Source organism: Pseudochaenichthys georgianus, unplaced genomic scaffold, assembly GCF_902827115.2.
Source record: "Pseudochaenichthys georgianus unplaced genomic scaffold, fPseGeo1.2 scaffold_467_arrow_ctg1, whole genome shotgun sequence".
Classification (NCBI taxonomy): Eukaryota; Metazoa; Chordata; class Actinopteri; order Perciformes; family Channichthyidae; genus Pseudochaenichthys; species Pseudochaenichthys georgianus.
The window spans coordinates 149,366-209,178 of NW_027263031.1; the positions used below are offsets into that span (position 1 = coordinate 149,366).

Here is a 59,813-nt window from a genome sequence, read left to right on the forward strand (position 1 = left end):
TGTGTTTCAAATGTTCCCTAAAACTAACGAACACGTCGACTAAAAGATGTTCTAGATGTCAAAAATGTATTCAAGAAATGTCCTTAAATCACACATTTATATATAGAATTATGTCCTCAAAACCTTATGTCTTATACTGTTTTTTAATGTTGCATATGTAAGGGATAATGTGTTCTTTTACCCATAATGACCAAGTCGCTGCACATAACGACATGACTCCCAATATTAATTGAAATGCTTTTATGGATTTCGAAAATGTTTTTATTGATTTAAAAAATAGTTGTATTGATTTAAATTGACATGCATCCGCTAAGAAAAATAGTCCGTTTTTACCGTTTGAAATACGTCAGGAAGGCGGAGCTTTTTCATTACAGATTTGAAAACATCGCTGCTTGCTTTAAAAGTAGCACAGTTCATGATGTCAAAGCTTGGGAAGTATCTAGATATCCCTGCCCTGATGCCAAAGGAACCGCACACTGAATGTGTCGCCGTTTGATGTCTATGTCTGGACCGCTGCGTAAAGAGGCGGGTTTCTGCCCCGTTACTTCTCCGCTGTTTTCTTCTCGCTCTTGTCTCGTCGGTTTGAACTGTATACAGTTAAATCGACCGAACTTCTTTCTGCAGATGTGAGCGTCCTGTTTAGCCCCGAGCCTGTTTTTCAGGTCTCAGGCTCGAAAATGACATTCCCAGAACAAATGACCATATCTTCCCTTCTAAAAGGGGTACATTCATAATCTTTTTTCTCAAAGCAAGGTTACACCGGTGAGTTGGATGTAGAAGTGTCAGAATCAATTATAGATGTTTTTATTTTTAAAGTAAATTCAGATTGAACACAGCAAAAAAAATTAAATTATTGTGTCGGTCCAAAAAAAAAAGATTACTTATAGTGAAAACCACCCTTGAATGATGGGATGGTAGACTAAAAGCTTTAGGAATCCAAACTACAACATATAATAAGTACCCTGTATCAAGATCGATGCAGAACAAGTGAAATCTGACCTTTTTAGAGAGATTTAGCACAAAAAAAACACTTTTGGGGCCATTTGGGTGGATTTGACCTATCTCTGGCCCCCTTGCTCGATTTTGCTGATTGACATCTCTCTCTAACCGTCAGAGCCAATGGAATCGAGGGGAACTCCCACACACTCCTTATTTGGTCATGTGTGTGTGTGAGACTGCCGCATAGCCAAAACCGGAAACTGCGATACCTCTGGTGGCTACCATTAGCAGCTAACTTTTACTCTCCGATTTTTACATACAAATGGAATTATGGATTATAAATTAAAAAAAAATATTCCACAGAGACATTATCAACCTATGGATCAACCGATTCAGCCGCGTTTTTTCTCGTTTTAATGCTGAACACGTCTTTTGATCAGATTGACAGCTACGGTGAGACGATCTCCCGTAAAAGCTCCGTAAAGGTACGTGTTGTGATGTCTGTGTTTGCTTCCCCTGTCGCGAGTCCGGATCACTCAGTGATGATATATATACCTACATAATCTGTGGAACCTCAGTTTTAATCGGATATCTTGTATGTGCAGCTACGATGAGTAATAAGGGTACTTTTATCTTGAGTTCTGTGCCAAAGTGCGTTAGCATTTTTCGCTCAAGGGTCATTTAGATGCTTCTTATGAGACTTGTGTTTTGTTTTGGTAAAAATGGTTTGTATCGTCAGTTAGCTGAGATTATTCCCGTTAATCTGGTATAACACATTAATAGGTTCTTAAATATTAAGATGCCCTGAGACACAGCATCGTGGGGAAAAAAAAGCCCCCGCTGAGGGGCGCTTTGGGGCTTAACAGGTTTTAACAACGGTCAATAAATGCTTGACAGCGGTCTGTCTGTTCTGGATTAACAACGTGTCATGTGTTCTGAATCGACCAATCAGAATAGAGTATTCAACTATGCAATAATACCTTGATAATGAGCTCACACAACTTCATATATATGTATGGTTGTTTAATATGGAAACATTACGATATCTTTAAAATGAATTACATGTGTTGTGTGTGAAATCTTAATGTGATAAGTATCTTAAATAAACGTGTGGAGGAAATTCAAACTCCCTTCAGAGAAACTGATAAAGGATTAATGAACTACTATTTAACCGAGTAAAAGGCAATCAGAGTATAAGACATAATCTATATATATGATTTAAATAATTATATGATCATCTGACAGTGAAAATACCCAGTAAAGTGAAAGCACTTTAGTGTTGCTGAGCTGGAGGCTTTTTATTGGAAGCACTCGTTGATTTTAATGAAAAGTAAAGTCTGTTTTCCCCTGGGGTTTTCTCTGCTGCCTCGTCAGAGTTTAACACACACACACACACACACACACACACACACACACACACACACACACACACACACACACACACACACACACACACACACACACACACACACATATATATACACACACACACACACACACACACACACACTCTAACTTTAGCTCTCTGCGTTCATTATTAATCGTTCCTCCGGCTCGTTTTTTATTCATCCCGACTAAAGTGCAGCGGCTATAAACGGAAAGACCTCCATCACACACACACACACACACACACACATACACACACACACACACACACACACACACACACACACACACACACACACACACACACACACACACACACACACACACACACATACTGTGCTAAGGAGGAGACGCCATGACAACGGCGACAGCTCTGTGGCCATGGCGACGGGCTCAGCTGATTCTCAGCGGGCGCCATGGGAATGAGAGATGGGAATCATAGTCGTTTTATCATAATGTAATATTAATACTGAAAGCTGTTTAAAGCAGGAGACGAAGCTCTGAGATTAAACTGATTCTTTGTGGAGGAATTACTTTATCAGTATGTAGTGTTTCTACTTTAAAGAGTGCTCTCCTGCTGATGTTCAGGTGTATATCAGTATGTAGTGTCTCTACTTTAAAGAGTCCTCTCCTGCTGATGTTCAGGTGTATATCAGTATGCAGTGTCTCTACTTTAAAGAGTCCTCTCCTGCTGATGTTCAGGTGTATATCAGTATGCAGTGTCTCTACTTTAAAGAGTCCTCTCCTGCTGATGTTCAGGTGTATATCAGTATGCAGTGTCTCTACTTTAAAGAGTCCTCTCCTGCTGATGTTCAGGTGTATATCAGTATGTAGTGTCTCTACTTTAAAGAGTGCTCTCCTGCTGATGTTCAGGTGTATATCAGTATGCAGTGTCTCTACTTTAAAGAGTCCTCTCCTGCTGATGTTCAGGTGTATATCAGTATGTAGTGTCTCTACTTTAAAGAGTGCTCTCCTGCTGATGTTCAGGTGTATATCAGTATGTAGTGTCTCTACTTTAAAGAGTCCTCTCCTGCTGATGTTCAGGTGTATATCAGTATGCAGTGTCTCTACTTTAAAGAGTCCTCTCCTGCTGATGTTCAGGTGTATATCAGTCTGTAGTGTCTCTACTTTAAAGAGTGCTCTCCTGCTGATGTTCAGGTGTATATCAGTATGTAGTGTCTCTACTTTAAAGAGTCCTCTCCTGCTGATGTTCAGGTGTATATCAGTATGCAGTGTCTCTACTTTAAAGAGTCCTCTCCTGCTGATGTTCAGGTGTATATCAGTATGTAGTGTCTCTACTTTAAAGAGTCCTCTCCTGCTGATGTTCAGGTGTATATCAGTATGTAGTGTCTCTACTTTAAAGAGTCCTCTCCTGCTGATGTTCAGGTGTATATCAGTATGTAGCGTCTCTACTTTAAAGAGTCCTCTCCTGCTGATGTTCAGGTGTATATCAGTATGTAGCGTCTCTACTTTAAAGAGTCCTCTCCTGCTGATGTTCAGGTGTATATCAGTATGTAGTGTCTCTACTTTAAAGAGTCCTCTCCTGCTGATGTTCAGGTGTATATCAGTATGTAGTGTCTCTACTTTAAAGAGTCCTCTCCTGCTGATGTTCAGGTGTATATCAGTATGTAGTGTCTCTACTTTAAAGAGTCCTCTCCTGCTGATGTTCAGGTGTATATCAGTATGTAGTGTCTCTACTTTAAAGACTCCTCTCCTGCTGATGTTCAGGTGTATATCAGTATGTAGTGTCTCTACTTTAAAGAGTCCTCTCCTGCTGATGTTCAGGTGTATATCAGTGTGTAGTGTCTCTACTTTAAAGAGTCCTCTCTCTTTAATGACGTGTGTTCCCCTCTTCTTGCAGAGTAAGGAGATCATCTTCCAGCTGCAGGAAGACCTCATGAAGCTTCTCAACGAGCTTTACACCGTGAGTAGATCCAACACACGGAGGACATTCCTAACGTCCTCATATCAGAGGCCTGTACCACCAAGACGGTTCAACCTAACCTGGATATGTTTGAGTTGCCCGGCTTACCTAATCCATAACAAACGCGCTCTCGCTGTAGTTGAATGAACTTTAATATCAGACATATGAAGAAGTGAACCTTTAAACATGACTCAAACACTTGATCAGGATCAAAGCCTCAGAGCTGCAGCTGCAAGGTGAACACAGCTGGGAGCAGAACACGTGTTTGAATGCGTACATTAACAGGTTCATGATATCACTGCCCGTCTCACACACCATCTGACTTTCATTACATTTGACTCGAGTGTTTCCTCAACTTAAAGGTGGGGTAGGTAAGTTTCAGAAACCGGCTCGAGATACACTTTTTGTTATATTCCATGGAATGCTCTTAACGTCCCGATAGCAATGAGTATCTGAAGTGCTTTGACAAAAAATCCATAAAAAAATATCATCAGTGGAAGCCGTGATACTGTAAAAAGTACAACCAATCATCTGAGCCGGCTAAAGTAACTGGATGGCCTACCTGCCTGTCAGCCTTCCATCGGGGCACACACTTATCTCGTGCCCTCATTGGTCATGTGCGCGTTCGTGTGTGTTGGGGGAGGGGCTCTGTGAGGAAGTGGCAGATTTTCTCCGGTTGTGTATTTTCAAATTCTAGCGATCTCGAGCCGGTTTCTCAAACTTACCTACCCCACATTTAATGTGTTGCTTAAAATAATGCCTCTCAGAAGGGAACTGGCGTCGTAGGACCGGAAACCCAGAGTTCCCCTGAAGTTAGTCGCTAAGCAAACATCCGGCTTCGCAGTGCAGGCCTCTGGTCTTTCACACAAGTCTAAACACATTAGTTGTTGTTTTGTCGACAAACCTAAGATGTTAAGGTCTGGAAGCTCCTCCTCAGACACTCACAGTGTGAAACACGAGCAACATAACGCGTTGGGGTAACGTAACCCGTGACAACAGAGATCAGTGGTCTGCGTGTAGGGAGGGGCAGCAGCCATATAATTGGCTAGAACTAGCTAGGACATAAACACGAGTGAAGTATAACCGGACGAGAGAGAGAGAGAGAGAGAGAGAGAGAGAGAGAGAGAGAGAGAGAGAGAGAGAGAGAGAGAGAGAGAGAGAGAGAGAGAGAGAGAGAGAGAGAGAGAGAGAGAGATGGGGGGGCCGGTGAGCAAAACACACCTTTAGACCTGACACACTGAGCTACGGCACTGTCGTATACATTGAAGTATTCCATTGGATAATATGTAATCGGCGTCGGCCACCCCACCCAAAAAAATAAAAATAATTACAATACAAATATTCATAACTCATTTTCTCATACCTGAATAATTTCTAATATATATATAAACATAGTTATTTCATTTTTTAAACAAGCATGTTACATATTACCATTACATAAATGTCTTAGATACTGTATCAATCATGTCACGATGTCGCTTAGTTTGATGAACGAACGACGTGATGTTACTGATGTAGTTATAATGTCCTTATGCTCCCAGGTGATGAAGACGTACCACATGTACCACGTGGAGACGATCAGCGCGGAGTCCAAGCTGCGGGAGGCGGAGCGCCAGGAGGGCCGCGTGAAGGGGGCGGGGGGGGTCCGGGGGGGCGGAGCCTGTGTTCGGACTCAGGATCGAGGAGCGCCATCAGAGACGCAACGCCGCCCGCAAGATGGAGAAGATGAGGGAGAAGGTAGGGCCGGTTGATTATCTGAACGGCAGACGTGTTTCACTGCAACGGGGGAGACAATCATTAAACACTGATTAATTCTGTTTTACTTTTCTATACCGTATGTATTATTTAAATATATATAAACTATATTCCTGATTCCAGTGAGACGGGACTGACAGCTCATCTTTCTTTAAGCTGGTTAATGTTTCTTTTTGATAATGTGTGTTTGTTTCTCCCCCAGAGGAAGGCGAAGTACTCTGAGAACAAACTGAAGACTCTGAAGGCGAGGAACGAGTATCTTCTGACTCTCGAGGCCACCAACGCCTCCGTCTTCAAATACTACATCCACGACCTGCCAGACATCATCGACGTGAGGCGCTCTCTGTTTTATTCATTCATGGAGCAGAGGAAACGGGAACACCGTCAAGTTCAAATGCTGTCCTAAAGGACTCTAAAAGGATCTATTAAAGTTTCATTAAATGTCCCGTTGGAAGTCGCTGGAGCAGAAAGCAGAAACTGTTCCTTCTCCTTCGACAAACCTTCTTTCACGCTGCGATGCTTCTCTGCCGGTATAAAAGGCATCATTCAACAACAAGGCATTCAAAGTGCTTTAAAACTAAAAACCCAAACGACTAAGAAACCCGTTTTATAATTGCATTGAAATACATTTTAAAGCAGTCATTAAAAGCTCTGGATCTTAGACATATTTTATTTACACATTTTTACTTATATATATTTTAATGCTAATTATAAATTCTATTCGTGTTTTCCTACATATTTGTATTTTAGATTTACATATTCTTACATTTTGAAATAGAGAAATATTTGTATTTTATCTTTTTATTGTTTACATATTCTTTCTTTAACTTCTTGTGTTTATATACATTTATGTATTTCTTCTGCACATTCTTACTTTTTCTTTGGGTGTTTATAAATATTTTTATTTTGTCTATGCGCTTTTTGTCTTTAACTGCTTACGTTTATATAAATAATATTATTCAATTTCTTTCAAAAATATGTATCTTCAATTGTATGCGTTAAAATGGATTCATCAACTTTAATGGAGCCCACTTTCCCGTAGGAGGCTAACATTCCACCACTGACCCAACACATAAACATATACAGTCGTAACACTTGGGATAAATAAAATGTAATATATAGTATGTATAGCCATCCCAAAAAATATTAGAAAAATGAGAATCTTGTCCCGATTGCTGTGACCTTACTTTAACTCAACTTAACTTAATGTCTATTTTATTTATTTCAATCTAAAGTAGAGCAGCAGTCACTAAAACCCACTTTCCCTTTGGATGAATAAAGCGAAATGTATGTGTATATTTGAAGGGTTCTGGTTCTTCTCCCCAGTGCTGTGACCTAGGGTACCACTCCAGTCTGAGCCGGGCCCTGAGGACCTACCTGTCTGCAGAGCTGAGCCTGGAGGCCTCGAGGCGGGCGGGCCTGGAGGTTCTGGAGGGGGCGGTGGAGGGTCTGGATCCAGCCCGGGACCGGCAGCGTCTGCTGGGCCTCTACCCCACCGCCTTCTGCCCCCCCGCACGATTCAGCTTCCAGTCACACATGGGAGACGCAGTCAGTATCACACTTTACTTTATTAGAGTTATTATTTACTAGTTCTGCCTTTTTATAAATTGGTATCCAGATACATAAACGTCACTTAAAGGTCTCCTATCGTGCAAAATGCACTTTGTGATGTCTTTTCTACATCAACATGTGTCCCCGGTGTGTCATGGCTAACACTCAGAGCTAACATGTGCTGGAGAGCATGTGTGTGAAGAAGCAGGAAGTAGAAAGGAACTCAGCTTGTGGTGTAACCGGCAAGAGAGAAAGCCTTTGAGCTCCAGACTGTTTCAGAGAGAATCCTTGATGTGGTTTGGAACATGATGGCGTTTCATCACGGCAGAATTTAGCTGAGTTTCGGCTTCTCTCTCTCTGCAGTCAGTAGCTCAAAGGGGGCGTGGCCACAGAGCTAGTACCCAGAATCAGCACTTTAGTAACAGCTGAAATAGAGGGGTTTGAGGCAAAACACTTCAGAGACATGTTTTTTATAGATATGGTCCTATAATATTAATATTGTTCTAATATAGCATAATAGGTGAGCTTTAAGTTATTGTACTATATGATTCACCTTACAACACATATCAACACATATCAATATATTTTATTTTCTCTGGACAGTGATTAATGTCCTGCTTGTTTCACCTCCTTCCAGGTGACCCAGATCGCCTCCCAGCCTCAGCTGCAGGCCGAGCTCACGCTGCGTCTCACTCAGCTGCAGACACGCCTCGCCTCCCTGAAGATCGAGAACGAAGAGGTAACACACACACACACACACACACACACACACACACACACACACACAAACTAACGCACCAAATGATACAGATGGAGAGTGGTGCAGGGATGGAGTCCTTTGTTCAGCGGGATAAGGTGGCTAATGTTGGGCGATACAGGAACTACAGCACGGTCACATGACTTCACGTCCCCACCGCTAAGCTAAAGGAGGCTAATGTTGGCCGTTCATTTACACTTGTTAGCAACCGCTGTATATGACAAATAATAATAAAAAATGTGGGCTGTATGTCGCCTTAAGTGTTAAACAAAGACATTGTAGAAGCTAAAAACCCTCTGATTACAAAATAAAATGTTAATCTGACATTTAAAAACTGCACAGTCGTGGTAATTTATACTGTTATAATGGGTAATAATGTAGCAGCAAGCTGTGTGTGTGTGTGTGTGTGTGTGTGTGTGTGTGTGTGTGTGTGTGTGTGTGTGTGTGTGTGTGTGTGTGTGTGTGTGTGTGTGTGTGTGTGTGTGTGTGTGTGTGTGTGTGTGCAGCTGCTAACTCAGCCTGAAGGTTATAAAAATGCTGAAGGAGTCTGGATTAATGAGCAGCATCTGCACGCCTCAGCAACACACACACACACACACACACACACACACACACACACACACACACACACACACACCCTGCTAATCATGTACAAATAGGAGCTCTTTTGCACCCATTATCCTCGCTGTAAATACAAACACGCTTTGCATATGTAGCAGGCATAAACACACACACCATCAAAGGTTATGCAAAATGAAACTCCACCGTGAATTTAATTGATAATTCAAACCTCCTGAAGCACGAAGCTCAGCGCGAGTTCAGTCGTGCTTTAATACGGCATTAGGGCTAAAAGCCATTCAATGTTTTAACCCTTATCTTTTAACCAGGTGAAGAAGACGTGGGGGGCGACCCTGTCCACTCTGCAGGACATGACGGTTCTCGAGGACTTCGATGTTTCTCAGAGCTTCACTCACAGCCCGTCCTCCGAGTCCGTGAAGTCCAGCGTGTCGGACGGATATCTGAACAAACCGAGCCTCGCCAAGAAGAGAGCCAACCAGCAGGAGACGGAGCTCTTCTACTTCACCGTGAGAAACACTTAAACTGTACCTTAGCTAAGAGAGAAACTAACCAGCAGGAGACGGAGCTCTTCTACTTCACCGTGAGAAACACTTATAACTGTACCTTAGCTAAGAGAGAAACTAACCAGCAGGAGACGGAGCTCTTCTACTTCACCGTGAGAAACACTTAAACTGTACCTTAACTAAGAGAGAAACTAACCAGCAGGAGACGGAGCTCTTCTACTTCACCGTGAGAAACACTTAAACTGTACCTTAGCTAAGAGAGAAACTAACAAGCAGGAGACGGACCTCTTCTACTTCACCGTGAGAAACACTTAAACTGTACCTTAGCTAAGAGAGAAACTAACCAGCAGGAGACGGAGCTCTTCTACTTCACCGTGAGAAACACTTATAATGTACCTTAACTAAGAGAGAAACTAACCAGCAGGAGACGGAGCTCTTCTACTTCACCGTGAGAAACACTTAAACTGTACCTTAGCTAAGAGAGAAACTAACCAGCAGGAGACGGAGCTCTTCTACTTCACCCTGAGAAACACTTAAACTGTACCTTAACTAAGAGAGAAACTAACCAGCAGGAGACGGAGCTCTTCTACTTCACCGTGAGAAACACTTAAACTGTACCTTAACTAAGAGAGAAACTAACCAGCAGGAGACGGAGCTCTTCTACTTCACTGTGAGAAAGACTTAGGATAACACTTAAACTGTACCTTAACTAAAAGAGAAACTAACCAGCAGGAGACGGAGCTCTTCTACTTCACCGTGAGAAACACTTAAACTGTACCTTAACTAAGAGAGAAACTAACCAGCAGGAGACAGAGCTCTTCTACTTCACCGTGAGAAACACTTAAACTGTACCTTAACTAAGAGAAAAACTAACCAGCAGGAGACGGAGCTCTTCTACTTCACCGTGAGAAAAACTTAAACTGTACCTTAGCTAAGAGAGAAACTAACCAGCAGGAGACGGAGCTCTTCTACTTCACCGTGAGAAACACTTAAACTGTACCTTAGCTAAGAGAGAAACTAACCAGCAGGAGACGGAGCTCTTCTACTTCACCGTGAGAAACACTTAAACTGTACCTTAGCTAAGAGAGAAACTAACCAGCAGGAGACGGAGCTCTTCTACTTCACCGTGAGAAACACTTAAACTGTACCTTAGCTAAGAGAGAAACTAACAAGCAGGAGACGGACCTCTTCTACTTCACCGTGAGAAACACTTAAACTGTACCTTAGCTAAGAGAGAAACTAACCAGCAGGAGACAGAGCTCTTCTACTTCACCGTGAGAAACACTTAAACTGTACCTTAGCTAAGAGAGAAACTAACCAGCAGGAGACGGAGCTCTTCTACTTCACCCTGAGAAACACTTAAACTGTACCTTAACTAAGAGAGAAACTAACCAGCAGGAGACGGAGCTCTTCTACTTCACCGTGAGAAACACTTAAACTGTACCTTAACTAAGAGAGAAACTAACCAGCAGGAGACGGAGCTCTTCTACTTCACTGTGAGAAAGACTTAGGATAACACTTAAACTGTACCTTAACTAAGAGAGAAACTAACCAGCAGGAGACGGAGCTTTTCTACTTCACCGTGAGAAACACTTAAACTGTACCTTAACTAAGAGAGAAACTAACCAGCAGGAGACAGAGCTCTTCTACTTCACTGTGAGAAACACTTAAACTGTACCTTGATTAAGAGAGAAACTAACCAGCAGGAGACGGAGCTCTTCTACTTCACCGTGAGAAACACTTAAACTGTACCTTAACTAAGAGAGAAACTAACCAGCAGGAGACGGAGCTCTTCTACTTCACCGTGAGAAACACTTAAACTGTACCTTAACTAAGAGACAAACTAACCAGCAGGAGACGGAGCTCTTCTACTTCACCGTGAGAAACACTTAAACTGTACCTTAACTAAGAGAGAAACTAACCAGCAGGAGACGGAGCTCTTCTACTTCACCGTGAGAAACACTTAGGATAACACTTAAACTGTACCTTAACTAAGAGAGAAACTAACCAGCAGGAGACGGAGCTCTTCTACTTCATCGTGAGAAACACTTAAACTGTACCTTAGCTAAGAGAGAAACTAACCAGCAGGAGACGGAGCTCTTCTACTTCACCGTGAGAAACGCTTAAACTGTACCTTAACTAAGAGAGAAACTAACCAGCAGGAGACAGAGCTCTTCTACTTCACCGTGAGAAACACTTAGGATAACACTTAAACTGTACCTTAACTAAGAGAGAAACTAACCAGCAGGAGACAGAGCTCTTCTACTTCACCGTGAGAAACACTTAAACTGTACCTTAGCTAAGAGAGAAACTAACCAGCAGGAGACGGAGCTCTTCTACTTCACCATGAGAAACACTTAGTATAAGACTTAAACTGTACCTTAACTAAGAGAGAAACTAACCAGCAGGAGACGGAGCTCTTCTACTTCACTGTGAGAAACACTTAAACTGTACCTTAACTAAGAGAGATACTAACCAGCAGGAGACGGAGCTCTTCTACTTCACCGTGAGAAACACTTAGTATAAGACTTAAACTGTACCTTAACTAAGAGAGAAACTAACCAGCAGGAGACAGAGCTCTTCTACTTCACCGTGAGAAACACTTAAACTGTACCTTAACTAAGAGAGAAACCAACCAGCAGGAGACGGAGCTCTTCTACTTCACCGTGAGAAACACTTAGGATAACACTTAAACTGTACCTTAACTAAGAGAGATACTAACCAGCAGGAGACGGAGCTCTTCTACTTCACCCTGAGAAACACTTAGGATAAGACTTAAACTGTACCTTAACTAAGAGAGAAACCAACAAGCAGGAGACGGAGCTCTCACCGTGAGAAACACTTAAACTGTACCTTAACTAAGAGAGAAACCAACCAGCAGGAGACGGAGCTCTTCTACTTCACTGTGAGAAACACTTAAACTGTACCTTGATTAAGAGAGAAACTAACCAGCAGGAGACGGAGCTCTTCTACTTCACCGTGAGAAACACTTAGGATAACACTTAAACTGTACCTTAACTAAGAGAGAAACCAACCAGCAGGAGACGGAGCTCTTCTACTTCACCGTGAGAAACACTTAGTATAACACTTAAACTGTACCTTAACTAAGAGAGAAACTACTTTTTAAATCCTTAGAAATTCCGCGAGTATCTGGAGGGAAGCAACCTGATCTCGAAGCTGCAGGCCAAACACGACATCCTGAAGAAAGCTTTAGCCGAAGGTGAGACCCTCCTCCTCCTCGTCAGACGTAATAATAATACAGACGTGAATCCCCTTAACTCTTTACCCGTGTTTCTCCTTAAGGATATAAAGCCGAGCTGCTCACCACCAGGTATTCCGTCTGCTGCATTTTCATATATTCCATATTAACACAAATGGTCCATTTCTCACTCTGTCTCTCTCCGATTGTTTCAGTCGTGGGCGGAAGAACTCCCACAGCAAGCATCAGGTAGACTCTCCTTTGTGTGTGTGTGTGTGTGTGTGTGTGTGTGTGTGTGTGTGTGTGTGTGTGTGTGTGTGTGTGTGTGTGTGTGTGTGTGTGTGTGTGTGTGTGTGTGTGTGTGTGTGTGTGTGTGTGTGTGTGTGTGTGTGTGTGTGTGTGTGTGTGTGTGTGTGTGTGTGTGTGTGTGTGTGTGTGTGTGTGTGTGTGTGTGTGTGTGTGTGTGTGTGTGTGTGTCTGTGTCCTCGCGCTGTCCTCACAGACAGACTCGGAGGAGCGCAGGGATGTCAGTATTGTTTATGAAGCAGCGTATAGATGTTAGGGAATCATTTGCTTAGGTCAGGGGTGTCAAACTCAAGGCCCGGGGGCCAAATCCGGCCCGCCGCTTAATTTGATGTGGCCCACAAGAGCTTGCAAAGAGTATACTACGTTTATTATAAGGTTACGTGTGGCTTTACAGGAGCAAGTTGCCCATAAACTACACGCCCCACAATGCATCTCATTTTTTGAGATACGCACTGAAGAAACTTGCAATTATTTGCCCTAGACTTCTGCTTTCAGACGTAGTTAATTAAGTTATTACCCTATCTGATAATAATCCAATGCAGAGGAAATATTGTAAAATAATACATTATTTTATATATGTATATTTATATAGTCTTAAAGTTACCACCGGCCCTTTGAGAGCAACCATCATTCAAATGTGGCCCACGATGAAATTGCGTTTGACACCCCTGGCTTAGGTATTCAACCTTCGACACGGTTCATCGTGTTCTCCTCTCACTGTCTCTTTCCCACGGAAGGTCTACGGCCTGGGTATCGCTGCTATCTCTCTTAAGGCGGCGCAGCTTGGGCGCATTGTTGTTGCCAGTCTATGACGGAGCACAAGCCGCCATGAGGTAGTTTACTGTTCAGGGACGAAGGTTCCCTGACGCACGTTCTTCTCTACGGACGAGAGCTCTGTAGATTCAGGGTCCATAACGTTTAGTCTCACTGATAAAGAATGTTGATTATTACACTCCGAACTAATTAAAACCTCGATCTGCAGAAAGAGTTCTTCAGAATTGGTTTGGCAGCCTCCGTGTCAACTCGTGGCCCGTGACATGTCTTGTGAATTCTCCGGCCGAAAATAAACCGTCAGTGTTTGCCGTCAAAGCTCCAGCTCTCCTCGTGCCTCTCTGAGTCCTGACTCTCCATCGCTGCAGAAGTTTCCCCCACAGTAGAAAGTACATTATTTAAATGAAAATACAATTGATGTACTTTTACAAACAGTGAGCAGCAGGGCAGCTGCAGCAGGTGTGTGGTTGGACTCTGTCCCACAGGCAGGCTGCAGTGCAACGTCAGAGGACACTGGGCCAACTGTGCATTCTCAAACTGCACCACTTAGAACTGACTAAACAATGCAGAGATTATTTTTATATAATTGTATTCAATAACCGTAACGAAATTAAACCGTGTGAAGGGATTTGTAAATAGGAATACAGATAAAGTCTTAATGTTTTCATAAATATATTTCTCTCCCAGTGAAATTGGCATGCGACTTCTTTTTACCCTCTCAAAGAACCGGAATCGAGAACCGAAAAGAACCGGAATCGAAAAGCAGAACCGGAATCAGAACCGGAACCGAAAAGAACCGGAATCGAAAAGCAGAACCGGAATCAGAACCGGAATCGAAAAGCAGAACCGGAATCGAAAAGAACCGGAATCGAAAAGCAGAACCGGAAACGAAAAGAACCGGAAACGAAAAGCAGAACCGGAATCGAAAAGCAGAACCGGAATCAGAACCGGAACCGAAAAGAACCGGAATTCGAAAAGCAGAACCGGAATCAGAACCGGAATTGAAAAGCAGAACCGGAATCAGAACCGGAATCGAAAAGAACCGGAATCGAAAAGCAGAACCGGAATCAGAACCGGAACCGAAAAGAACCGGAATCGAAAAGCAGAACCGGAATAAGAACCGGAACCGAAAAGAACCAGAATCGAAAAGCAGAACCGGAATCAGAACCGGAATCGAAAAGAACCGCAATCGAAAAGCAGAACCGGAATCGTTAAAATCCAAACGATACCCAACCCTAATTATATGACATTTAGACGTGTTATACATCGATACTGTGAAAAACACCCAGAAGATGGCATGAGACGAGACGTGCGTACTTATCGAGGGATTCATATATAATTCTATATATTTGAGATGTTTTTTAAAAGGATAAAGAAGGATTTCATTGATCCTTATTTGGGAAATGTTTGCGTTGCAGCGTAAAAACACGAGGCATTGAAGACGAGAAAGAAACAAAATGTAAATCTTTCTCGGAAGTCAAAGCATTTCAAACTTTAAGGAGAAGGAAAATAAATGTCGTCGATTATGTAAGGTGTGCAGGGACGGAGGGGCGTGTCTCAGGCATTTAGGATAGAACATGTCGGAGTCGATAAGACCTTCAGAACTAAAATAAACAAATGAAGTGTAAACAATAACTAACTGTTGTTGTTGTTGTTGTTGGTGTGTTTTCAGGATTCAACTAAAGCCATACCCTTGCTTGTGGAGAGCTGCATCCGTTACATCAACCTGCACGGTGCGTTCACTGTCCCTTTAATACCATGGGATTATTGAGACTCTTGATGTGTTATTTTACCTCGTGGTTAGTTTCACACCGTGGACGTTATTCATTATTATTAAGAACACACTTTTTAAAATTCACTTTTACAATTATTTTAAAATGTAATTGAGTTATTATATTGGATTCTGCTTTTATTCTTCTTCGTGGAAACTCTTTGTAATGTACGTTTTTAAAAGGTGCTATTTGATAAACGTTATATAATTGTTGTGATGGTTGTAAAACAGCTATTAAATTATTATTAAAACGTTCTTAAAAGTAATGTGTTGAAGATTCAAAGCTTTATTGTCATGTGCACATACGGTGCAGACATGGCAATGGAAGACTGAAGTCAACATGAATGGGATAAAATAGAACAGATAAAATAGTGCAAGAGAATGTTTTGAGATGTGCAAGTAAATACAAATAGTGCCAGAAGAGTCTATATACAAGTCAACGGAATGATATCTTAGAGAAATAATTAGCGAAAGGCAAACAGATGAACCCTGAAAGCCCTGTGATCAGTACAGGGCGGTGGTGGAAAAGTCGATGCTGGCAACTGGAAGGTCACCAGTTCAAGTCCCGGCAAGACCAAGTGCTACCGAGGTGTCCCTGAGCAAGGCACCGTTCCCCACACTGCTCCCCGGGCGCCGTTCAAAATGGCTGCCCACTGCTCCTAACACTAGGATGGGTCGAAGGCAGAGAAACCGTTTCCCCACGGGGATTAATAAACGTCCATAAAAATAAATAAGAAAATAGAATAATTAACATTATATGCTTCTCTTTGTTCCCTCAGGTCTGCAGCATCAGGGAATATTCCGGGTGTCGGGGTCCCAGGTCGAGGTGAACGACATCAAGAACTCCTTCGAGAGAGGTTTAATCATTTAAAACATATAGTCTTATACTCTTGCCTTTTACTAAACGGTTTGTTTTTGTATTCGGGATCGTGGGAAACGGTATTTCGATCACACTCTGAAAGTTGACTTTGATTCTTTGAATGTCCTCCACAGCTGCAGGAAGTGTTTAACCCCGCCTCTCTGTCTGTGTGTGCTTGCTATTGAAGGAAACGACCCTCTGATCGACGAGGAGAGTAACCACGACATCAACTCTGTGGCCGGGGTGTTGAAGCTTTACTTCAGAGGTCTCGAGAACCCGCTGTTCCCCAAAGAGAGGTTCAATGACCTGCTGTCCTGCGTCCGTGAGTCCCTCGTCTCTCTAACACTCACATCCTTTAAAGGTCACCTATCATGCTACTTTAGGCAACAGCACAGGTCTCAGATATATATGTTTCTAAAGTGCTGATTCGGGGATAAAGCTTTAATGCGGGACCCGGCAGCTACCGTCTAAACTAAATGCTGCCGTGATGAAACGCCGTATCATGGATTATCAAGGATTATTTCTAGTGATGTAACGATATATCGAATATCGCGGTAAATAAATGTCTTAATACCGTCGTGAGACAAAATCTACCGCGATTTTTTTTTTGTATCTTTATTCAACCAGATGGTCCCGTTGAGAACATCGATCTCTTTTTCAGGGGAGACGTGTCCAACATGGCAGCAAGTAGGTTACAACATGAACATAAAACAACAGATAACACAAAAGGACATGGTATTCACACAGGGCTACATGTACACACCTGGAGACATGGACAAGTACCAACAGTATATCTATATCTCTGTCAATAAGCCTCACCTTCTTGGCAAACACTGTGTTGTTGTTGAAGTGGTGGAGAGACACAGTTTGACCCACTGCTGTCCCCCAGGACCAAAGCATGTCTCTCTGTCCCAGCGACATCAGTACCAAGCGAGGGAGTTGTTTCCACAGCAGGGGACGCCCAAACATCCCAGCTCCTACCTGGACATGTGGACGTGCTCATATTCGAGAGAGAGAGAGAGAGAGAGAGAGAGAGAGAGAGAGAGAGAGAGAGAGAGAGAGAGAGAGAGAGAGAGAGAGAGAGAGAGAGAGAGAGAAGAGAGAGAGAGAGAGAGATGAGAGAGAGAGAGAGAGAGAGAGAGAGAGAGAGAGAGAGAGAGAGAGAGAGAGAGAAAAGAGTTACTTGAAAAACTAAAGTGAAACTTGATGTATTCTATTGCAGGGTCTGATTATTATATTGTTGACACTTTAAAATACTACTATCTACTAAAATGCTACGAATCAGATTTATTATTTAATAATTATCGCGATAAATATCGTACCGTGAGTTTTTGGTATCGTTACGTCCCTAATCCTCTCTGAAACAGTCTGGAGCTCAAAGGCTTTCTCTCTTGCCGGTTACACCACAAGGTGAGTTCCTTTCTACTTCCTGCTTCTTCACACACATGCTCTCCAGCACAGGTTAGCTCGGAGTGTTAGCATGCTAATGTAAACACCGACCAGATTACGTCCAGAACAGTCGGGCATTGTTTCTGATAGCAACGTTTCTGATTGGCCCGTGGGTCCACATTTCAGATGTTACGTCATATCGGACGCAAATCTGGATCAGCTCCGTTGTTCCCCGTCTTTAGAGATTTGGGTACGGAGGAAAAGAGAGAGGGTTTTATTTCCTGACGCTGCGTGAGTTCCCCGACACACCGAGGACACATGGGGGACGCACCGGGACACACCAGGGACACATGGTGACGGAGAGAAGACATCACAAAGGGCATTTTGCACGATAGGTCCCCTTTAAGGTTTATTGGAGGTTTATTTGGAGTCATCACTAATGAACAATTCCTCTGCCTTCGAGTCACCACAGTATTAAGTTCATAAGCCACATATTCTGACTCTGAAATGGCTTTTTTCAGAAAGAGAAATCAGCCTATTTTGCAGCGTTAACATTAGTATCAACATTTAAGCTAACCTCCACTAAGGTATTGTAATCCTAAACATGATCGTTAGCTGTGTGAATGTCTAAGTTTAGCTAATTATAATATAATTACAGAAGTCCACGCTCACACCACAGATATCATTATATATCTCTGACAGTGGTGAATAAATGTTCCTTCAAAATCATTAAAAACTGACATTGTTACGTTGTTCTTTGTGTTATCTGTTGCTAACCTCTCCTCCAGGCCATTTCACTCACATCTAAAAGTGAGCCCATTATTAAAGATGAATGCAAGCTGATTAAGATATAAAAAAACAACGACATGACCCTCTATATCAGGGGTGTCAAACTCAAGGCCCGGGGGCCAAATCCGGCCCGCGACTTCATTTCATGTGGCCCGCAAGAGCTCTGAAAGAATGTAATATGTTTATTATACGGTTACATGCCGATTTACAGATGCACGATGTCCATAAACTACATGTCCCACAATGCATCTAAAATTAGATTTTTTTTTTATTGTCACTTTTTTTTCAAAATTTGGATTTTCTTTTAAAATAATTTTTGACATTCCCACTGAAGAGACTTGCACTTATTTGCCCTAGACTTCTTCTTTCAGACGTAGTTATCTTTGAAGCTTTTACCCTATCCGATAATAATCCAATGCAGAGGCAATAATGTTATATAATACATTATTTTATATATGTTAAATATTTATATATGTATTTTTATATCGTCTTAAAGTTACAACCGGCCCTTTGAGTGCAACCACAATGCTGATGTGGCCCGAGATGAAATTGAGTTTGACACCCCTGCTCTATATAATTGCATCTCTTGTATCTTCAGCGCGCTCTTTGCTTCTCTGCAGCGTCTCTTCCCCAGCAGAGATGTTTCACATGTTGTTGTTTATTTCTGCGGATGTGTTGTTGTGTTGTTGACGTCTCTCTGCTCTTTGGTGTGTGTTTCAGGAATAGAGAACATGTATGAGAGGGCTCAGTGCGTCCGTAAGATCCTGCTGGGCGTCCCGAGGGCCACTCTGATCGTCATGAGATACCTGTTCGCCTTCCTCAACCAGTCAGTACGCCCTCCGATGAAACTCACACTCCGATGAAACACACACTCCGATGAAACACACTCTGATGAAACACACACTCCGATGAAACACACATAAGCCGCTTTCACACCAAGTACTTTGCCGCACTTGATCCCCCATGGAACTAAAAACAGATCGCGTTCACACCGGAAAAAGTCCCTGAGGGAGGATTAGGCAAATGAAGCCGCTGACGTCACTTCTTCTTCTTCTGCTTTGGGTTTACTGGCAGGCCGCAAACCACTTCACGGCGTATACTGCCACCCGGAGTCCCCGGCCGGAAGTCCCCGGAGTTGGGGAAGGCTTCAGTAGAAGCTGCTGGGACTCCCAGCAGCTTCTACTGAAGCCTTCCGAGTAAATCGCCAGAACGCCGACACCTCCTCATCTCCACCGCTCCCATGTTTTATTTGGTGTTGCTATAAGTTAGTCTCTCTGCGTTGGTGCGCGGGGCTAATGCTAATGCTAATAATGCTAATGCCAGCAAATAAAATGGCGGCTTCACAAAGCTTTTCAGAGTTTCACGGGGCGTGGTTTGCAATTCGCCCAGCCAATAGAAATTGGTACTTTTTTCTCCCCAGGAAAGTTCCAGGAAACTGACTACTTTTAAATCCAGGCTGAAGACTTTTGTTTTTGTCGCTGCTTTTAATTAAACTTAGACTGCACTGTAACTTTTATCCATGTATTTTTTCTTTTAATGTTTATTTTATTAGCTTTTCTTTTTAATGACTGATTTTAAATGCCATTTTCTTAATGTTTTTCATTTTTTGTAAAGCACTTTGAATTGCCTTGTGTTGAAAAGTGCTATAGAAATTTGCCTTGCCTTGGTCTGAAGGGGAGGGGCTTAGCTTGACCCTGGTGGTGGTGAATGGATGGTTGGGTTCGGTCTGAAGGGGAGGGGCTTAGCTTGACCCTGGTGGTGGTGAATGGATGGTTGGGTTCGGTCTGAAGGGGAGGGGCTTAGCCTGACACTGGTGGTGGTGAATGGATGGTTGGGGTCGGTCTGAAGGGGAGGGGCTTAGCTTGACCCTGGTGGTGGTGAATGGATAGTTGGGTTCGGTCTGAAGGGAAGGGGCTTAGCTTGACCCTGGTGGTGGTGAAAGGATAGTTGGGTCAGTCTGAAGGGGAGGGGCTTAGCTTGACCCTGGATTCAGAGGGACAGGAGGGGAAAAGGGTGGAGGGGGGTTGCGTCGAGTCACCTGAAATGACAGCTGTCAGAGGGGAGAGCAGATTTAAAAGGGTTAGCGGAGCGCAATGATAGGCTTGTGAGAATAGAGCGTGATTGGTTAAGCTGGGGAGGGACGCCCCCGATCAGAGAGAGTAGTAACATAGCATAGTAAATGAATGAGTAAAAGAAGGTATTCCTGGTTGAACTTGCGCTGAGCTTCATGTCATAGATTTGGAGGATTTTAGCCTCACATTTTTGATAATAACAAGTGATCAGAAACAAGTGTAAAAAAAGCTTTTCGAAGTGAACTTATTCCCCCGATGTTTCTCCCAGTCTGTCCCAGTACAGCGATGAGAACATGATGGATTCTGGGAACTTGGCCATCGTGTTCGGGCCGACGCTGCTGCCCACCCCCGACGCCCTGGACCAGGTGGCCTGCCAGGCGCACGTTAATGAGGTCATCAAGACGGTCATCCTCAACCACGACAACATCTTCCCCGACACCAAGGAGCTGCCGGGGCCCGTCTACGAGAAGTGCATGACAGGGGACCAGTACTGGTGAGGGGACCAATCAGAACACTTTAATTAAAGAGGACCAATCAGAACACTAATTAAAGAGGCCCTATTCTGGTTTTTTTTCGGGTGTGAGGGGACCAATCAGAACACTTTCCTTAAAGGGGACCTATTCTGCTTTTTGGGGTGTGAGGGGACCAATCAGAACACTTTCCTTAAAGGGGCCCTATTCTGTTTTTTGGGGTGTGAGCGGGAACCAATTAGAACACTTTCCTTAAAGAGGCCCTGTTAAAAAAAATTGGGGTGTGAGGGGACCAATCAGAACACTTTACTTAAAGAGGCCCTATTCTGTTTTTGGGGTGTGAGGGGACCAATCGGAACACTTTCCTTAAAGAGGCCCTATTAAAAAAAATTGGGGTGTGAGGGGACCAATCAGAACACTTTACTTAAAGAGGCCCTATTCTGTTTTTGGGGTGTGAGGGGACCAATTAGAACACTTTCCTTAAAGAGGCCCTATTACATTTGATTGGGGTGTGAGGGGACCAATCAGAACACTTTACTTAAAGAGGCCCTATTCTGTTTTTGGGGTGTGAGGGGACCAATCGGAACACTTTCCTTAAAGGGGCCCTATTCTGCTTTTTGGGGTGTGAGGGGACCAATCAGAACGCTTTCCTTAAAGGGGCCCTATTCTGTTTTTGGGGTGTGAGGGGACCAATCAGAACACTTTCCTTAAAGGGGCCCTATTCTGTTTTTTGGGGTGTGAGGGGACCAATCAGAACACAAAGTTCCGGAACACAGTGTCATCACTTTGGAACACTTTCGCTTCTATTGGCTAGCGCTCCAACACATTGTACGTGATAGGCTAAGGGGCGGGACACCTCTAAGCTGGTTGACCAATCACAACAGAGCCGGCCGGCTAACCAATCAGAGCAGACTGGGCTCTGGTTTCAGACAGAGGGTGAAAAGAGGTGCTGCAGCGTGAGAAAAATAAAGAGCTTTTTGAACATTATTCAGAATAGGGCCCCTTTAATTTAAGAAACAACCCTCCCAAGATTATAGAAATGTTTTGCTTGACATTTTGAAAGATTGGGAAATGTTGCTAGTCTTTCTTCAGCGGTTTTAGTTTGAAATGTATCTAGAATCTATAATCGTGTTCTGCTGTCTAAACGCTTCATTGGCAGCCTTTTCTTCCATCTGTGCATCCTCCATTTCGGATCCTGTGTTAATCTGATTCTTCCTCTTCTTCCTCTTCTTCTTCTTCTTCCTCCTCCTCCTCCTCCTCCTCCTCCTCCTCCTCCTCCTCCTCCTCCTCCTCCTCCTCCTCCTCCTCAGTGAGAGTCCCTTCAGTGAACCAGGAGCTCTGGAGGAAGCAGAGCCTGATGGAGGCACCGAGACTCAGACCAGCGACGAGGGTACGCCGACCTCTGACCTTCACAACATCCTCCCACACACTCCCCCCTGTGTGTGTGTGTGTGTGTGTGTGTGTGTGTGTGTGTGTGTGTGTGTGTGTGTGTGTGTGTGTGTGTGTGTGTGTGTGTGTGTGTGTGTGTGTGTGTGTGTGTGTGTGTGTGTGTGTGTGTGTGTGTGTGTGTGTGTGTGTGTGTGTGTGTGTGTGTGTGTGTGTGTGTGTGTGTGTGTGTGTGTGTGTGTGTGTGTGTGTGTGTGTGTGTGTGTGTGTGTGTGTGTGTGTGTGTGTGGTGGGTGTGTGTGGGTGGGTGTGTGTGTCTCTGCTGGAGAGAGGTTGCTACGGCAACAGCAGCCATGGAGACTTCTCCTCCCCCCCCTCTTTCATCCTGCCTCCCTTCTCATCTATCTTATCGGTTTCCGATTTAATAGAAAAATACTGTTTCAATACTGTTATCTGATTGGTGTAGCAATGGGGAGGAACAAAAGCCTTAGAGACGTTTGATTGACAGGTGGCTCTTCTCTTCATCTCCCCCCTCCCTCCTCTCTTCCCCCCCCCCCTATAGAGGGTGAAGGCGTGGAGGCGGTGGCGAGGTTCGACTACGTGGGTCGGTCGGTTCGTGAACTCTCCTTTAAAAAGGGGGCGTCGCTGCAGCTGTTCCAGCGCGCGTCACATGACTGGTGGGAGGGGCGGAGCAACGGCAGCCGAGGCCTCGTGCCGCACCAGTACATCGTGCTGAAGGACAGGCGAGTGCTCAGCAGGCTCTTATTTTGAAAGCCATTAAAAAATATATATACATTTGGGTTTTTTTCTTTTTATTCAATCTACATTTTTAAACTTCTTTTATTTTGAAATACCTTTTTTTAAATATATATATATTTGTAATTAAATCTAAATGTGCTTTTATTTTTTAAATCCCTATTTTTTTGAAATATTATATATATATTTTTTTATTGAATCTAAATGTGCTCTTATTTTGAAATACATTAAAAAAATAAATGATATACTGTATATGTTTTTTATTACATGTGCTTTTATTTTGAAATCTCTTTTTTAAATATATATGTGTTTTAAATTAAATCTAACTGTGCTTTTATTTTTGAAATATTTTACATACAGTGTACATACATTTAGTAAATCCAGTTGCATTAAGTTGCTCGTAAAAAAAACGACTAAGACACATCCTTTATACTCAAGTAGAAGTACAGATACTTGTGTTTAAAAATACTCTGGTGAAAGTAGAAGTACTGACTAAACTTCTATACTCAAGTAAAAGTAAAGAGGGCTTTGAAATGTACTTCAGTAAAAAGTACCCATAACTAGCAGCTGTTTTAAAGAGTGTCACATGACTGGTGGGAGGGGCGGAGCAACAGCAGCCGAGGCCTCATGTCGCACCAGTACATCGTGCTGAAGGACAGGCGAGTGCTCAGCAGGCTCTTATTTTGAAATCCATTAAAAAATCTATACATTTGGGGTTTTTTCTTTTTATTCAATCTACATTTCTAAACTTCTTTTATTTTGAAATACCTTTTTTTATAAATATAATATATATATATTTTTTAATTAAATCTAAATGTGCTTTTATTTTGAAATCCCTATTTTTTTTTAAATATTATATATATATTTGTTTTGATTGAATCTAAATGTGCTCTTATTTTGAAATACATTAAAAAAAATATATGATATACTGTATAGGCCTATGTGCTTTTATTTTGAAATCTCTTTTTTAAATATATATATGTGTTTTAAATTAAATCTAACTGTGCTTTTATTTTTGAAATATTTTACATACAGTGTACATACATTTAGTAAATCCAGTTGCATTAAGTTGCTCGTAAAAAAACGACTAAGACCGTTTTGTTTCTAGAATGACCTTTTTATGACATTATTTAACATCATAGAGCGCTGTAATCTCTCAGCAGTGATCAGCCTTCAGTCAGAGTCACTGATGGATGAGGATTCGCTGCTTATTGATCACCGTTACACCGGACAGGAAGTCTCTCTGCGCTCCGTATCGATCCGTTATCCGACAGTTTTCCCGATGTTAGTCCTGATGGAGCCCCTCTCCTCTCCCTCTCTGCAGGAACGAGGTGATGTCCGAGTCTCTGAGCCAGAAGGCGGACAGCGACAGCAGCGACGACAAGAGGTCCCGCAGCGAGCTGAGCTCCCCCACCGACCCGCGCCCCCCCGACACCTACAACAGGTCAGCATGTACCACACACTCCAACATGAAATACACAAGTACACACATCCTTTACTCAAGTAGAAGTACAGATACTTGTGTTTAAAAATACTCTGGTAAAAGTAGAAGTACTGACTTTGAAATGTACTTCAGTAAAAAGTACCCATAACTAGCAGCTGCTTTAAAGAGTACCTGACCTCCCTTTATATTAATAGAACAATAATGTCATTGTTAGCTAATGAATGTTTCCATGGTGACCAACGGCAACATGACAACGTTTCCATTGGTCCCTCTTCTTTAGAGAAGACCAGGAAGTGATGGATACACGGATCGTGTTCAAATCAATAGGCACGCAGTGACTCTAAAGAATAATGACCACGCACCAACACACATTCAGACTAAAGGAACCAGCTGTTTGGGAAATGAGAGAAGTAGAAAGTACAGGTATTTGAGTTCAACATGTAAGAAGTAGAAAGTACAGGTATTTGAGTTCAACATGAGAGAAGTAGAAAGTACAGGTATTTGAGTTCAACATGTAAGAAGTAGAAAGTACAGGTATTAGAGTTCAACATGTAAGAAGTAGAAAGTACAGGTATTTGAGTTCAACATGTAAGAAGTAGAAAGTTCAGGTATTTGAGTTCAACATGTAAGAAGTAGAAAGTACAGGTATTTGTGTTCAACATGTAAGAAGTAGAAAGTACAGGTATTTGTGTTCAACATGTGAGAAGTAGAAAGTACAGGTATTTGTGTTCAACATGTGAGAAGTAGAAAGTACAGGTATTTGTGTTCAACATGTGAGAAGTAGAAAGTACAGGTATTTGTGTTCAACATGTGAGAAGTAGAAAGTACAGGTATTTGTGTTCAAAATGTACGAAGTCAAAGTAAAAAGTCGTCGAAAAATAAGTAGTGGAGTAAAGTACTGATACCAGAAACATGTACTTAAGTACAGCAACGAAGTATTTGTTACTGTACTACTTCCCACCTCTGGTTTTCACACATACATGTAAATATATCTAATATGTATATATGTTCATTTTAATTCCTTTTAAAGTTACTTACCTGTACAGTATATAATTGTATTTTTCTCTTTAATTGTATTAATCTCTAATCTGTGTGAATCTGTTCTGTCCTGTTTTTCATTCTCACCCTGTTGCTGTTAAACTACTGAAGGTCTATCTTATCTTATCTCACAGAGAGAGAATATAAACACCTCTGCTGTCGCCTCTAAAAATACCTGAGTGTTCATCACGCTGTTAGCACTCTGATCCTCCGGAGACGAAACACACCTCTCTCACATGCAGGAAGTCTGAGGAGGAGAGGTGTACGAGAATAAAGGGAGTGTATGTGTGAAAGCAACCTTGGGAAATGGGATAATATTAGTAATATATGAGTTTCTTGATATTTGATATTACTTGATATTCTCTATTATCCTCATTCTATGGGGAAAAGATGGAAAGATATTCTAAGAATCTCAGAGAATTCCTTAAAAGTGAAGACGAGGTATATTATACGGTTTGTGTCTGAGTGTTATCCCCTTCACCACTCAGATGAGTTACTACATGTATTACCACTACGTTGAGATCATTCTGATTGTTGTAACTAACCTGTAATGTCTCCATTAATCACCCTGAATAGACTTCCTGTTCCCTCACAGCTCACAGTGTGTTTCTACTTCCTGTTTCCAGTCACCGCAGGAAGCGTACGGACGGATTGTTCCGGCGCCCCCTCGGTCGCTCCTCTGATTGCCATGGTAACGGAGGTGGAGTGATGATGGACCGCGGTTCCCCCCCGGTGACGACGGGTCACTTTAGCCCCCGAGAGCTGCTGCTGGGCCGCGGACAGGTGAGGACCCCCCCCCCCCCCCCCCCCTCTATAAATATATAACATATAGGGCTGTCAGTCGATTAAAATAGTTAATTGCAAAATAATCGCACATTTTGTATCTGTTCTAAATGCACCTTAGAGGAATATTTTTCAAGTTTTTAATACCCTTATCAACATATGAGTGGACACATATGCTTTATGCAAATGTTTGTTTATTATCATTTGAACAATGACAAATATTCTCATGAATATTCTCAACACAACAACCTGGAATCTCTCTCTCTCTAATTTCAGCCAGAGGTAGCATATCAATATTAAAAAGCAAAGGTCCTACTATGGAGCCTTGAGGAACCCCGCATGACATATTTATCAGGGTTGATTTGTAATTGCCTATTGAGACAAAGTTTGTTCTGTCCGTTAAGTAGGAACTAAACCAGTTTAGAGCTGTTGCTGAAACTCCCACCCAGTTTTATAGACGGTCTAGCTCTAGCAATATGTTGTGGTCAACAGCTTTTTCAATCAATTTGCTTAAAAAGGGAAGGTTTGATATTGGCCTGTAGTTATTCACTAGGTTATGCTTTTTTTGGAGCGGTTTAATTATTGCAGTTTTCAGGGCCTGTGGAAATACACCTGATTGAAGAGACTTGTTTACTATGTGTAGTAGATCTGAGGGATGATGTCGAGGCTACTGGAGGAGGATTTGAGATGTTGGATAATGTCTTCCAGGTCTTTAGCATTTATCAGACGGAATTTTGACATGGTGTCTGAAATGGCTTTAGGTGAACACAGGGACAGTACATTGGCTGTACCTGATGCAGAGGCACTGACTGCCTGTCTGATTTGCATGATGTTGTCAGTGAAAAAGGAGGCAAAGTCATTGCAGGCCCTGGTGGATAGAAATTCTGAGGCTATCGACACTGGGGGGTTTGTTTCTCCATAGGATTTTGGAATATTGTAAGACATAAGGTCTGTGGAAAACAAACCTGTTTGATAAATGCACGTTTTGTTCAGCCGGATAATCTCCACACGTCTACTTTTATAATTTCCGAATCATAAATCTAATGTCCAGAAGCAAAATGCTAACGTTATGCTACAAAGGAACTCCAGGCGAGTCCAGCAGCACGACCTCAACGTTAAGATCCATATTCAAACAGACAGATTCTAAATGGTACGAGTTGAAGTGTTTGTTGGAACACTCTGCAGGAGGCAGGGACTTGCTCTCAAGCAGAACAGGGCAAACAAACCTAGAGGAGTGTTCGGCGTAATGACGTACAACGGCCTCGACAACTTCTGTAGTCCTATTCAGCCACTTGGTAACAACCATCGTTTTTCAGACACCTCAACTCTTCAGAAATCACCAGTGGGGTCACTGCTGATGGATTTAATGTCGTAGAACAAAACGTGATCCGTGTCTTCAATGCGTCTCAACCACAGACCTTAGTTCAGCTATTTTCCAAACCCTATGGAGAGATCCCATTGGCTCTGAGACGAGGGGACAGGAAGTGGTGAAATGCTAACTCACTTCCGGGTTTTAGGACTCGTCACTGCACCGCTCAATTAAGAAGGTTTTTTATCGTAAAAAAAATATTCATGTTTCTTTACACATCAGAATATCGGGTTTACAAGAAAAATATGTATTTGTGTGTCAGGTGATGACCCCCCCCCTGGGTCAGGTGATGACCCCTCCCCTCGACAACAGCCCCGAGCGACGCCGCCGCTCAGCAGCCGTTACCATGAGTCGCCATGACTCCCTGCTGCGGCGCCCCGAGGACACGCCCCTCATCAGGAGGTCCAGCAGCGGGAACCACGGATTCACCGAGCAACACCGCACACTAGCTCAGGTACACACACACACACACACACACACACACACACACACACACACACACACACACACTATACAGAGACACACACACTATACAGAGACACACACACACATTTCATTCACTATTTATTATCTATTCTCATTATTATGTATATTATTTTACATTTTGTATACATTTCGATACATTTCAAAATTACACTTTTTTTCTCCATTTGCCTGAACTTTTACGTGTATTTTTTTTCTTACATTTCAAGATGTATATACTGTAAAGCATGTGTTGCTAAAACTATACATTTTTACAATCATATTGCCATTTTTATCATTATTTTATATATTGTTTTATGTTTGTGTGTTTCTTTCCTTTTTATTAAAAAATGTGTTATCGTCATTAATATCAATGTTTTGTTTGAAAAGATATTTAAATGAATGAATCATTATTTATTTTATAATTTGCCTTTTCATTTTTTTCATGCATTAATGTCATTGTAGCATAATTAATATCTCACCACAAAATAAATCATTAAATAAAAGGAACATCCCAGTTTCTCAGAGGAAGGGTCTTCAAGTCCCACCCCCAAACCTATCTTTACCTGCCTCAGGACATCGAGGAGACGGTGAGCGTGGCCCTCGGAGAGTTTCGCCGCCCGGCCCCCGACGTGGTTCTGGATACTTTAGAGATGGTGAAGAACGGCCCCCCCACCCCCTGCTCCTCAGAGTCACCCAGCCCCCACAGCACCCCCAGCACCCCAGGGACTCCGGGTACCCCCGTTACCCCGGGTACCCCCAGTCCTCTGAGTCCTCTGAGTCCTCTAATTCCTCTCCCAGGACCCCCTCCTCGACCCTCAAACCCCTCCCCAGACACCCTGGGGTCGTTTAAACCCGTGGCGGCCGCTCGTATGGGACCCCCCCTACGGCCCCCCGCCCTGAAACCCAAACCCATGGTACCCCCTAAGAGCAACACCCCCCCTCTGCCACCTCCGCTGGACAAATCCTGCACCATGTGAGCCAGAAGAGGCCGAATCAGGGTCAAACCGGGCCGAAACAGGGTCTTAATCAACATGAGGGTCTCCATGGAGGAAGTGTTGCCGTAGTAATAATCTAAAATATGAGCTATGATATTGTGTGTCGTCAGGTGTGTATCTCGGTGTGTAGGGGTTTATTTCTCCGTGTGTTGAAGCATTTATCAGAGTCTAGCTGAGGGAAAGACAGGGTCCTGTATATGAGGAGGGGAGGGGGGACATGGGGGATGTAGTTCAAGAAGAAAGGGGAAATGTAGTTTCGGTGACGTGGATGTTGGCTGTGCTGTACTGACGATAGGCTGGAGGAAGAGGAGGAAGAGGAAGAGCCTGCTGCTGCTTATTAAAGACTGAAAGACTGGCTGCTGTGTCTGAGAGACTGAAGGAGGAAGAAGGATCAACAACGACTGGACGATGAGTTTTAGAGAACGGAAGGGGGGCAACATTTAAATCAGACGCAGGAGAGGGGGGGAATATTCTGAGAAAGAAAGCTGACTTTCCAATACGACCATTTTACGAGAAAGAAAACTTGAATATTCTCTTGGATTTTAAACTCAAAATCAAGAGTTTGTTTCCTCGTGTGACGCTCAGAAGAAATGCTATTTATGAGAAAATATATATGATTAAGTATTCCCAGATATTAAAGCCATAAATGTATGAGAAAATAATTCAGAAAAATCTGTTAAATATACACTTTACTGTAAGAGAATATCCACGTTTTGTTCTTGTACATTTTCCATTTACTCGCTGAAAGAGGTTTTTTCTCCTAAAATGTGGCTTTAATCTGTGAAAATATTTCTTGACACAAGAGAATATCTGGTTTACAAGAGAAAATATTTAGACTAAAGTCACAAATATATTTAAATATGTATTTGTTTTGAGAATATTATCCCAGAAGAATTACCACATATTTACAAAATGATATTTATAAATGTGTTTTCCTCTCGTATGGAAATGTCAGGATACCCCCCCTCCTCTCCAGCTCTGTGGCGTCTCTCCAGCGCTCCTGCTACCCGTCGTCTGTGTGTGAATTATACTTTATTTTTTTATTTCCCACTGGGTTTCAGCTGCTACGCTCACGTACACCTCAAACACCACGAAACGCCTCTTGAGGTGGTCAGTGACGCCACATTATTTAACCAACGTCCGCCCGGATATTTAATGAATGTTTCCGTATATTTAACGACTGTTCGGCCATCGATGAATGTCCAGCGAGCCGCTGACTTAAAAAACAGCCTTTCTGTGTTTTCTGAAGAAAAAAAAAGAGTGTGTGTGTGTGTGTGTGTGTGTGTGTGTGTGTGTGTGTGTGTGTGTGTGTGTGTGTGTGTGTGTGTGTGTGTGTGTGTGTGTGTGTGTGTGTGTGTGTGTGTGTGTGTGGTGTGTGTGTGTGTGTGTGTGTGTGTGTGTGTGTGTGTGTGTGTGTGTGTGTGTGTGTGTGTGTGTGTGTGTGTGTGTGTGTGTGTGTGTGTGTGTGTGTGTGTGTGTGTGGCTTGCCTGCCCTTGTTCTGCTCCCTTGTATAAGTGCAGACTCACTAAAATAGAAATAGACGATAGATTATTAATGCCTGCCTTGAGTGCCAGAACACGCAAGTGCAAGTTGGGAGAGCATGCCACTTTGTGTGTGTGTGTGTGTGTGTGTGCGTGTGTGTGTGTGTACCTGCTTGTGAAGTCACTGAAGTCACTAGTTAACCTTAAACTCACTATAAGCTAACGGGGGGGGGGCTTTGTGTCAAAACGCCCACAAAGACATAAAAACACTTGAACAGCACACTGAATGTGGCCTCCGACAGGACTGGTAACTAATGTGTGTGTGTGTGTGTGTGTGTGTGTGTGTGTGTATGCTGATGTGTGTGTGTGTATGTGAAAGTGCCTTTTTTTTTTTAAATCCTTTTTGTTTTGGGGGGGAAGTTGAGAATCCACTCACGCATGTCCTGAACGAAGAGCAGCAGCACTCTGAATGAAATAATCATAAAGTTGTTTAGTAGATTACTGAATTATGAATTCTAGCATTAACCCATTGTGACATTGCACTTTGATGTATAGGATGGTGTACTTGGCATGTAGCATCATTAACACGTGGGTGCATTTTAAACTCAGACAGAGGGGAGGTTTCTTTGAACGTGTTTCATAATAACGGAAATGTTTTTCTGTCTGTTAGTGTTGCTGTATTTGAAAACTGAGCTTCCCTAAAGACGAGCTCGTATAGCCAAAATGGATTGTATCGACGTGTTGTATTTATATTATAAATAAACCTGAATACATTAGCATTCAAGACAAGTCATTAAAAACTGATGGGAAACTTTTACCTTAAATGAGATGTGGCTAAATGTTTGAACACTCAATAAACCTCCAGGTGTGTTCTGTACCTCTGTGGTCTCTTCAACTTCTTCCTCTCCGAACGTTTATTTAATATTCTGTTCATGTTCAGCTGTTTATCAGTATGTAGTGTCTCTACTTTAAAGAGTCCTCTCCTGCTGATGTTCAGGTGTATATCAGTATGTAGTGTCTCTACTTTAAAGAGTCCTCTCCTGCTGATGTTCAGGTGTATATCAGTGTGTAGTGTCTCTACTTTAAAGAGTCCTCTCCTGCTGATGTTCAGGTGTATATCAGTATGTAGTGTCTCTACTTTAAAGAGTCCTCTCCTGCTGATGTTCAGGTGTATATCAGTGTGTAGTGTCTCTACTTTAAAGAGTCCTCTCCTGCTGATGTTCAGGTGTATATCAGTATGTAGTGTCTCTACTTTAAAGAGTCCTCTCCTGCTGATGTTCAGGTGTATATCAGTGTGTAGTGTCTCTACTTTAAAGAGTCCTCTCCTGCTGATGTTCAGGTGTATATCAGTGTGTAGTGTCTCTACTTTAAAGAGTCCTCTCCTGCTGATGTTCAGGTGTATATCAGTGTGTAGTGTCTCTACTTTAAAGAGTCCTCTCCTGCTGATGTTCAGGTGTATATCAGTGTGTAGTGTCTCTACTTTAAAGAGTCCTCTCCTGCTGATGTTCAGGTGTATATCAGTATGCAGCGTCTCTACTTTAAAGAGTCCTCTCCTGCTGATGTTCAGGTGTATATCAGTATGTAGTGTCTCTACTTTAAAGAGTCCTCTCCTGCTGATGTTCAGGTGTATATCAGTATGTAGTGTCTCTACTTTAAAGAGTCCTCTCCTGCTGATGTTCAGGTGTATATCAGCATGTAGTGTCTCTACTTTAAAGAGTCCTCCCCTGCTGATGTTCAGGTGTATATCAGTATGTAGTGTCTCTACTTTAAAGAGTCCTCTCCTGCTGATGTTCAGGTGTATATCAGTATGTAGTGTCTCTACTTTAAAGAGTCCTCTCCTGCTGATGTCCAGGTGTATATCAGTATGTAGTGTCTCTACTTTAAAGAGTCCTCTCCTGCTGATGTTCAGGTGTATATCAGCATGTAGTGTCTCTACTTTAAAGAGTCCTCCCCTGCTGATGTTCAGGTGTATATCAGTATGTAGTGTCTCTACTTTAAAGAGTCCTCTCCTGCTGATGTTCAGGTGTATATCAGTATGTAGTGTCTCTACTTTAAAGAGTCCTCTCCTGCTGATGTTCAGGTGTATATCAGTATGTAGTGTCTCTACTTTAAAGAGTCCTCTCCTGCTGATGTTCAGGTGTATATCAGTATGTAGTGTCTCTACTTTAAAGAGTCCTCTCCTGCTGATGTTCAGGCTGTTATCAGTATGTAGTGTCTCTACTTTAAAGAGTCCTCTCCTGCTGATGTTCAGGTGTATATCAGTATGTAGTGTCTCTACTTTAAAGAGTCCTCTCCTGCTGATGTTCAGGTGTATATCAGTATGTAGTGTCTCTACTTTAAAGAGTCCTCTCCTGCTGATGTTCAGGTGTATATCAGTATGTAGTGTCTCTACTTTAAAGAGTCCTCTCCTGCTGATGTTCAGGTGTATATCAGTATGTAGTGTCTCTACTTTAAAGAGTCCTCTCCTGCTGATGTTCAGGTGTATATCAGTGATGTAGTGTCTCTACTTTAAAGAGTCCTCTCCTGCTGATGTTCAGGTGTATATCAGTATGTAGTGTCTCTACTTTAAAGAGTCCTCTCCTGCTGATGTTCAGGTGTATATCAGTAGTGTAGTGTCTCTACTTTAAAGAGTCCTCTCCTGCTGATGTTCAGGTGTATATCAGTATGTAGTGTCTCTACTTTAAAGAGTCCTCTCCTGCTGATGTTCAGGTGTATATCAGTATGTAGTGTCTCTACTTTAAAGAGTCCTCTCCTGCTGATGTTCAGGTGTATATCAGTATGTAGTGTCTCTACTTTAAAGAGTCCTCTCCTGCTGATGTTCAGGTGTATATCAGCATGTAGTGTCTCTACTTTAAAGAGTCCTCCCCTGCTGATGTTCAGGTGTATATCAGTATGTAGTGTCTCTACTTTAAAGAGTCCTCTCCTGCTGATGTTCAGGTGTATATCAGTATGTAGTGTCTCTACTTTAAAGAGTCCTCTCCTGCTGATGTCCAGGTGTATATCAGTATGTAGTGTCTCTACTTTAAAGAGTCCTCTCCTGCTGATGTTCAGGTGTATATCAGCATGTAGTGTCTCTACTTTAAAGAGTCCTCCCCTGCTGATGTTCAGGTGTATATCAGTATGTAGTGTCTCTACTTTAAAGAGTCCTCTCCTGCTGATGTTCAGGTGTATATCAGTATGTAGTGTCTCTACTTTAAAGAGTCCTCTCCTGCTGATGTTCAGGTGTATATCAGTATGTAGTGTCTCTACTTTAAAGAGTCCTCTCCTGCTGATGTTCAGGTGTATATCAGTATGTAGTGTCTCTACTTTAAAGAGTCCTCTCCTGCTGATGTTCAGCTGTTTATCAGTATGTAGTGTCTCTACTTTAAAGAGTCCTCTCCTGCTGATGTTCAGGTGTATATCAGTATGTAGTGTCTCTACTTTAAAGAGTCCTCTCCTGCTGATGTTCAGGTGTATATCAGTATGTAGTGTCTCTACTTTAAAGAGTCCTCTCCTGCTGATGTTCAGGTGTATATCAGTATGTAGTGTCTCTACTTTAAAGAGTCCTCTCCTGCTGATGTTCAGGTGTATATCAGTATGTAGTGTCTCTACTTTAAAGAGTCCTCTCCTGCTGATGTTCAGGTGTATATCAGTATGTAGTGTCTCTACTTTAAAGAGTCCTCTCCTGCTGATGTTCAGGTGTATATCAGTATGTAGTGTCTCTACTTTAAAGAGTCCTCTCCTGCTGATGTTCAGGTGTATATCAGTATGTAGTGTCTCTACTTTAAAGAGTCCTCTCCTGCTGATGTTCAAGTCTATATCAGTATGTAGTGTCTCTACTTTAAAGAGTCCTCTCCTGCTGATGTTCAGGCGTATATCAGTATGTAGTGTCTCTACTTTAAAGAGTCCTCTCCTGCTGATGTTCAGGTCTATATCAGTATGTAGTGTCTCTACTTTAAAGAGTCCTCTCATGCTGATGTTCAGGTGTATATCAGTATGTAGTGTCTCTACTTTAAAGAGTCCTCTCCTGCTGATGTTCAGGGCTATATCAGTATGTAGTGTCTCTACTTTAAAGAGTCCTCTCCTGCTGATGTTCAGGTGTATATCAGTATGTAGTGTCTCTACTTTAAAGAGTCCTCTCCTGCTGATGTTCAGGTGTATATCAGTATGTAGTGTCTCTACTTTAAAGAGTCCTCTCCTGCTGATGTTCAGGTGTATATCAGTATGTAGTGTCTCTACTTTAAAGAGTCCTCTCCTGCTGATGTTCAGGTGTATATCAGTATGTAGTGTCTCTACTTTAAAGAGTCCTCTCCTGCTGATGTTCAGGTGTATATCAGTATGTAGTGTCTCTACTTTAAAGAGTCCTCTCCTGCTGATGTTCAGGTGTATATCAGTATGTAGTGTCTCTACTTTAAAGAGTCCTCACCTGCTGATGTTCAGGTGTATATCAGTATGTAGTGTCTCTACTTTAAAGAGTCCTCTCCTGCTGATGTTCAGGTGTATATCAGTATGTAGTGTTTCTACTTTAAAGAGTCCTCTCCTGCTGATGTTCAGGTGTATATCAGTATGTAGTGTCTCTACTTTAAAGAGTCCTCTCCTGCTGATGTTCAGGTGTATATCAGTATGTAGTGTCTCTACTTTAAAGAGTCATCTCCTGCTGATGTTCAGGTGTATATCAGTATGTAGTGCTTCTACTTTAAAGAGTCCTCTCCTGCTGATGTTCAGGTGTATATCAGTATGTAGTGCTTCTACTTTAAAGAGTCCTCTCCTGCTGATGTTCAGGTGTATATCAGTATGTAGTGTCTCTACTTTAAAGAGTCCTCTCCTGCTGATGTTCAGGTGTATATCAGTATGTAGTGCTTCTACTTTAAAGAGTCCTCTCCTGCTGATGTTCAGGTGTATATCAGTATGTAGTTTCTCTACTTTAAAGAGTCCTCTCCTGTTGATGTTCAGGTGTATATCAGAGTGCAGTGTCTCTACTTTAAAGAGTCCTCTCCGGCTGATGCTCAGGTGTATATCAGTATGTAGTGTCTCTACTTTAAAGAGTCCTCTCCTGCTGATGTTCAGGTGTATATCAGTGTGTAGTGTCTCTACTTTAAAGAGTCCTCTCCTGCTGATGTTCAGGTGTATATCAGTATGTAGTGTCTCGACTTTAAAGAGTCCTCCCCTGCTGATGTTCAGGTGTATATCAGTATGTAGTGTCTCTACTTTAAAGAGTCCTCTCCTGCTGATGTTCAGGTGTATATCAGTATGTAGTGTCTCTACTTTAAAGAGTCCTCTCCTGCTGATGTTCAGGTGTATATCAGTATGTAGTGTCTCTACTTTAAAGAGTCCTCTCCTGCTGATGTTCAGGTGTATATCAGTGTGTAGTGTCTCTACTTTAAAGAGTCCTCTCCTGCTGATGTTCAGGTGTATATCAGTATGTAGTGTTTCTACTTTAAAGAGTCCTCTCCTGCTGATGTTCAGGTGTATATCAGTATGTAGTGTCTCTACTTTAAAGAGTCCTCTCCTGCTGATGTTCAGGTGTTTATCAGTGTGTAGTGTCTCTACTTTAAAGAGTCCTCTCCTGCTGATGTTCAGGTGTATATCAGTATGTAGTGTCTCTACTTTAAAGAGTCCTCTCCTGCTGATGTTCAGGTGTATATCAGTATGTAGTGTCCTCTACTTTAAAGAGTCCTCTCCTGCTGATGTTCAGGTGTATATCAGTATGTAGTGTCTCTACTTTAAAGAGTCCTCTCCTGCTGATGTTCAGGTGTATATCAGTATGTAGTGTCTCTACTTTAAAGAGTCCTCTCCTTGATGTGCAGGTGTATATCAGTATGTAGTGTCTCTACTTTAAAGAGTCCTCTCCTGCTGATGTTCAGGTGTATATCAGTATGTAGTGTCTCTACTTTAAAGAGTCCTCTCCTGCTGATGTTCAGGTGTATATCAGTATGTAGTGCTTCTACTTAAAGAGTCCTCTCCTGCTGATGTTCAGGTGTATATCAGTATGTAGTGTCTATACTTTAAAGAGTCCTCTCCTGCTGATGTTCAGGTGTATATCAGTATGTAGTGTCTCTACTTTAAAGAGTCCTCTCCTGCTGATGTTCATGTGTATATCAGTATGTAGTGTCTCTACTTTAAAGAGTCCTCTCCTGCTGATGTTCAGGTGTATATCAGTATGTAGTGTCCTCTACTTTAAAGAGTCCTCTCCTGCTGATGTGCAGGTGTATTTCAGTATGTAGTGTCTCTACTTTAAAGAGTCCTCTCCTGCTGATGTGCAGGTGTATTTCAGTATGTAGTGTCTCTACTTTAAAGAGTCCTCTCCTGCTGATGTTCAGGTGTGTATCAGTATGTAGTGTCTCGACTTTAAAGAGTCCTCTCCTGCTGATGTTCAGGTGTGTATCAGTATGTAGTGTCTCGACTTTAAAGAGTCCTCTCCTGCTGATGTTCAGGTGTGTATCAGTATGTAGTGTCTCTACTTTAAAGAGTCCTCTCCTGCTGATGTTCAGGTGTATATCAGTATGTAGTGTCTCTACTTTAAAGAGTCCTCTCCTGCTGATGTTCAGGTGTATATCAGTATGTGGTGTCTCTACTTTAAAGAGTCCTCTCCTGCTGATGTTCAGGTGTATATCCGTATGTAGTGTCTCTACTTTAAAGAGTCCTCTCCTGATGATGTTCAGGTGTATATCAGTATGTAGTGTCTCTACTTTAAAGAGTCCTCTCCTGCTGATGTTCAGGTGTATATCAGTATGTAGTGTCTCTACTTTAAAGAGTCCTGTCCTGCTGATGTTCAGGTGTATATCCGTATGTAGTGTCTCTACTTTAAAAGAGTCCTCTCCTGCTGATGTTCAGGTGTATATCAGTATGTAGTGTCTCTACTTTAAAGAGTCCTCTCCTGGCTGATGTTCAGGTGTAAATCGTAGTTAGTGTCTCTACTTTAGAGTCCTCCTGCTGATGTGGCAGTGTATTTCAGTATATAGTGTCCTCTACTTTAACGAAGTCTCTCCTGCTGATGTGCGAGGTGTATTTCAGTATGTAGTGTCTCTACTTTAAAGAGTGCCTCTCTGCTGATGTTCAGGTGTATATCGAGTATGTGTATGTGTCTCTTACTTTAAAAGAGGCCTCTTCCTGCTTGATGTGGCAAGGTGTATTTCAGTATAATAGTGTCTCTACTTTAAAGAATCCTGCTTCCTGCTGATGTGGGGCAGGTGTATTTCAGTATGTAGTGTTCTACTTTAAAGAGTCCTCTCCTGTCTGATGTTCAGGTGTATATCAGTATGTAGTGTCTCTACTTTAAAGCAGTCTCTCCTGCTGATGTGCGAGGTGTATATCAGTATGATAGTGTTTCTACTTTAAAGAGTCCTCTCGCTGGCTGATGTTCAGGTGTATATCAGTATGTAGTGTCTCTACTTTAAAGAGTCCTCTCCTGCTGAGTGTTACAAGTGATGTCAACATGTCAATTTGAAGTCATATGTACCATAAATCCTTATAACATAAGTGAAAGTAATAAAAGACAACATGACATGTATGGCTGTGATTTAGAAGTATTTGATCAGTGAATCATTTCTTGAGCCAGATGTGAAATAATCTCAAAGCTTTATTTAACTTGGATCAATGACGACAATTCAAATGTAAAGTAAACAGAATTAAAATCTAAAGTTAAATTAAGCATTTCTTTTTGGTCTGGAACATTTTTGGCACATTTCATAATCTGAATGTTTGCATTGCAGTCTTACGTGTATTCAAAGAAATACAAATAATAGACGCAGAAACTCAACGGACTGAAGCTGGACCACAGAACACTTGGAGCGTGTTAGTAATCAGAGAGCCGTTTCCTCACCCCTTGGATCCGGGTTTGAGCGAGCTGAAGGGCTTGGTGTTCCTCAGCGAGCCGGAGATCTCCTGCAGGAAAGCGGCGATGTGAAGATCTTTCTCCGATTTCTTGCCGTCGAAAATCACCACGAGCGTGAAGTGTGGCTCCGGCCTGGTGAGGAAGTAGGTGCTCGTCACCTTGTCGTCGTAGAAGTGAACCACCTTGTCCAGCGTGTTGAGTTCTGCGGCGCGGTCGCCCATCATCATGATGACGTTCGGCCAATGGGTGAGCGGACGCTCGCCCGTCGGCAGCGACACCACGGCCGGAAACTGCTCCACGCCTTTAGGAGCTTCGCGGTACGAGTGGGGGTGATGGTACCTGGAGGAGGAGACATGTTATGGGTGTTAAAGGTCCCATGGCCATTTCCACTGATCATAGTTCCATCGTCGAGGTCGACTAGAATAGATTTATACTTTATACCAAACTCACATTGATTCCGCATACAGCATCTGTGTGTATCCACTCTCTCCACTAAACGGCTCGCTGCAGCTCCCCCCCCTCCCCCCCTCCCTGTGAGCCCAGTGTGCTCCGATTGGTCGGGACCAGTCGGGACGTTGTGAATCGCGCTGAGCTCCGTGGAGGTGTGATTTCCTTGTTTAGCGAAACACAGCCAAACTCACCCTGAGCACACACAAAGTCACAGCCGAAGTAAAAACAATAAGTGTGGCTTGATACCGAGTAAGAAACAGGTTGATGAACGCAGAGAGAATGGGTCTGCAGAGAGAATTTCACCGCAATCCCAACTGTCTGTTATCAGCCTGCAGCCAGGGAGGAGAGATCAGCAGAGCTGCCTGCACTGAGTGTGAGGAAGTCCGTGGATTGGTCAATTTGGACCAATCAGCGTGGGCTTAACGTAACGGCTCCACGGATTGGTCCATTTCGTTCCGGGGACGACATGACATCATGCGTACCCAGAAGAATCAAATGGACAGTGACGTATCTCCAACGAGGCGTTTTGGGGAGGTCTTCTTTGTGTCAGAGTTTTACTCGCTACAGGGGGTTTTGACTCTGCAGACCGGTTACATGCAGAAAAGCCTTCATAACAACAAGGGGACGGGTCAGAACCGGAAAAGCATGACATGGGCCCTTTAAGATAAGAGGTACTTTACTGGGGGGCTTCTTCTGTATACGCGATGCTTTCTGCCCTTCTACTCATTTTGTTTGTTTTTTCGGATGTATAAACTGTCTAATTGTTGAAATAGTAGAATAAACTACAAAATTCAGAGAAATGTTGACTGTATGACTGAAACTTGGGTGCGCGTCCCAATGCTAACATTACCCCCGCTGAGTAAGTATTAATAGCATTAGTTGTGCTGTTAAACGACTATTTGAACTGTTTATCTATCACATTTTTGCATTCCTGCATCGTTTCTGAACATCTTTAGATTACCACTGGATTTAGTTAACGACCAACAGGTGTGTTCAAAGATCAAAGCGTTTCCACGGCAACGCCCTCCCAGAGAACGAGAGACAGCGGGTGTTTCTCAATGTCGAGTACGCTTGCTTGGTAGCACATGTCTTCCGAGTCACTTGCTTCAGAAGCGAGGCAAGAATCCTTCCTGGCATTCGGAAAATAGAAGAGTGGAACAGGCGAGCAAGTGTGCATGTGTGCGAGAGGCCCCGTCTTACATTGTCCGCCTCAGATTTGGGGAAATTGGTCCGTGCGCAAAGCATTGTGGGGATTTTAAGACCGGAGTCTACACATGTGCAGCCTTGAAATGGCTCCAAACGAAGTACGCCGGGCTCGGTAGGATTCCAAGTATGCTGGACATTGGAACAGTCCTTCGGCGGCACTCGATGACGTAGCATGCTTGAAATAGTGGCTCTGGAGCATCCTTCCTCGACATTGAGAAACACCCAGCCTGTCAGAGAATGTATTAACAATATTGTGCTGCATTATTGCTTCTAAGTAAAAAACTGTAACTCCAATCAGCTAAATATCCTACCAGAGTATTTAGGACACCAGATGAACACCTGAGGACTCTCGTGTTTGCTATATGTGGAAGTCTGTTGGATTAAATGAGCGTATCGGTGCGGCCGTGACAAATGTCCCTACATAATGATCACCTAATGATGTATGAAGAGTGGAAATTGTGGCCAGCCGAGCGATAGTTGAAAAACAACGGAAGAAGGAGAATAAGATGAGACACGTAAGTAGTATACTGTGTGCGGCTTCGCCAGTCACACAGAATAAATAAAAAAGTGACCGTACCCGTGTCCCTGGAAGCTCTCTGAGCATCTGTTGTCGAACACCAGCGACACGTTGCTGGCGTCGTGCTTCCTGATGAAGGAGCAGATCTTCCCGCTGAAGTCGGGCGCGGTGCGGGCCGTCAGAGCCTTCATGTCCCCGGCTGCCGTCTGCCGGCTCAGAGCATCGTGGAAGTAGAAGCTGAACTTAGCGAGCAGCAACACCTGGAAGCGCTGCAGCCACAGGTACAGGTGAGGCGGCTGCACGGCCTTCTGGGACTGACCTCCGAACATGTGCTTCCGGGTCTCTTTCTGCCGCTGGAACAACTGACCCCAGGCCAGCAGCTTGGAGTTGGCGCCGTGGAGACTGAGCAGAGCGGGGAGGAAACTCCACTCGGAAATCTGAGCCTGGCAGCGAAGAAGCTGAAAAATAACGTCCAATTCAGTCTGGAAACATTCCTCCACTCGAGTCAGGATGGGGTGGTGGAACCTGAGGAAGAGGAGGAGGAGGAAGAGGAGGAGATGAGTAAGAACGCATGTAGTGACTGAAGCCTTGTTTGTAGGTGAGTCACTCTGTAAAGACCTCTGAGACAAATGTGTAATTTATGTGAATTATGTTATTCATACATTTTGATTCAGTTCCTTTAATTCTCTCCAATTGAAAAAAATTAAATAAATAAAGATTATAAAAGAGTTAAAGTAAGCAAATCTAAAAAATGTATTAAAAAAATAATATAATTAAAATACACATTATGTAATGTTATTCATCGTAGCATATTTCAAGTGTATTTGTATTAAATGGACACACACACACACACCCCCCCCCCCTCAGTTGTTGCCCAGCAGCACCAACCGTTTTTCCCACCGTTAGTCAGCCGTTAGTTAGCCGTACACAGAGAGAGACAGTATACGCTGCTACATCACACACACACACACACACACACACACACACACACACACACACACACACACACACACACACACACACACACACACACACACACACACACACACACACACACACACACACACACACACACACACACACACACACACACACACACACACACACACACACACACACACACACACACACACACACACACAATATTTAGGCTCCCCATATATCTTGAGGTCTGCTGACATGAAGATTCACCTTCACCCTCCACAGTGTGTGTTTCTGCTGACACGTCTCCAGGGAGAAGTTGGTTTGTGTTTTTGCGATTCAAGCAGATTGTCTTCCTCCTCCAGCCCCGATATGTCACTCTCTCTCTAACAAGATTAATGTATATGATATATAATAAATTATAATCCAGGACACAGCAGGTAAAGGAGGTGGAAGACGTTTGTTTTTAGAGCTGCTAATTGTGTTCTTTGGTGGAGCCTAAAGTCCTAAAGACACAACTGTCCCTTCGGATTAGTTTTTTGTAGAAATCCTTAAAGGTGGGGTAAGTAATTCACTTCAGAAACACTTTGTTATATTCCATGGAATGCTCTTAACGTCCGATAGCAATGAATATCTGGAATGCTTTGACAAAAAATCCATTACAAAATTATCTGTGGAAGCCGTGGCGCTGTAAAAAGCACGACCAATCATCTGAGCCGGCTAAAGTAACTGGATGGCCTGCCTGCCTGTCAGCCCTCCATCGGGGCACAAACTGATCTATGCCCTCATTGGTCATGTGCGCGTTCCTGTGTGTTGGAGGCGGGGCTCTGTGAGGAAGGGGCAGATTTTTTTCGGCTGCGTATTTTCAGAGTCTAGCCACTCGAGCGGCTTTCTCCATTTTTACCTCCCCACCTTTAACTTGTGATCTGAACATTAACTGAAATGCTTCATTGTCACTTAAATAAGACGTAAAAGGACTAAAATGACTCAAAAGCAGGATTTCTGCAATGAAAGAATGATATTGTATAAATTGATCATAATGCAAAACCTTATTTATTTGCAAATGACCAGTAATTCAGGGTGTCAAATAAGTATAGTTTGTAAAAGGGACAATATTTCTCCCTGAAATATAGTGCAGTCCAAATAAACTCAACTAAAGTACCTCAGTATTGCACACAACGACAGTACTGTAGTAGTTGTGTGTATTAGTACCCACTTGGAGCAGTACTTGCAAAAATAACCATTACTTTAAGGTGTAAAATAGATATAGTGTGTAAAGGGTAAACTCAACTAAAGTACCTCAGTAAAGCACATCAGCACAGTACTGGAGTATTGTGTGTATTAGTAGCCACTAGTGTGTATTAGTAGCCACTAGGGTGTATTAGTAGCCACTTGTGTGTATTAGTAGCCACTAGTGTGTATTAGTAGCCACTAGTGTGTATTAGTAGCCAGGCACTAGTGTGTATTAGTAGCCACTTGTGTGTATTAGTAGCCACTAGTGTGTATTAGTAGCCAGGCACTAGTGTGTATTAGTAGCCACTTGTGTGTATTAGTAGCCACTAGTGTGTATTAGTAGCCACTAGTGTGCATTAGTAGCCACTAGTGTGTATTAGTAGCCACTAGTGTGTATTAGTAGCCACTAGTGTGTATTAGTAGCCACTAGTGTTTATTAGTAGCCAGCCACTAGTGTGTATTAGTAGCCACTAGTGTGTATTAGTAGCCACTAGTGTGCATTAGTAGCCACTAGTGTGTATTAGTAGCCACTAGTGTGTATTAGTAGCCACTAGTGTGTATTAGTAGCCACTAGTGTGTATTAGTAGCCACTAGTGTTTATTAGTAGCCAGCCACTAGTGTGTATTAGGAGCCACTAGTGTGTATTAGTAGCCACTGGTGTGTATTAGTAGCCACTAGTGTGTATTAGTAGCCACTAGTGTGTATTAGTAGCCACTAGTGTTTATTAGTAGCCAGCCACTAGTGTGTATTAGGAGCCACTAGTGTGTATTAGTAGCCACTGGTGTGTATTAGTAGCCACTAGTGTGTATTAGTAGCCACTAGTGTGTATTAGTAGCCACTAGTGTGTATTAGTAGCCACTAGTGTTTATTAGTAGCCAGCCACTAGTGTGTATTAGTAGCCACTAGTGTGTATTAGTAGCCACTAGTGTGCATTAGTAGCCACTAGTGTGTATTAGTAGCCACTAGTGTGTATTAGTAGCCACTAGTGTGTATTAGGAGCCACTGGTGTGTATTAGTAGCCACTAGTGTGTATTAGTAGCCACTAGTGTGTATTAGGAGCCACTGGTGTGTATTAGTAGCCACTTGTCTGTATTATTAGCCACTTGTGTGTATTAGTGGCCACTAGTGTGTATTAGTAGCCACTAGTGTGTATTAGTAGCCACTAGTGTGTATTAGTAGCCACTTGTGTGTATTAGTAGACACTAGTGTGTATTAGTAGCCACTTGTGTGTATTAGTAGCCACTCGTGTGTATTAGTAGCCACTAGTGTGTATTAGTAGCCAATTGTGTGTATTAGTAGCCAATTGTGTGTATTAGTAGCCACTTGTGTGTATTAGTAGCCACTAGTGTGTATTAGTAGCCAATTGTGTGTATTAGTAGCCAATTGTGTGTATTAGTAGCCACTTGTGTGTATTAGTAGCCACTTGTGTGTATTAGTAGCCACTAGTGTGTATTAGTACCCACTTGGAGCAGTACTTGGAGCTGACGGCCTGCATGGAGCTCAGCAGCTCCTCTGAGTTGAGGCTCTTCTGTCCGCTCAGCGCGTGCAGCTTCTCGTAGAGCTCGGACAGGTCCATGCGAGCCTGAGTGAAGTGGCACAGCTGCTCCGACAGGTGAGACAACAGGTCCTCCAGGTAGGAGGCGGAGCCTGGAACGCCGTGACGCCCCCCCGACACCACCTTCCTCAGCTCGTTGTACAGCGAGGTGTAGAGGCTGCGGATCGAGTCCTTCCTGCTGAAGAAGGACTGGCCGCCTGCAGAGAGAGAGAGGAGCAGCACAAGCTTGAAGGTCACTTATTGTGCAAAATCCACTTCTCCATGTCTCTTCTACGTCAACATGTGTCCCCTCTTCTCCATGTCTCTTCTACATCAACATGTGTCCCCTCTTCTCCATGTCTCCTCTACATCAACATGTGTCCCCTCTTCTTCACATCTCTTCTACATCAACATGTGTCCCCTCTTCTCCATGTCTCCTCTACATCAACATGTGTCCCCTCTTCTTCATGTCTCTTCTACATCAACATGTGTCCCCTCTTCTTCATGTCTCTTCTACATCAACATGTGTCCCCTCTTCTTCATGTCTCCTCTACATCAACATGTGTCCCCTCTTCTTCATGTCTCTTCTACATCAACATGTGTCCCCTCTTCTTCATGTCTCCTCTACATCAACATGTGTCCCCTCTTCTTCATGTCTCTTCTACATCAACATGTGTCCCCTCTTCTTCATGTCTCTTCTACATCAACATGTGTCCCCTCTTCTCCATGTCTCTACTACATCAACATGTGTCCCCTCTTCTTCATGTCTCTTCTACATGTGTCCCCTCTTCTTCATGTCTCTTCTACATCAACATGTGTCCCCTCTTCTTCATGTCTCTTCTACATCAGCATGTGTCCCCTCTTCTTCATGTCTCTTCTACATCAACATGTGTCCCCTCTTCTTCATGTCTCTTCTACATCAACATGTGTCCCCTCTTCTTCATGTCTCTTCTACATCAACATGTGTCCCCTCTTCTTCATGTCTCTTCTACATCAACATGTGTCCCCTCTTCTTCATGTCTCTTCCACATCAGCATGTGTCCCCTCTTCTTCATGTATCTTCTACATCAACATGTGTCCCCTCTTCTTCATGTCTCCTCTACATCAACATGTGTCCCCACTTCTTCATGTCTCTTCTACATCAACATGTGTCCCCTCTTCTCCATGTCTCTTCTACATCAACATGTGTCCCCTCTTCTTCATGTCTCTTCTACATGTGTCCCCTCTTCTTCATGTCTCTTCTACATCAACATGTGTCCCCTCTTCTTCATGTCTCTTCTACATCAGCATGTGTCCCCTCTTCTTCATGTCTCTTCTACATCAACATGTGTCCCCTCTTCTCCATGTCTCTTCTACATCAACATGTGTCCCCTCTTCTTCATGTCTCTTCTACATCAACATGTGTCCCCTCTTCTTCATGTCTCTTCTACATCAACATGTGTCCCCTCTTCTTCATGTCTCTTCTACATCAACATGTGTCCCCTCTTCTTCATGTCTCTCCTACATCAACAATCAATCAATCTAAAGTAACAGACAGAGAATCAGCACTTTGGAAACAGGGCTGAAACAGAGGGCATTATGGGTAATGCTGCAATGATCTGTTTGGTGTTTCAGCCAATCAGAGACAGGCTCTGGATATATCTGAGAGCTGTGATATACTGATGAGAAACAGGATAATAGAAAACCCTAGCCCTTTACTTTATTTACTACTTCCATGTCTACATGTATATTTTTTACTTTTTTTAAATGCTATTTTATTTCTATTTGAGATGTTTACATTTTGGATTGTTTATTTCTAGTCTTTTAATTTGTCCTTGTCTTTTTATGCTGCTGAAACACAACAAAGTACTTCTTATCTGATCTTGTCTTTGTGCACCCGTCCCCGTTCGGTCCTTAGACTCTGAAAGCCGTTTTCCAATAAAGATCTAAACAAATATATATATATATATATATATATAAAAAGTGAGGAAGAGGAGGAGGAAGAAATCAGTGTTTGCTGCAGGAGAGGAAATGGATTTCTTCCAGGATTCATGAGCTACAGCGCCACCTGGTGTTAAGGTAAGGAAATAAGACTTTTCAGGGATTCAACTTCATTTCACCTAAAGAGAATACAATACATGATATCTTATGTATATTATCCTGTTAGTAAGTATATTACACACAATCTGTCAAATACTGGGATGATTTGACGTAAAGTCCAGCATCATATCAGCACACCATGTGTTGTACGTGTAAACGGTTACTATGAATGTTAAATTAATGTAGTGTCGAAAAAAGAACAACATTTATCAGCTAAAAGTACTCAAGGAAGTGCTCAAGGTGTACAAAGGCTATTTTTACTGTTTCATATTAAATAACTTGATTTGGTCTTGATTTTTAATTACTAACAAATATATATATAAGAGTATTTGTAATGTTCTGATTAGCCAATGTGGAGCACAGCGTGTATACTTTATGTACTACTGTCGTGTAAATGTAGGGCAGGAGAAAATACAATATTTACCTTTGAATTGTTATTAAAGTAAATACAAGTAACTCAAAATAGTATTCAAGTATAGTACTTGAGTAAATGTACTACATTACACGTAATCTTGTTTCTTTTAGATGATACCAGTGCTACTGTAGGTTCCACCCCTTCCTGTGATTATATTTGACATTCTTCCCGATGTTTTACCCATTTTCTGACCCAGGAATGTCATGTTGTGGTAGGCCTTCTCAGCTGCTGCCAGGTGTCCCAGGGCTCCCAGCAGCGAGGCCCAGACGGCCCCCCCACTGCGGCTGCTGCTGTCCTTCTCCTTCTCCACGTAGTCCTTAGCCCGGTCGAAGGAGAACATGCCGAGCTGCGTGAAGAAGCTCTCCAAGATGGCCCTCTCCCGGGGGACGGGGCGCAGCTCCTCCACCTCCGACATCTGGGCGGACGCTCCCCAAAACACACGGAGAGAAGAGGGGGATGACCTGCAGACAGAGGAGGGAAGAGGTCCATAAGTACATGTTGGGAACATCCTGAATGTCCTCTTCCAGCATGAGAGTAGCATGCTACAAAGGTATCAACTGTAGCTGTGAACATGACAGGATGTGAGATGACCTGGAAGAGCATCAGGACTGTTTGAGGCAGATGATAGCTATGTGATGAACATGATGCTTCAGCCTCTATGGAGAGAGACATCAAGCATGCTCATTTCTGACGTGGAGCTGATCTGAAGTAAACATTGAATACTGCTTTCTATTCCTCCATCTTGTGACTGGGTGACTCCCTCTCTTGGATATCAGCCTGTGAAGGACACTGCTCAGGAACTAGTTGATGCTCTGTATGTGATGACTACTTCCAGAGGTACATGGTGTACTTGTACTCCACTACATGTATTTAATACCTTTAGTTACTTCACAGACGTGGATGTTCTCACAAAACACAACATCCCTCCCCTTGTCAGATCGATCTGCCTCTCACTACAGCAGTTGAAGGACTGCTTGACGGAGATTAGATCCTGGCTGAGACTAAACGTCCTCACCCTCAACGAGAGCAAGACCGAGGTCATCTTTTTTGGACCCCGACCTCCGGCCCCTCCGGTTGATATTCTGGGCTCCCTCAATAAAAACATCCTCCCCTCTGTCCTGAACCTTGGAGTGACCTTCAATAGCGCTTTTAAATTGGATAAGCAGGTCAGCACTGTAGTCAAGACCTGCTTTTTCAAAATACGACTATTGGCTAAGACCAAGTCGTTTCTCTCTTTTAAAGACCTAGAAAGGGTTATTAACGCCGGGGTCCGGAGTCGAGGCTGATCCTCTTGCTGTAGTCCTGTGTCCTGGATCCTCTATCCCGAGTTCTGGATTAAGTCGTGGACTTCGGGTCGTGGCTGAACCCGTCTCTGCTTCCCTGATGGCTCCCTCAGGACTGTAGCTGACATCCTCGTGGATTCATCTTCTCTCATCTTCTCATTACAGACACATGCATTTCCTATCATTCGGTCTATATGCTGTAAAATGTATTATCTCTTGGATTTACACACGGCATCTATTGCAGTCTGTCCGTCCTGGAGAGGGATCCCTCCTCTGCTGCTCTCCTGAGGTTTCTCCCATGTTCCTTTAAACTGTGGGTTCTCTCCGGAAGTGTTTCCTTGTACGATGTGAGGGTCTAAGGACAGAGGGTCTAGGACAGAGGGTCTAAGGACAGAGGGTCTAAGGACAGAGGGTGTCGTTTTTCTCATACTGATATTCTGAACAATCTGTGTTGTTGTATTTGCTGTAAAGTGTCTCTACTGTAGGCTATTTTTATTATATGTACAGCACTTTGGCTCCACCAAACATCGTTTATAAATGTGCTATATAAATAAAACTTGATGTGGATGAATGATGTGAAATATAATCAAGGAGTAAACCTGGAGTAAATCCACCAGCTACCCTGCAGTCTACAAAGCCATTCAGACTAGCTGCACCTTCACCAGCTACCCTGCAGTCTACAAAGTACTTCAGACTAGCTGCACCTTCACCAGCTTTGAGAACACTTTCATGATCAATCATTATAAAACATATCATATATATTATTCTGAAATGGACCAATCTGCACAACGACTACTTTCACTGTCTTTCACTATATTTAGATGAGAATACTTTCTACTTCCACCTCTGCCAAACTAACGGCTATCTAACCGTTATTGACAGTTACGTCTAGGTACGAAATAAACGTTCTTCAAACCACAATACACTAATTGTAATGCCTTTTAAACAGCTGAATATCATTTCAAAACAAATCCCTTTATAACCACATCTCTAATGTCCCTCAATATGTACTTTAAACGACAATAATTGTAAAAATATTGCTTTATTTATTCCTTCTAGGTGAGAACATACGTAACACTAATCCAACACATTTTTAAACTTGCTGATATCATTTCAATTCAAATCCCTTCACAATAATGCCTTTACATTCCCTCAATATGTACTTAAACGAGAACAATAGTGTGAATGTGAGCTAACGGCTATCTAACGGCTAACTGACCGTTTTTGACAGTGACGTAAAATACGTTCTTATAACCACAATACACACATTTTACCCACTTTTTAACTTCTTGATATCATTTCAAAACAATTCCTTCCATTACCAACCCGCTAATTTCGCACAATATGTACTTAAAACGACAATAATTGTAAATACTTGCCTTAATCAAGCTAACAGGCTAACTGGCGGACGCCATATTGGCTAGATGGGATATAAACACTACGGCAAGCCAAGAGTAACAATTCAAAAAGCGTTTGGTCGAGTTGGCATCAGTTTGGGTTTTTATTATACAAATATTATTTACAAATCTGTGTGGAGATTAGTGTCTGTACGGGTACACCAATTGCGATTGTTTCTATTATTTTTACACTATTTGTATTCACTTTTGTATGTAAATACACATTTTAACATGAAAACCGAATTATTTGCACTCCAAAAACGTAACGTAAATGTATTAACGTATCCAAACATCAGTTTTCTTCAACAGATGGTACACATTTACAAATGTGTCCATTTACAGCTTGTGATGCAAACATATTCACATACTATATTATTTTAGCTTTGTGTTTTAGACAGTGCACATTAATCAACATTTAAGTGTTCACCTTAATGTAGACGTGCCCGAGTAAGCTTATTATCATCTGTAGTCCCTGCCTGGTCATTTTATTCCTTTGCACCATGCTTTGCACGCAATTTCAAACATCGGAACACAAGAAGCTATTACTTTACACATGCACAAACCTATTGATATACAGTTGCACGACATTTCTCTTAAAAAACATCCCTTATAAAACTTCAGAGAAGTCAAAGGGTTCGTGTCTGCTTCAATCACAGCTCTGTCTCTGGGTTTGTTCTTTTGAACACAGTCTCTGAACATTCCTGATGTTCTGGCTCTGCCCACTGCATGCAAAGCTAATTACTTCTGAGAAAACGGTTCCAACCCAAATTGATAACCGGATAATCAGATGAAGTGCAGGCAAATAAAACACGGGCCATTAGTGAGTACCGCGGGAAAAGGACATTTGAATTCTTAGCAGTTTGTTTATATGTATGTATTCGTGTATAGATGTACAGACTATACAGAGCTTTAGCAATTGCCTGTAACTATGGTCATGACAATAAAGCTATTGAATTGAATTGAGCGAGAAGTGACCAAATGTGAAGAGGGACAAAGTAATGACTCAGATTCAACGGTAAACATGATGTATCTTTCTATTTATTTAGCTAACCACTATTTAGACTACGTGTTTTTGATTGACTTAATTAAATGGATTCACTACATCAATGTATGTTTTTTCAGGCCGCCATGCTTCGTCCTTTCTGTGGCCAACATCTGGGGACAGTTCAAGTGCTCTGTGGCTCCTGAGGCAACATGTACAGTGTGTGGCAGAAGTTGAACACAACAGTAAGTTCACTTTTTTTTATTGTATCTGTTTCAAATGCAAGAAATAAGAATTCAACACACTACTCTGTTTAGAATACTAATGGCAGATTCGCACACTAGTTATCAGCATGAAGGACACGTGTTTTCATTGTCTGTTTATGTGAAATATGTAGAAGCCATCATTACATTGTAGACCAATGCATGATTAAATACACAAAACATGTGTATTATGTTATACATTCATAATTGTGTATTAGTTCTATCTTTATAGAGAACATTCTACATTCAGAATCAGACTGTGAGACGGTGAGCGGCTGGGAAGTCACACCGCCATGCGGCACAAACAGGTGCTGACGTGATGTTTCCTTCATCCTCAGGCGTTCCATAGGGAGGGTCAGGAACTCACGCTCGGGACCACCAGTGTCCCCTCCATCCTCAGTGTGTCCTCCATCCTCAGTGTGTCCCTCATCATCAGTGAACTTAACTGACGTCTCATGAGAGGAGTCGAACGAGGCACCTTTGAAGCCGCGGTTGCTCCATCCCACACATTGGCTCTGTTCATATTGAACCTGCTGCAAGATGGATTTGTTATATTCTGCAACAATGTCCTCCGCAGTCAGGTGTGCTGTGCTGGGAAAGACAAAGTGATGTGTTGTAATATTAAATGATGAAGCTAGTAATGAGATTTACAGAATAGAATAGAACAATTAAGTGGTAAAAGTAACAATTAATACCTTTGCTCCATTTTGTCTTCTGGCTCAGACTGGCTATCAATAATGAGAAGTGCATACACAGTAGTGTAGTTGCTGCAGTGAGAAGACAGCTGAATAATGACTTTCAAATACATAATATATGCATGACAGTCGTATTTACAAAAGGATGTCGATCCTCTTCCTGTTTTCAATACATTGGGTTCTAAACAGCACGTGTGGCGTACTCCTGCACAACCTTTTAACATTTGAAATGCAAGAAACAATATCTGATCTTTGAAAAATATTTGTGGGTGTTTTCTGTATCGTCTTCACTAAGATGTCAGATGTTGTCGGTGTCCTTTGGAAATGTATGAAAGTATAATTGTTCTGCTTCCTTCCTACCCACTGATTGGAGGCTATACAAACAAACAAATGTAAAATAAAGATACACACCAACAACTGTCACGATGCGACTGTCAACATCGTTCACCTATAGAAGTGGTTCTGACCCGGGGCAGACTGGACCTCCTCCTGGAAGGTATTTATGATTTCATGTTCACAAACTCAAACCTACATGGTATAATAATTACATTGTAATCAGTCTTACCCAATCAGACGCTGGCTGTGGTGCCTGAGAGGTCTGATAAAGGTAAACAACAAATATATTCAAACTGCTGTACTGTTAAAACATTCTGCTTCTTGTGGCACAAAATAACATGTTGACGATGTTTTATTTTACCCAGCAAACTGTTGTCCATTCGTGGAGTGCTCACTTTTGGAACATTTGGAATGTCCCACACCCGCATTCACAAATGAGTGACTGAAATAAAATACATTCACTTTAATTAAGAATAAATCCAAACTGACCAAGGTACAGTATATTGTTGACTGTCCTTTAACTCTCACATTAGGATTTACATTGGGGCAACCAACTCCTCTCTGCACCTATAATATATCTATATGATGTCAAGAGTTACATTTAGGTGCAGTGCTGTCTCTTGACTTGCAAACTCTTTTACCAAACAAGCTAACGCTAGCTGGGTAAATATGACGCTCTTTGTATCAAAACAAAACTTCCCTTCTTATATATATCGACTTTTTCCACTTCGATCAACTTTGTTTCCTCCGGCTTCAATTGGCAGCAGTCTTGTTCGTTCTCTCTATGTCTGGTCAGACATCAATCTGTTCCACGTAGCGTGCCCCCTAGAGGCCTGGAGCACTTCCGGAATGTTTTTGTATGTGCTTTGGGATTTGTACTTGCTTTGGACTTTGCATATCGTTTAGGTATTTGCAGCGTTTTTTTGTTTAATGTGGAGGAAGAGTCTGACAACTACAGCTCAGTGAGGTAAAGGACTCCGAGTGTTTAGATAGTTCACTTTAGTCTAAGTTCAAATGGTTTGGTCACGATTTATGTAAACACATATTTCCAAGGCACTCCTTTATAATTATTGGGATAAACAGGTTTGAAATCATTCCAATGTAAACTATAGGACAGTAACCAAAGATATCCTTTACAACTGGAGAGATAAAAACAAATGCATAAATAAATGTTAAGGTAAAATAAGATATGAACAACACAAATAAAATAAGTTACATTAATTTGTTATTGGTTATGTTCACATACTTATTTGATTACATCCACTTCTTGTCTAAGATGACAACAGAGACTTTCGACCCCAACCAGCTGTTGACTTGTGGATGCAAGCAGCTAATCGCAGACTCACCCAGAGAGGAAGAAGTAGGCCTACATCATCAGCTAGCATGTCTGACAGAGAGGAAGACAGTCAGGAGGGGAGTGATGACAGCTTGTAGGATTACTGGTCGAGCTAATGTTGTCTGTGTTCACCTCAGTGTGTGTGTTCTGTGTTCACCTCTGCATGTGTGTGTTCTGTGTTCACCTCAGTGTGTGTGTTCTGTGTTCACCTCAGTGTGTGTGTTCTGTGTTCACCTCAGTGTGTTCAGTGCCGTGTGTCTGGCAAATAAAGTCAAGACCCCTCAAAAGTTACGGTTTATTTCATTTTAAGGATGAGCAGCAAGCACCATCTCCAGGTGCTCCTCTGAGAACCAGGGCACAACAGTTATGTGCACCCCTGATTATAAGCCGACTCTATAAAACGACATGAGCGTCGATGTTATGGGATTCAATTTCATTTTGTAGACACTTATTGCGTCAGAGGACATTTTAACCCTCCGACTCACGAGTTGTTTTTGGTGGATTGGCAAAGAACGCATGTTTGTTTCGCTGCAACTAACAGTTGTTCATAATGAATCCGGCAGCAATTTAACAATCAATATTTTAGTTTATGAAATACTCCAAAAAAGGGGGGAAATGCAAGGTGCTGTCTTCAGGTTGCTTTGTTCGCCCAAGATATTTATTATGTAATTTTTAAAAAAAAATTATTTAACCAGATAAAAAAGCATTCTTTCACACACAGTGACGTCACGAGCTACCCACAATGCAACACGCGCCATATATATAAATACGCCATTTTCCTGGAGGTGCTAATATCCTGGAGGTGCAAATATAAACAGCTAGCTAACGTAGCCACGCAGAGCGCACTAGGTTTTCTTTCTGAATTAACGACCGAAGAAATCGCTGCATGTCTTCGGATCACATCTCTGGACTTGAGGGGTGTGCTCTCGGTCGGTACCAGCGTGAACTAGAGCTGTGTCCGATTGCCCTTACAGACTGCCTGCAGGTGTATGGAAAAACGACAGTGGCCTTCGTCGATTTTGGCAGCATCTACGTCTATCTTCTGGAAACTCCAGGTGAATACCCCACTTGTCACAATAATATTATCATGCCATTGCATACATGTGGTATTTTAGAGTTGACTAGATATTGATTAAGGCAATAGACTATGATATTCAGTACAGGAAGCTTAGCAACACCGAGACGGTGTACGGCTGCTTGCACCTCGCGTAAAACGGCGGATACCGGAAGTACGGTGTCGCGCTCGGCCCAATACCCGTATGTGTGTGTGAAAGAATTGAGATAAAATCTCATTTACAATGCTGACCTGGCCAAGAAGGCAGCAACGCTACACAAAACACAGACATATAAAATACAGAGAACACAACTAAGTAAACAAAAGACGAAAAGCAGTCTCTACATTGAGCACATTAGGACCGTAAGAAAGGTGCACTACTTATTACTGCAAGAGCAGCTGGTGGTGAGGACCTCAAACAACTTCAATCTAAAACAGGCTATTGAGACAAGTGCCCTCAGTTTGAGGCGTGATTGAAGGTCATTCCAAGACCAAGGACCGTAATGAAGCCTCAGTCCGCACGGCAGGAACCTGGACCCGTATCCAGGCTCTGGATCTGAGGCTGTGAGAGTCACAAACTGGGGCAAATCTGGCACATATGTGCAGAGGAAGCTTTCCTAAAATGGCTTTATACATTAATAAAAACCAATGCTGCATCCTACGCATACTGTGAGGACCGTCCAGTTAGGCTAAAATGTACGGCAAGAAGTTGAAAAACAACATTTAAGTCTGTAATGGAAGCCAAGAGTGAATTTCTATTTCTTTGTTAGAACTTCAATATGGTGTTTAAAGTTTAGATTTCTGTCCAACCAAAAGCCCAGATATTTGTATGTGTCGACAAACTCAACAGAAACGCCATCAAGGGTGTCAATGGAGAGGCAAGAGGACGCTGACTTGGGAGCAAAAAGCATTCCTTTGGTTTTCTTACTGTTCAAAAGCAGTTTGGAATCAAGAAGCGCATGCTGCAGCGTGATAAAGTCAGATTTCAGATTGGAAACGGCCATGTCCAGAGAAGGAGCACATGAGTATACAATAGTGTCATCAGCTGTTTTACACTGTACAAACAGTTCCGATGGTGAAGTCAACAAAACTCAATTAGTTTTCTTTTCAATGTGCATTTAAATAAGTAACACTTAAGCAACAATGAGAACATGTTTTAAGAACTCATTCATTTGTAAATTAATATCACATTTTCTGAACTTTCTTTAAAAATACGTTTTGGAAAACTTAATAAAAATGCTTTTGTCAACGCCACGGCCTCAAACGAGAAGACCGCGATGTGAGACTTCCTGGTCCTCTTTGCAGCGGTTCTTCCGTTGGACACGTGTTTGCGTTGGATCCTCTTCAAATCATCGTAAAACAAGTAAGCATACCTCCTGAGTTATTAATTACTGCTTTTTAACTAAGTGTTATTCTCTTTCTTGTATTCACTGTTTTGAACGAAACATTGACATTTCAATGCATGCCAGCGCCATTACTGCTGTTAAAGTTAGACTCAGCCCTGTCATACTTATGTAGTCTATTTCTTCGCGCAAAATTGTTGGGCAAAGTTTGCATCAAGTGCTTACCGACGCAATTCTGTTAAGAGTGGTTAAGTTAAGAGTACGTATTAAGAATCAACTCCGCAAACTGTTCCCCTGTGCGTTGGCCGGGCACCGTGATGCGGCCGCGGGGCTCAGAGGCTCTCCTGCCGTGCGGTAAAATACCTCCGTTAAAACTATTCCCTACTACTTTAGCGGTTATGTAAGAGTGAGTTACTAATGCGCCTATTTGATATTAATTCCTCTGTATGTATTTCGCCGTTTGTTAACAATGAATTATCTTTCTACAATCTTAGTGTACCCAATTTAAACTCATAGTCTGCAGTTACAGCATCGAGTTGTTATTATACAAAATTAAGTGCAAACTATATTTTTCATGCTTATGCAACGAATCTGTAGGAGAGTTACGGCCCGTCCACACAGCGGCGTGCGTTGACGTCACTTTTAGCCGAAATGCATCGTGGGAAGCGACGCGGAGCGTAGCTGGCGTGGCTCGCTGCAAAAGTTGAGCAATGTTCAACTTTTGACGCCTCGGTGAGGCGTCAGCCAATCGAATCATATGCCAGTACAAGCTCTAGCCAATCAAACCGCTGCTTGTGTGTCAGGGGCGGGAGATTCATGTGATTGGTTGTTGGTCGAGTTTCAGACCCGCCCGCCGGCAAGCGTCAGCGCACGCCGCTGTGTGGACGGGCCGTAAACGTTAGCTTTCAGTAGAAAGTGACGGAGGTGACTTCAGTTAAGGTGCATTCAGGCGCAATTCAGTAAAAGTGTGCGTCAGCAAGATGTGTTCAATGTCGTCCAGTAAAATGCAGTCTTTAGCGAGAAATATCAATAAATACAGTTTTATTAAGGAGATGTTTTACTACAACATAAAGTAGATATTAGACAGTATGCAAACGAGATAAAGGAGTGTATATTGAAGTAATTAGGATCTGCTGTTGTTACGTTCCCTCTAAATCTAGGGGTACCAAGGGAAGTAACAGAACACAACGTTGATCAGGCACGAGAAAAAAGAGAGGAAACCGTTCTCTGGAGTCACGAACAGGCCTTTTAATTGTCAAAAAGAAGAACACGGGCTGCTCACCAGCTAACTTGTACATTTAAACTAGTGTCCCATACCCAGGAGCACATCTCTTATTGCGCTACAGAACACAGGTTGTACGCATGCAGCCAGAGGAGGAAAATGGGGGCCTCACTGCAGTCTTCCTCCGGTTCTATATGGAGGCCCTGATTGGGAATTAGGAGCACCTGGGGAGAGGCTGCACCTGGGGACAATCAGGTGTACTGGCGTTGAACTGGACCCAACATACATTGAAAATGCTGCAGGGCAAGGAGCATGGCCAGAGTTTCCTTCTCAATGGTGGAATAATTCAGCTGATGTCGCTTGAACTTGGTGGAGAAGTAGCACACAGGATGGCTCACACCCCCATCACCTTCCTGCAGCAGAACAGCAGCAGCCCCAGTACCACTAGCATCCACCTCGAGTTGGAAGGGAAGGGTGAAGTTAGGCGCACACAACACTGGAGCACTACAGAGGAGAGACTTGGCAGAGCTAAAGGAGCGGCAACACGCCTCAGTCCATACAAATGGAGCATTAGGGCTACACAGTTGAGTTAGCGGTGCCAACTACCAAGAAGTTACCAGCCTTTTTTGATGACTTAAACTCCTTGTAATGCATGTGATGTTTTGATATACAGGGAACAGCAGAAGTCTAAGTGCAACAAGCTCGTGATGCACAGCATGAAGTTATACGCTGCCCAAGAGCCAGAAGCAGTTATAACCACGTGTCTCCATCTATGTTAATGTGTTGTGCTTTTAAACAAACTTGTTCTCTTTTATGACAACTGTTTTGAAATAATCGCATTTTAATAAAATGTATTAACATGTCCATAACGTTCCTTTTTTTTAATTTATTTGTTTAATCTGCAATGTTTCAATGCTATCAAATATTTAAAGGGTTGGATTGAAATCGGGAAGAGTTTGTAGGTTCCGGCTAGGGATGTCCCGATCACCTTTTTTTGCTCCCGATCCGATTCCGATCATTTGATTTTGACAATCTGCCGATACCGATTTTTCCCGATCCGATCTTTACGCAATGCATTAAGAGAAAAAAAAGGTAACAGATAACGGCTGGTCATCCAACGCGATGAGTTCAGCTATCTGGCTGTTATTGTTTGGCCTTTTCTCTGTTCTGGGGCAGTTTCTCTTTCCTCTTGAAAGCCTCTGAAAGTGTCGGTTGTCTCAGTGCCGTTACCCGAGTGGCCGCTGTGTACTCGCCGTGTTGTTGTTGATGTTTGTTTCTCAGGTGGCGTATTAGATTGGTCGTGTTGAACGTAGCTCTGTTCTTTCCACCACGCGGAACCTCTGCCTTGCAAACATTGCATCTGGCTGTTACACTGCCTTCGCTTTCAATTTGATAATACTTCCAAACTCCTGACATTTTCTCTGTCCCGACTCCCGAGTCACCAGCTGAACGTAGCCTCTCGTTAGCTTGCTGCTACTATTAGACACTGCGCCCACTCTGTTGCTTTCAGAGGAATAAGCAACCAGGTCTGAAACAAGCCCAAAGAAAGCAACACATACATGATGTTGTGTAATTTTAAACCAAAACTAAGTCCTCAGGATGACTTTAAGACGTGAACATGGTCATTTTTGTTTTGTAAAATTAAATTAAAAAAAAAAAATTATAAAAAAAAAAAATCCCGATCCCCGATTTTTTTCGGGGATCGGGAACTCAATTGTGTTTTATAATTTACTTTATTCTCGTGTGGTTCTTAGCAGATTGTTATTTGCATTATTTGCAATGGTAGGCTCATCTCATCTTTTCATATGCAGAAAAAATCACATTAGTGAGTTCACCCAACTCCTATAATTGCTTGGAACCACTTGACACATATTTTTTAAGTTTTAGAAAAACACATTCTTGAGTAGACTAAACAAAAGTACGTTTCACCAACTCAAAAAATGCAAAAGTTGACTAAACTCTTCAAATTGCTTGGAACCACTTGACACATATTATTTAAGTTTTAGAAAAGTAACACATTCTTGAGTAGAGGAAAACTAAACAAAAGTACGTTTCACCAACTCAAAAAATGCAAAAGTTGACTAAACTCTTCAAATTGCTTGGAACCACTCGACACATATTTTTTAAGTTTTACCAAAGCAACAGTTTTTACAGTGTAAAAATATGTACACTGTAAAAAGTGTTGCTTTGGTAAAACTTAAATGTGATTTTTTTCTGCATGTGAAAAGATGACCAGCCTTTTTGAAGTGAGCACTGAAAGCATTAGATACCATCTGAATCTGAAATAAAAGAATCGCCATCAACCTTCTTGCTCTGAAGTGATTTAATTGTTTTCCAGAATTTAGAATGGTCATTAAAACTATCCCTGGTTAAGCAAAATAAACTTGCTAACCCAAATTATTGCATTTATATTTCTAAGAAAGACTTGTAAACTGATTTTCAGGAATGTTAAGCGACTTACGTTTTGTTCCGGTTGAGATGAAAGTCCTCACCACAGAGTGCAGCATTCATGCGAAAGCACCCAAAGCGCTTCATCGTGAATGATCTCCTCACGAGTGCCTACAGCCGATTTACGGGTTTCTATCTCTGTTGTGGACGTAACGATGATCTGATGCATTTCCATGAATCATTCGGGTGTTAGAAAGTGCTCTGAGCTGGAAGCCGCTCACTGGATCCTGTGTTCAGGTTTCCCTGAATCAAAGAGTTCCCCAACGAACAGCCGGCTTTCGGAGAATTCAAAATGTTGCGCGTCCGACCCAGCCCCCCTTTGTTTATTTAGCGGTTGGAACGACAAACACAGAAGTTAAGTTTGAGGGACGTTGGGTTTTGTGAAAGTGGCCCAATTTAAGAATAACATTTAAATACAAATATTTATACAAACATAAGAAGTTGTCATTATTTAAAAACTACATTTCCCATGAGTCTTTGAATGTTCTTTAACATTCTCTGACCATCTCTCTCACTCTCTCTCTCTCTCTCTCTCACTCTCTCTCCAC

The 59,813-nt window shown here is 42.4% G+C and overlaps 1 protein-coding gene and 1 pseudogene across 2 annotated transcripts; one reads left to right on the forward strand and one right to left on the reverse strand.

Moving 5' to 3' along the window:
* The first annotated feature begins 4,191 nt into the window (after window positions 1-4,191).
* On the forward strand, window positions 4,192-30,547 carry LOC117442747 (SLIT-ROBO Rho GTPase-activating protein 1-like; annotated as a pseudogene).
* Window positions 30,548-38,278: 7,731 nt separating this feature from the next.
* kics2 (KICSTOR subunit 2) lies at window positions 38,279-49,644 on the reverse strand. Of its 2 annotated transcripts, none has more exons than XM_034078701.1 (5): window positions 49,569-49,644; window positions 47,099-47,367; window positions 44,342-44,630; window positions 40,785-41,249; window positions 38,279-38,890 (listed from the first exon to the last, which is right to left on the reverse strand). In XM_034078701.1, exons 2-5 carry the CDS (start codon window positions 47,319-47,321, stop codon window positions 38,536-38,538), a joined length of 1,332 nt encoding a protein of 443 aa, XP_033934592.1. In that variant the 5' UTR covers window positions 47,322-47,367; window positions 49,569-49,644; the 3' UTR covers window positions 38,279-38,535. The 2 variants fall into 2 exon arrangements, with proteins under 2 accessions (XP_033934592.1, XP_033934590.1); XM_034078699.1 differs by having other exon boundaries at window positions 47,087-47,367.
* Window positions 49,645-59,813: the final 10,169 nt, after the last annotated feature.

Excerpts from the sequence above, each read along its gene's own strand:
- kics2 (XM_034078699.1), bottom strand. The coding sequence starts at position 47,321 with ATGTCGGAGGTGGAGGAGCTGCGCCCCGTCCCCCGGGAGAGGGCCATC. Across the intron at positions 41,250-44,341 it reads AGCTCCAAGTACTGCTCCAA|GTTCCACCACCCCATCCTGA; the intron begins GTGGGTACTAAT and ends CCTCTTCCTCAG. Across the intron at positions 38,891-40,784 it reads GAGAGCTTCCAGGGACACGG|GTACCATCACCCCCACTCGT; the intron begins GTACGGTCACTT and ends CTCCTCCTCCAG.